Here is a 72,089-nt window from a genome sequence, read left to right on the forward strand (position 1 = left end):
TTAATTCACTACTCTGCCTCATCTATGGAGATACTGATTATTTATACCTCAGCTGCCTTAAAACTAAAGCAGTTGAGAAAGGGAGATAGAAAAGGAGCACTCTCAAGAAAATGGCTGAAGCAGATCCAGCTTGTGGTTCCTTCATGCTGTCAGTCTCCTTCAGGAAATGAGAATTTGAATCTGTTTTTCTCAAGGGAAACACTTAATCACAAGCTTAAATCTGAACAAGCTTAAATGGTTTGCTGGATTTTCTGACTGAGGGGAAGAAGAAGGTGGGAGGAAAGAAATCAGCATAGAGGAGTCCAAAAGAATAAAAGAGAAAGCAAAAAAATAATGTAAGACTAACAGAAGAAATACAGGCCTGCAAGGAGGAATAAAAAGTTAGGTATTAAAGGGAGGGGGAAAGGGAGGAGGAAAGGGAGAATGCAGATGTAGTTGAAGGAAAATGGCAGCACAGGCCAAATAAACAAACACCCCCAAATTCAGAAGTTGAAATCAAAGACAATATACCCCTGACTTAAACCTGAGCTAATATTCTAGTGAGTCAGAATAAATTATTTGTACTCTACAGCCCACTTCATGTTTTCCTGGTACACAACTGGAATGCTTATTGCTGTTATTATTACACGGAGTAGTTGGTTTCTTGGGGAGTACTAACAAACCAGAGTTATTCTTTCCCTTTCTCTTTCATGCTGTGCTAGTGCAAGATGAATGTGAATGAAATCAGAGCTCCAGCCCCAACAGTCACACCCACAGCATCGAGAGGCTGTGAGATACCGAGTCACCCCAGGTATTTGCAGCTGTGGCAGGTGAAGTGCCAAGGCTTGGGTGCTTCTCCCATGCTGCAGCCAGCAAGAGCAGCCTCTGCTGCTCCTGCCTGTGCCTCTCTTGCTCAGCTAACTCGAGATGGATGTTAAAAACCTCTTCTGAGAGGAGGCTCTGTTGCAATGTGCTGCTCTGTTCTGTGCTAGAGCTTATGAGATGCTGCAGAGCAGCAGTGTAAGTCACATGTGCAAACCCCAAGTGCATGAACAACAAATATAGTAACAGAGTTCTTATGCCTTATGGTCAAATACAATTCAGGGTAGCATGTGCTGTGGGGTAGTGGAAGTTGCACGGATGGGATATTTAGGGCTGTAGCAAGGGAGGAGCAGAGAAGCAGACACCCATCACCTGTGAAGGACAGTACTCCTTGCTCTTAGTGGGACCCCAAATTGCTTTATCAGCAGTGTCTTACTTCAGCAAGGTGCACTTCTGGTGGTAGACTCAAGCATATGGAGGGAAGAGCTGCCTTTGCCCCTGCTGGTTGCAGGGGGGCAGGAAGGGAAGGAGGCATTTATCCTAGGACAAAAAAGTGCCTTCTTATGGTCTTAAATGTGTTCTGCGCTGCCATACATCTTGCTACTCAGCAATCCTTCACTACAGGGAGCTGCTGAGCTTTAGGACTCAGATCCTCACCCACAGCAAGTGTACCTGCTGTTGATGCTTGTTGCCATGTGTCTCTGATGCCAGAAAGAGTTACTGAAGTCAGGAGGAAAGTAGATTTTCAAATCTTTAGCAGTTCCCTCAGTTCACTGCCCTGAGGGTTCTCCTTAGTATGTTCAGGCTTCCTAGGCTGGCTTTGCACTGAGGTTTATCTCCTCAGGCCAACATGAAAACTCAAAAGGCAGCAGCTTTATTTGCAAGGGGTTCAGCCCAGGCTCATTAGCAGATCTGCCATCTCACCCCAGAGGAGAAGGCTCTGCAGAAGCAGACTCCAAGTAAAAGCAAAATGGGCTGTTTGACCTGCTGAGGACAAGCTGATCGTGGTGAAGGCATGTGCAGGCTCCAGGCAGCAGAAGCAGAGCTTGGTTTGGGAGCTTAGAAACTGAGCAAGCCTCAAGTGAGCAGAGGCACGTAGAGGCAGTTCCCTGTAGACAGAGGGTTATGTATAACCCTCCAGTTGCTAGGCTAAGGTTGGGGAATACAGGTGGTGAAACAGCAAGGGAGCAGAGTATATTCAGCGATTATTCAAGGCCTCCTGCAGCTCGGCAGGCTGCAGTGCCACAGGCAGCGACCTGCCTGCAGACCTGAGGGAGAGGAGGCCAGGAGCAGAGGGCCAGGGGCAGGGACAAGGACTTTTGTTACTGAATGAACCTTAACCTGGTGTCATGCATGGGCTGAACACTGAAACACAATCAGGAAAGCAGCAAATACATGGAATAAGGAGCTGTCTCCCCAAAGCCACAGATCTGCTCAGAGCAGCCCCCATTCTCCCAGCTCAGAGCACCAGCCAAGGCAGATAAACCCATGCAGGCTTTTTGCCGAGGGGAAGGAGCTGAGAAGGACAAAGGAAAGTGTTCCTCTAAACCTTGCACACACGTGGCCAAGAATTTAATTACATGCCATCTTTTGAGTCTGTCCCATAGCTTGCTCCCTCAGGGGCCTGCTGATTTCTTACCGCATTGAAATTAATCCTGATCACTTTGTTTGGATCGTTTCTCTCCTTGACTGGCCCAGATGCCTTATTACTTCTGCCAAGATAATGTTGCATTCTAAAATTCATGTTTCATAACAGAAGACTCCTGATAATAAAGATTATTTTGCTTAATGAACAAGAGAACGAGATGGCTTGCAAATCCAGAGGATCACTTGTCACTGGATGTCTGTTTTCTCAGAGTACCTAGGCTGTGAAGATCATGTTCCCTAGGTAAGACAGAAGGTCATGACCAATTGTCTGCCTTCCATTCTGCCAACAGTGACAATCTGCTGGTCACAGTACAAGGGGTGGGAGTGTGTGGGTGTGTGTGGGTGTAATGTCAGGGATGTGGGTAAAGCTGCACAATTAAGCTTTGATATGAGAGCAGATCTGGGAGATCTTTGGTGGTGTCTCAGAGGCCAGTATTTGGGAATGTTCCCAAAGGAAGGAGGCTGGATTGCAGCTGCTTTGCTGCTGTTTGTCTGAATGCAGGTCATCCAGTGTGGCTCAGAGACTCTTGTTCATCACAGGGCCATGGCTTTGGTTTTGACCTTTGTGCTGTTTCTGTCCAGCAATCCTCATTGCAAGCTGTGTGACTGCAAATCTGTCCTTGTTTTGGGTTAAAAGGTAGAAACTGCAAATCTGACTAAAGAAAGGAGTCACTTAGAGTATTTTTCTTTGGAGTCCATGAGTGAGCTCCTTCCAAGCAAAGTTTTGGGTTACTGTTTAGTTCTCAGCCTATGTGGAGTCTAATGTACCAGTTAATGTACCATGTGAAACTGGCTTTCTCTTGCATTCCCAGTTTGGTCCTGGCTGTCTCTACATTCAACCTCTACTCATTCAATGCACAGTCTTCATTACAATTCTGACTTGGCCTTCAGGTTTTGCTGGAACATAGGAAACAAAGGAAGAAAACAAAAATTATATCCATGGGCCAGGGAACATATGTGACCTTTGCATTTGTCACAGCCGCTTAGAGAAGAGAGTGCTATTTGCTGCACAGCCATTGCAATATCCTTCACAAGTGCTTAATGCATTCCACCAGCACATGAAAGAATAATTGGATAGCAACTTTTTTAAGCTGTATGTAATCAACCATATCAAGTTTATCAGTAAATGTCACAGTTTATCATAATCTAATCACCAGAGAGCAAGAAAAATGAACATACTTGTCTCCATCAATAAACAAGAGATTATTCAGATAATAACTAGGTTTATTTTCTTTATTTCCATAAACATTTGAAGTCTTATGAAGATGCTCTGGAGAAAGGATTATTCAAGTTGGCATCCAGACAATATAGTGCTAGGAGGTTTAGAGAAGATGAAGAAAGATGTTAATTTAGAAGTGATCCTAAAAGTCTTAATCATTTTCATTCTGATGAAGGAATTTGGGACTTCAGATTATTTATCAGATTGAAAATGCACTGCCTGTTCCATCTTGTAGCATGCAAGCCTGATGCACAATAACATTACTGGAAAACCAGTAAGAATGAAAGAGCCAACATTTCTACTTCAGTTTTTATTTTTAAGACAACATGTCTGTTCTGCCAATTTGCCCTTCTTCCATGTCCCATTTTTGGGAGTTACGTGGTATCAAATGCTGACATGACCAAAGAAAACCACTCCACAGTAAAAACCCTTTCGATCAGCATCAGAAGGGAAAAAAAAAAAAAGTAAAAAATATGGCCCCAAGTCTCCAGTATGTTTTAACATGAGGGAAGTTATAGCTTGTCCCCAGGGGGATGACAAACTGCATCTCTGATGGCAGAGCAAATCTAACACCACATGACACCTGCACACCCACGCATGCCAGGAGCCAGGTGTGTGCTGCAGTATTTCATACAAACAGATGTCTTCAGCCCATGCACCCAGTTGCCTGAGCCTCTTACTAGAAAATAGAGATGTCACGAAAAGAAAACAATTTTCCCCATGATCCATTTGCCCTTGCAGCTATTCCTCCCACCTCCAGACTGAAGAGTCAACATCTGACAGGCACTCGGGTGGCAGCAGCAGCTCTGGGGCTGTGAGGAGGAAGGGTATGAGGAAGAGCTGGAAAAAATTTTTGTGACAAAAATAGCAATATATCAGCTTGAGTGAATGAGAAGAGATAAGGACTCACTCAACTGGGAAAACTAGTGACAGCAGCACAGGCAAATTTTGCCAGATTTGGCCACCAGAGTCCAATGGGTATTTTGCAGGGCAGTCCTAGTTAATGGCTTCTTGCTGTACCTGCAGAAAACTACCCATGTGAGAGCATTTCCCCTGCATTTGCTTGGAAACGCAGAGGACCTCCCATGAGACAATAACTTCTCTGTATGTTCCTCACCCATCTTGGGTGTGTATTTAGGGTGACAGACTGAAATCCCCAAGCCAGAACACAAGAGATCTGGCTTCAATTCTTCCTTCTCTCTTCACATCTCCCCTGTCCTGACCTTTGAAGCCACCACATATATATATAGACACACATATATAGACAGAAGTTCTCACCCTTATGGATGGGGAATAGTCAAAATGGCTTTTCTCTGTCCCTGCTCTGTTTAATCATAGTACACATGCACAAAGCACTTAGCAACAAAAAATCTAGATCTTTTCAGAACTGCTGTAACATAATGAGTGAACAGCTCCACATATTTCCTCCTAAGGTTTTCTGTAACTTTCTCTGACCGGTTTTCCTGGAGATCCTGAACAAGGGCTTGTGCTGGAAAACAAGTAGAGCTGTTAGGCCCTAAAAGGGTTAAATGAGAACTATGGGAAATTGAAATCTGGGTCTTCAGCACGATTGCCACCTCATGACTTGGGTCTGTAGCTGCTAGAGTTCCCCTTTAAAATCTCCTTTAACCCCTTTGCAACATTAATTTTAAAGCTCTGTTAGCTGACATTTCTGTAATACATCACTGAAAAATATCATTCAGCACCAGATTAAATACATTTTCAGTTGAAGCACAGAGGTAAGAATGCACTGTAGGGCTTTGCTGAGCCTGATCCTTTTACTGTCACTGTATTTAGGCCACAAAGAAAAAAACAACCCTACAAATCAGAGAAAAAAAGAGGATTATAAATAGGAAGCAAACTAAGCTATACATTTCTTCATGTGTCGTATTCCTTCAAAAAGCCATCCCTGGTATCTCCCTGGCTAATTCCTTGGGCTGGGCAGCTCATTTTGGCTGTTTTTTCTTCTTTTGGGGGTTTCTGGTACAACTCCTGGAAGCAGCAGGTTAGGGACATTACAAAGACATAGAAGAAACAGAGCTTGTTTTCTACACCCCTCAGCGAGCACCACTTCAATTGTACGGCAGTACCTCATGTGCCCTTGAGAAGCAGAACTTGCTAATACTGTCCCTGGTGAGCAGCAGTCGTTAGCAATCACAGTTATTAGGCTAACTTGGCTTCCAGAGAGACATCCAACTAAAGAGAACAGTTTCTTAAAGCTCTGCAAATTGTTACCACTACCTGCAGACGGGGAAACGCGATGCCCGCTTTGCTTCTTGCTGCTTTCCCAAGGTGGCAGCTGTAGGTCAGCAAGTGGGTCAAACCAACCTGCCTGGATGGGGTAGCTCCTTCCATACCCGCCCAGGCAAAAACAAGCACGTTGGTGGGGCCAATGGTTGTGCTGCAGCTCCAGGGGAGAAAGGAGACAGGGACCCCCACCCCCTGATACCCCCTCCCTTGTTGGAGCTGCTATGCTGGTGCCACGACCACGCACTTTCTTCTCTGGGTTGGCTCCTTGCTGCAGCACATCACACCTGGTTCCATTACCATAGTGATGGGCTTTTGCCAAATGGAAGTTAAATTATACCAGGAATAGAAATGGGTAGGATTTTTCTTGTCTTTTCTTGAGGAAAATAAAAAGAACTGCAGCAGCATTTTTTACAACAGTATCTATACAAAGTTAAATGCTGGATTCAGTGCTCATACAAAAAAGGACTATTTAATTCCTTAAAAAGAGAGGCTAAAAGCATTTCTTTTAGTAGTGAATCTGGAATTAAAGGGCTGACATATTTATGACTAAAACTGCAGACATTTTATTTTTCTTATGAATCATACAGGAAGAATATTGAGGTCAAACAAGTGTGGGCACTAGTAAGTCCTTCACAGATATGGTGCAGGACCATTTAATAGTATACTGAGAGAACTGACTTCTATAATAATGTAAAAGCTCCTCAGAAGGAAAAAAAAACAAAACTGTTAAGTAAAACAAAATTAAGTTTTAATGTGCTAGATTCATAAGTTTAACATACACAGTGTAGATAAGGGAACAAGCACATATATGATATTCAGATGCAAGAGTAAACTAGACAGGGTAAATAGAAGGATTGTTAAGAAGTTACAGGAAGATGTTCTGTGCTGACAGGAAGGTCAGAGGAAAAGATGTGTGGGTGCTGCAGAACTGGAGCATATAATGGTAGTAAACCGTATCAAAGATGGACAATAGACTAACTGGTTCTTTTGTACTGCAACTAAATGAGGGCTACATTGTAAATGGACACAGTTATTAGACAGACAATGGTAAGAAATACACAACTAATGAATGGAAAAAAACAACCCCAGAATGGAAGTGGCTTCCTCTGAAAAGACCGTGTTACAAAATAATGTGGCAAATGGGAGTCACATCAAGCCTGGATTAAAAGAAAAAAACTACAAGTCTGTGCCAATATTGAAAAGAAAAGATAAAAGGTAGAAAGATGTAATCCTGACTATGCAGGTGTGCTCCAGGGTGTATTAGGTGTATTAGGTATGAAACACAGTATGACGTGGCAGGACTGAGTACTGGACACTCTGCCAGCTATGTATTACACTGTGAGCCTGACAAAGTGATAGGGAAAGAAGAAGATAAGAATAATGGAATTTCTCATTCAGTGCTTTTCCTAATATATTTACTACAGGTCCTGGCAAGGTTAGCAAGGTATGATAGTGCTGTACTGTAAGCTTTGCCACTCAGTGTTTCAGTGGAAACAGAAAAATATCTATATACATGTGCAGCTATGAATGTAACTTGGTAAGGGTTGTAAAAAAAGATGAGAAGTGTAAAAATAGTGCCACTTATTTACACATGCCCAGGGTCTCAAGAAGGAGGTATCACACCACACGACTGAGAAACTGGGTCCACAGAGCCCTTCTGGCAGCTGTATGGATGGCAGTGTGTGACACTTGGAGGAAAGGTTGAAAGGATCCTTCGAAAGGATTCCCTGTGCTTGTGCCCTTGTAACAGTCAGTGACTATTGACAACTGTTGTGGGAGTGACACCAACTGGAAACAGGGCAAGCCAGGAATAGCATCACTGGAGGATGTCATGCTCCCAGTTGTGTTACCAAGCTGCACATCCATAGCCATTCCCTTTTCTCCTGCCCTTGTGATTAGACTCACTGCTTCAATTATCTTGAAACACTGTGCTCAGCAATTCAGAATTTGCTGGCTGGTCCAACTTACTCCAGCCTTGTCCTCAAAGCCACATTTAGTAGCCTGTGCAAGGTGCACAAACACCTGAATTGTAAACAAAAGCACAGCTCCTGTCTACCCTTTGTTTCAATTATAAATACCAGCCAAGTGCTTTGGAGTCAAGGCTTCCCACTGAGCTCTCCTTTTGGAATAGGACTCGCTTAAATTATACATGTTCTTGTCTAAAAACGGCAGGTGTTTGCTGCAAGCTGGGTTAATAAATAGGTATATTGTACAGCTGCCTCATTTGCTCTGAAGTGTAAAGTCCCCTTGTCATGCAGAGCCACCAAATCCCAAAGCCAGGACTGTGAGGGTCAGCTGGGGCTTGATTCTTCTGGGGGATGGAGTTTCCCCATGGACTTTCTGTTCAGTTTTGGGTACACAGCATTTGCAATAGCAGTCCTGGGACTGTGACACAGGGGAAGGCTTTTTAATCACTCCTCCCTCTCCTATGCCCTGGCGTTGTTCATAGCCACGTCCAGCCTATTTAGCTTTTCCAAGGCCACCTTCACTCTTGTTTCTCAGGTGGGCTGGGATCCTCCATCCCCCACCCACTCTGTGTGCAGGTCCAGGAACTACACTGCAAATACTGATCATGGTTATTGTTTGCTTTTCTGCAATCCTGATGTTTCCACAACCACATGTGACGGAGACACCTCTGCATTTGACTCACAGAGTTTGAAGGCTCAGAGGCAAGTCATGCCACAATTCCCTTTCCCGCCTCCCAGATCAAGAGCAATATTGCTGAAGCCCAATATGCAACAAACAAAAACACACACACAAACACGTTGATTTTGGGGGGTGAATCCATCACATACCAAAGGGCTGCAATACAAGCTCCTCTGACAAGGTCACAGCCAGCTTCAAGGGAACAGGCAAAGTAGGGCAGGAAGCTTCTCCTTCTCCTGGACAAGCCACCAAGGTGACTGAGAGGGTTCATACCACACAATTGCCTCCTCTAATTTTCCCTCACACCCTGATCAGGGTCCAGGCCCTGCCCACCCCTCTCCATTGATGGGGTGCTGGGGCTGGCACGTGCCAGGAGTTCTAGGGTGTTCATGGGCTCCCATGGTTCAGAGCAGCACAAATGCTTTTTAATATCCTGTACTTCATTCTGAGTAACAGCTGGGGGACTTTAATGCTGATACAGTCTCAGCATGGCAGACCCATCTAGAACAAAGGCAACAATAACAAAAAAATCTTTCTTTTATTCCTAGCCCCCCCCCAACCAGGGGTGGGTGGAAGTACCAAACTTTCCAGTACTTGGGAAGAGGGAAATGATGATATGAAAAGGAAAGTGTCAAAGAAAAGTCCTCCATTTCCAACTCCTCCTCCAACTTTGTACTCCCCTTCACCGCCTCCTCCCTGCGCACACACTCTCCAGCATAATCTTGATGAACTTTCAGACTGAAAAACTGAGCTAGTCTTCAAAAATAAGTAGTGGGAGTTTTTTTCCCCCAAGATTACATTACCACACACAAAGGCTGGGTCTGTGCAGCCTGGTTTGCACAGTACCAGGGTTTAGGAAGAGAAGGCTGGGAGTTCTTCTCTGGGGAACAAAACTGATGAAGCTGAGTTCAAACAGAGCAAGGTCAGAGGAAATGTGTCATGCCTCAGGCCTCATCAGTGATCCTTTAAATACACTTTCTCTCTGAAATGCCAGAGATTTAATCTTGAACACTTATGTAATTAATACAGGATAAAAGTGATTCCTCTGGTACCTTGTGTTGGTGTTTGGCAAATTGGTGGTGCTGAGAGCAGAGAACAAAATATTTCAATCAACAGGAGAAAAAGTTGCCTTAATTCTACACCTCCTCAAATTAAACAGTTTTCTGTCTGTTTGCTTAGCTCCTGAATGAGAAAATTGTTGAAAATGGACAAGACTATTAAAGAGAGTTATAGCTGGCATAAACAGACCTTCGAGGAGAGAAATTATAGGACTGCATTAGATAAATAGATCTTAGTGCAGCCCAGTGAAAAGCAGCAGTTTGGGTTTACAGTCTAATGTTCAAAACCTGTAGGAGATTGCAGGAATACAGACAGGGTAAAAAAAATCAATGGTGTGAATTATTAAGAAACAGAGGGCCAGATCCTCCATTAATATGAACTGGCTTGGTCCTTAGCATCTCTAGAGTATGTTAAGAAATACATATGAGTTTAGTAAGAAAATTCTGAAGGACAATACCAGGATGAGACAAAAAAAACCTGTCTCATTATAATCTGGGAGGAGTGTAGTATTCATTAGTGGTGAAGCTGGGAGTAAATCATTGTGACTACTACAAGAACAAGCTGAAAATTCCCTTAAGCCACTCTGCTCCATCATCTATATTGTATGTGGTAAACAAATTACCAAAACCAGTTTGAAAAATGTTTTAGAAGGCTATAAATACATCTTTGGTGCTATTTAGTACTAAACTCTAAAAGCAAGGTTTTTTGGCATCATGCAGGATGCAGAGAAAAGCATTTGAAACAACTGAAATTACCTTAAAATAGTAATTCTATATCTGAAAGTTACCTAAGTGGAAATCTAGGGATTTTCAGTCAATGGAAGATTTGCTGCTGATCTCAAAACATCCAAAAACCTGCCCTAAGGTAACATTCCCCACTGTGGGGACCTGGCACTGTGGTAGGTGAACAGTAACTCCTTGGGAAGCTGAGACTTTCCTTTTCCCACTGGAATGGAGCTACAGGGATGCTCTTTCCAAAGAGTTTAGGTCTCCTGTGGCATCAGGCATAATTGTGGCTGTTCAGGTTTTCTGAAGATCTGGACACCCACTTCAGAACTGAGCATGTCTGTGGAATAGTTGCCTGGAAATACAGTGGAATTTCTTTGAGGAATTTAATTGTTTCATTGGTGAAGGGCTGATTCTTCTCCACCTGTTACCATTCCAGCAAAACTACTCCAAATGATACCATCTGCAGAAGTGGGCATGCACACCTTCCCTGGCTGGCCACAGGTACTCAGAGGGGTGGGACTGATGGCAGCTTCCCCATCAAGCACATGGCAGTGAGCTGCTGCTCCAGGAGGGCTTCAAACATAGGAAAAGGAACTCCCCAGGAGCTGCCAGACAATTCAAATTAGCACTGAGGCAGCTGATGGAGTGTGTAAGGCCCATCACCAGAAGTCCCTGGGCACCAACACTCCTCTCCTCTCTACATGCCTCAGCAGTCACCACCCACCCATTTGCCATCGTAACAATTTGGAGGTAGGATTAGTTTGGGACACATCTGATAGCCTTGGCACACTTGATGTTCTGGGGGATCAGACAGTAACATCCTCTTATTTCTCCATAGAGCCATTTGTCAGCAGGTGCTCACGGTCATTCTGGGTTATATAGTAGCTGGTCCTTTTTATAGCACAGGCTCATTACATTGATAATTAATCCGATAATGCCTCTATGTCTGCTGTTATCTCCGAGGAACATGCAGCCTGAGCAGGGAGCCATTAGCACACCTCACCACTCGTCCTACAGCAACACTGAAAGCTTCCCTAAACTTCACTCGCTCTCCTTCCAGCCAGACTTTACAGGCAACATGAGACTATACCCAGGTGGGGATTTTTAAAATGTCATTTATTCAATTATGGAGCCTTGTTCTTATGGCTGGTGGTGGCATTCCCAGTCCAACTGGACAGGATCATGGACTGAAAGAGAAGTGAGAGCTTCTGATCCTTTGGCTTCTTGCTCTAAGCAGAGTGTTGCAGCTTCTGCCCTCCCCAACTCACTGAACTAAAGCCATGCAGTGGGCAGGGGACACATGCTTTTAAATGGCAGTCCATGTGGATCTCAAACTGCAGCCTCACAGACTTATCTCATGTCCCACAAGTATTAAAAAAATTAAGTCCTTAAAATTAAGAAAATCCAGCCTCAGGTGAGATCCCTCAGCAGAGTGCCCCTGATCTTCACCAGGGAAAAAGTGGTGTGGCTGTGCCTGGCTTCAGAATGTCCTGGTCAGAATGTCCAGGCCCTCTCCAGGTCAGGTAGGAGGTTCCCGTGCAGGAAGGAGGTTTTGTATCAGGCACAGATTTTGAGTTTGTGCTTTCTCATTTCTATGGTCTGAAGGAATCACTAACCCACAGGCTTCCTGCTTGGGTATGAAAGATCCTCTTTGCCTTGTGTTCCTTGTGCCATTATAAAGTCCTGATACAGGGAAAGGAAATAAAGAACAGACTTTAGAAACAAGCAGCATGGAAGCAATTTCTGCTGAAGCAAATGAAGCTGTGCTGTAGCTAGGGAGGAAAATAAACAAGCAAACAAACAAACAAACAAGAAAGAAAGAGAGAAAGAGAGACAAACCAACCAGGAGCGTTTCATCTCAATTACAATGCTTTATTTTTTTTTTCCTCTGGAAGCTGAATCGAGTGGTCTTCAAACAATCCAGGGAAATAGAATTCAAATTGAAATTTTCTCTCCCCTGCTGCACGCACTGCTGTGGCTGGAGAGCGCCGAGCCCCAGGCTCCACTGCCCACCTGCTCCAGCTCCCACCCGTGCTGCTCACACCAGCCCTTGTAAAGGGGTCTTATAGCCCTGAGAGTAAGAAGCAACAAATGCTCTTAACACCACTAGCCTCTACCTTTCCCTTTAACCTAGAGGTGTTGTTTCTCCACCAGTTAAGAAAGAATGTGGCATTAGGCTGTTTCCCTAAAATTACGGTGATGGTTTTTATTTCTCACAGCAGGCAGCTTCTCAGCACAAAACACTGTGCAGGCAGAGAAAATCAGGGATCCTAGAGCAGCAGCCTAACCACACCAACTAACTTTCTCTCATCTTTCTACCCAATTATGTGCTGTAAAATGCTCTCTGTGAAAGTAATTAGGTTGTCTTGTTTAGTCGCCACACAAGTGATTACAGAGAGACTCTCACTCCGGTGAGTGGTAGAATTACTCACAGCAGATACAAGCCAGAAAAAAAGCACTCTCACTGCAGCCTTAGTTCTCTTCAAGAGCTTATTTGTGCTCTTTGATTTTAAATACACACCAAAGCTGAAGCTCACGTTGCTTCAACGCATCGCACTGCACACACTGCAGGAGCACCTCTCTGCATCAGCAGCTCTCAATCAGCAGAAGACAACTGCCATTCACAGTACTAAAAAAGGAAGAAACTCGCCAAAAAATAACACACTATCATTTAAATGTCTGCATTGTCATGGGAGCCAGCAAATCTGACTTGAAGAGCCATATAGCCAAAGGTTGCTGGATTACCAGTGTTCCTGGCAATGCTCAGGAATCTGCTTCCTTGCTCTCCATTGGCAAAACTTGGTGAGTTTTTTGTTTCTGACTCTGATAGACATTTCTGGCCTTAGGAACTGATACCAGGCTAATGCAGAGGGAGAACCCCTTTCTAAAGGCAGAATCCAAGCAAGGAAGAGAGAGGGCTGAGTCCAGACCTGCCATTAAATCCAAACACAACTGATCTGAACAGGTGACTGGGTCCATGAAGTACCCTGAGCTCAAGGATCTGTCCTCTGCTGACGGCCAGCTGGACTGTGCTGTCTGGCATGTGTGCTCCTGGCCCCACAGTGACTCAGGGCTGGGCAATTCACTTTGCTGGATAAAACTCCAGAGGGCATTGCATCTGAGGTGCCCACCGTGCAAGTTTGGTTTCCCAGTTTAAGTCCTCAGACTTCACAGTTGAGCTTAGAGGACATGGAAAGTAGAGCCCAAACAGCTCTTAAACAAAGGCAAGTGGTTGAATAGGACACAATTTGTTGTCTGTTTTTTTACTTTAATGGTTGTTAAGATTTCCTCCTGACTGGGGATTGCCTGATCCTTCACCTTCCACAGCAATGCAGCCCTGGGCACAGGGACTTTGCTGACAGCAGCTGCTTCCAGACTTTATCTTGGCGCAGGGCTGTGCATGCTCTGCTCTGTCATCATTGCTAAGGCTGTATCGACCAATGTATATACTGCTGAAATGCAAAGCTCTAAATACCATCCTGGTTGTTCTCCAGCCATTCTCCTCCTCTTTCTATTCCATAAACTTCCCCCTTACCACCACTCTCCTGCATTTTGCTCTTATGTCGATTTTAAAGGGTTCCCTCAGGAACCATTTTATTATCCGTGGCAGGAGAGAGGCAGATTTAAACACTCAACTGAAGCTGTCGCTCAGATTCTCAGAGCAGCCTTTCTTCCACCATGGGGCTGTGGGTTTTGTTTACACAGCTCTCCCTGAGGGAATGATTGTGGGGAGCCAGTGGTGGGATTTGAGATAGAATTAGGAAATACAGCTCTCTGCTGTCTGAGCAATTACATAGTGCCTGTTTTCACAGACATGCAGACTTTAAAGGGAGGGAGGGGAAGCTCTATTTAAGCAGCCAGATCATGCATGACTGTTGAATACAGCGTTATGGTTCAGCCCTGTGTGGTGATGCGGGAGAGTGTGCCCAGCCCCACACACGCTTCCATGCAAGTCCTGGGATGCTGTGGGACTTTCAGCACTTCCAGACCCTCTGCACCACAGAAACCAGCAGCAAAGGTTTGCAGACGCTGTGTGCACTGTGCTGTAGCTGGTGGAAACCCATCTCTCTTACAGACTTTTCCACTAAGGCTTGAACCGAAAGGGTGAAATAACCCAAGGAAAAAAAGGGTGAGGCAATAAGTAGTGAAAGTGCAGAGGAGTTGCCGAGTTCCTCACCGAGCTGGGAGATGAAAAGCTGCCATTTCCCCTCCAGGAGTGTCTGTTGTTATTTGAAAACCTGCTCTCCCTGCCGGTGGAGCGTGGCACCTCGGGCACGGCTCCTCTCACTGCTGCTCTTTGGGGTAGCACCTGTGGGCTCCCAGTGCATGGGCTTCGGTTGCCCACCCTCTGCAACCTGTCCTTCCTCAATGTAATCCTCATGAACACGTTGAGTGCCCCAGGATCGCCTGCACTGGTCCTGTTTCTGCCTGGCCAGGACTCTCCTGAAGAGCCCACACTCTCATGCAGGGACAAAACAAGTTGGAGGTATCTGAAACTACTTGAAAGTGAAAACTTCATGATGAACATATTCAGTATTCAAAAGAGCCAGTTTTAAAGAAATGTGTTATCTATTCTGCCCTGTGTTTCTGCAAAGAGTTAGAAAAAGAGTGTTTGATCATTGGTTTTGGAGGGCTTTGCTCTTTCTCTATCGGTTACATGGTGATGCCTTAATCCTGTTAGAGCAAACAGGCATTCACTGACAGGATACAAAGCCCACAGCAGTGTCTGCTGGGGTTTCAGCCCTCTACGTGTTGATTGCTAACATGAACTAATCCCCTTGTGCAGCCCAATGTGGGATCATCAGGTTCTCTCATGTGGGGAAACTGAGGTAGACGTGTTGCTGGTGCCGTGATGTGGGGCTGTCACCATCACAGCCAGGACTGCAAGGTGGGTGTGCAGCCCCTGGGTTGGAAACACCATCCCATCACTTTCCCCAAAAGAAAAATAAGAAGCAGAAAGATGAGGGATAAATAAATTCTTCCTTGCTCCATTTAGCATCTCCCTCTCACTCTTTGGCCTGGCAGGAGGATGAAGAATGTTTCTCATTTTTTCAACTTGTTTTTCAAAACCCAGTTATTTTTTTACTGACTTACATTGCACAGATGTCACCACATTGGGGCTGGACTGTGAGCTGAATGACCTGTAGTCTTGATGCTTAGAATGCAGTCAGGCTATAACCTGCTACAAAAATTTGCTGCAATTTTAAACTAATTAACATACAAGTCTGTCTCATCCAGGGACATTCATTAATTAATTTTAACAAACAGGAGCAATTTGTAACAGATGACAGTGTTTTGTGCATTTTAATTAGGTGCAATATTAGCTGTGCTGACAGGGTGATGACCAAGGAAAACAGTCCTGGAAACCTTTTGCCTTCTATACTGACATTTCCATTCACTGCTTGCCCAGAGCCACAGCATGAGCTCGGGTACATGGGGCTTATTGTTCCTGCAGAACTTATTTTCTCTGTACTGCACTTGCCCACCAGAGCGACTGCCATTTGCTGCAGAAAGGGACTAAAATAAATCACCCCTTGCTGAGACTCCCTGGATAAGCTGGGAGCACACGGAGCTGCTGGCTGCACCCTGGGCCATCCAGCCATGGCAAGAGGAGGGGGGTCCTTCCTGCAGCTGCAAATCCTCTTGGCTAATCGCTTTAAAACCAACTCACCTCCATCAGACACTCCTCACTGCCCAGTGACCAGCGTAGGCTGCAGTTTATTACTTCCCAGCCCCACCACATTCAAGAATCGTTCAGCCCTTGGTGAGTCATTTCACCTCAGTGCAGGAACCGCTCCTGCCTCCTTCAGCCACCCACCCACTCTCTTCAATCACGTTTTTCTGCAGCTCTGTCTTTTGCAGCATGTTTGCAGAGGCTGCAGCACAGAAAAACCCTAGGTTTGCTTAGGACCTTCAGGTTTTCCTCTGTGCAGCAATAAAACATATATGGGGCCCACACTAGAAGGCCCATTTCTTTAACAGCAGGAAATCCCCACTGAATCGAATCCATTCTAGCAGGTGCATTACGGCTGCATGTCCTTAATGTCACAATGGAACATGAGAAGTTTTCTTGAAAATGTACTTACAGTTTGCCAGAGTTGCCTCTTCTTGCTTGTATGTGGATTTTTTCTGGGGAGTACCCCTGTGCACACAGCTGGACATATGCATGCCATGCACACCCCGACAGCCTGGCTGTGCCTTTCCGTGTTCTCTCCAAGGACAGCAGCCCAGTTGTCCTTTCAGTCTCTCAAACTCTGATGGTGAACCCAAAGCCTCACAGTCCTGCTGTGGTTCTAATGGGCCTCATAATAACCTTTCACAGAAGCAACCACTGATACCTCTGAAATACCAGCTGTTGCAGGGACACAAATGTTTTATTTCTTCCTCCCCTTCATACCCTCCTGCTCTTTCCTGTGCTCCCTCCATCAGGCAGGTTATTAGTATGTGTCCGTGTGAAAATCAGCAGCTTCTCCATCACGTACATGCCAAAATATTACTGGAAATAAAACGGGCTGAAGAGATGGCAACTCATCTCTTCTTTATAGGAAGTTACTGATGTGCAGTGCAGATTGAATGCAGTGGGGACAAGCTTTTCCTCCCCTTATTTATTTTGAGGAGGTTGAAGTAGCATGCCTTGATTTTATTTTTCTTTTTTTAAAAAAGCTTCATTTTTAATCTTTTAAAGCAAGGTCAAGATACAGAACTAAGCAGACAAGGGGCTATGTTGCAAGGCAGGGTGGCAGCATGGATGTGGAGCACGCACAGATTAATGTCACTTGTATGAGCCACAGACTCTAACATCTTAATTACTCATGTTAAGGTCTCAGTGATTATGCCAACTGATCAAAACCATCAGAAAAATGGGTTCTCAAGGGATAACGTGGAGCAAGGAGGGAATGCTGCATCTTGAAAGGTTAAGTGGCTACAGCACCTCCGAGAACTACAGCCTGAGTCAGCTCACACTGAGCTGCAACGCCAGAGCCCTGCGGGACCCCACTTCTGCTGACGCTGCCTCTTCTGCAGCAAAAATCATAAACCCACTTCTCTTCCTCTATTATTCTCTTTTAGACCTTCAGGCTGAGGATCAGATTCAGAAAAATTGTTCCTCTGCAATATCCCTTACTTGCAGCACCAAACCAAAACTCTACTTAAATGAGCCAAGGGAACCTGCTCTTACCATTATCAGGCAACACTAACGAGGTTGTGTTTGAAAAGCTGGTCCTGCTTAAACGCATGGAGCAACCCCCTCCTCCAAACCACTTCCAGGTGTTTGCCTGCATCCTCCTTGCAGAGTCCCCAGGGATTCTCTCTTGTCATAAGAATACAGAAACAATGACAGCTCCTCTACAACAGCAGCTGAGACTCTTTAAAGCAAGAGCACTTCCAGTGAGCTCTGTGTGTTGGGAGGATGATGAGAACCACAAACTGGCAAGATGTGGGCTCATTTACACCCCTATGTGTGTGAGGTAGCTGGAGATTGCTCAAGCTACTTGTATTGGAAAGTGTTCGAAATGTTTATTTGGAAAAAGGCAGGTTCTGCTTCCTCTTCATTAATGAATTTGTTAAAGTATATTTGAAAAATGCTGGGGTTTTTTAAACTTTTTTGGTACTTTCATTGCTATTCACTGTAATTTTGAAGTTCTCTTCACCTTTTTTTATTTTGTCTTTCATGTTTATACTTGTAAATGCCTAAAGATGCTTTAGCTCTACTACAAAAATTACATTTTCAACAAAAGAAGTTACCTTATTTCACTCTTCCCCAACCATTCTTTTCTTCTTGATGGCAGAAGGGAGTTGTTTTTCCAGTGAACCACAACTCCATAATTCACACAGTAATTCTACTGGCTATTATAAAAATAACCATATCTTCCCAGTGGATTAAGCTGTCTTGCACACCAGACTAGCCAGTCCGGATCACTGCCAAATGCTATATTTACATTTCCAAACTAGAATCTGTTTCTAATACATTTTTATGGGGAGTTTTGACCCTTTGTATTTATTGTTAATGAGCTTTCATCTCTATAATAGCCTTTCATCCCAAAGGATCCTGAAGAGTAATTGTAATAACCTGGCATACAAAATATACACAGAAATCAATTTACCCACCATTGAAATGTAGCCACAACTGGAGGGGTTGAGAATGAGCGACTGTTTAGCAGAAGCCTGTGCAATGCTGCAGTGTTTTTTCCATTTGAGTGACAGGGAGAGCTAATCACCTGCACTGGCTGTTGTCCAGACCAGCAGGGTTCGCCCATGAACCTGCAAAGCGGCTTGTGGAGATGATATTTTGTGACTATGAGGGCTTGGGAGCTTGGGATTTTGGGGTGTTGAAAGGCCACTGGTAGCTGTGCACTTACCCAGCTTGGAGATGGTGCTGGTGGAGCCCCCAGCATAGGTCCCTTCAGAGAGCTGGTGCCACCACAGCATCCAGGCAGTGGCTGGAGAGTTGCTAGCAGAATCTGGCCTCATCACTGGGCATCTCTGCTCTTGCCACAGCAGACAGTACTTCCCTCAGATTTACACTGTGTGCTTAACACAACCTGATGGCATGGACCTGCTGACTGCAAAGGAGAGCTGGGTTTGGTGGCTTCACAGCCCCATGGAGTTGAGCTTCTTTTTAAGGGCTGGCTCTCCTTGGCCAGTTGCAGCTGGTGAACACTGGCTGTCAATAAGCCCTGCTGATGGAGGAGGGCAGGTAGCAGCAAGGAACAACTTCACCATCCATCACTGATTGTCACAGTGAAGCAATTCATCTAAACACCACTGCTGGAGTGCTGTAAATATTTTATTAATGGCTGCCTCAGTTTGCAGCGTTTTCGTTACTGCCCACACCAGCAGTGCTTGTGCTTTGTATGATCAGCCAGGGGAACCACGGGGCACTTTGTTTCCAACCCCCTGCCCCTGTGCAGGCAGGAGCCCTGGGGGAAGATGCACATCACCAGCAGCTGGGTCCTGCCATGGCAGAGGGCTCAGGCAATCCCACCATATCAGAGCAGAGCAGGGCACTGACCATGCCAGGATGAGCTGTGTAACCTGATGTTAAGAGGTTTCTCCATTTCCTCTTGGCCCTGCTTTTGCCATTCACAGTCTGCAGGACAAAAGCCTCTTCAGCACGAATCCTGCCCAGGCTCTCCAGGTGACAAACACTTCAGGCATAATGTCACTGCATTTATCACCTCTTGTATTTCAACTTGCCATGCATTATTTTCCATGATGGAACAACCCACCAAATGACTTGCCATCCATCCTCCTGAATACAGTAACATTCTCAATCAAAAGGATTTCACCTTTTTTGCCCCTCAAAAGGTACCAGTCCAGGTGACATGAGTTCCAGGCCCCCCTGACTTTGCTGGGCACTCATCTAGTGCTCTCAGTGGATCCCTGCAATGTCCCTGCCACTGCTGGCATTTAAAAAAAAAAAGGCAAAAGAGACAGAAGGAAAGAGCCTTCTCTTCCCCCATCCCCTCCCGTAAGTCATTTTCTCTGGCCTACTTTGCAGGAACTGAAAATCTATTAGAGGAAAAGCTTAATCCGGTTTGACTGTAATAATTAGGGTGCTTTAAAAAAATACCCTGACTAATCGTATAAAATGTGATTGTAGACAGCTCAGTGCATGACCCTTACACTTATCACTTGAGGTATTATTACAAACCAGCAGCAGCTGGCAAGCACAGGGGAGGATAAAGGGGGAAAAAAGATCACATGCAAAGGAACAGGGAATGTTCCTTTTCTGATCTCGTAACAGAGGCACTGGCAGTGCCTTGAGTGTCTTTCCAACACAGATCCAAAGCATGAAGTCACCTCCAAGACCCTGGCTAGACAGCTCTGTATGGGCCAGTGGTGCATCCCACCAGCCACGGGGGTCCTGCCACCGGCACCTCCTTTTCTCACACTGTTTTTGTGAGCAGTCCAAGAGGATTTGAATTAGTGCTGGAATGAGTCCCCTCGGGGCACCCTGTGATCAGCAGATGATTATAGCAACAATGGGCAGCTTTTCCAAAACAAGCCAGTTTGTATGAGTCAAGCAGGATATAGTGCTTTGGGGTCATTGGGTTAGGACAGAAAAGCAGTTCTTGCTTCCATGCCTTGGCTGGTAACAATCTCTTTTTCCCTTGCTATCCATCTTTCTCAGGCAACAACAGCCACAATTTCTTCGTTCCCCTCCTGAAGCCAAGGCTGTAGGCAACTGAGTTCCCATCCCTGCATCACCACACCTTGAGTAAAGCTGTTTTTTCCACATGATCTGCCAGTCATTCCACAGGATTTGCTACCTGCAAGATGAGCTCTTCCATGTGCTGATACTTCTTGTTCATCTCTTCCTACCTCTCCAGATAGGACAAACAAACAGTCCCAACACCCATCTCCTGCATGACTGTCTCAGAGGATAAATCAACTCTTCCAGTCCCTGTGGTCCAAAAGTATATTTTGGTGGAGAAGTCAAAATCTGAGCCCACTGCAGCAAACTAGTAGAGGTTCACCTGAAGGGACTCATGCCTTAACAGGGTCAGTCACAGGTGAAGAGGTTGGGGCTGACTTGACTTGGCCATCCTGTAAATGTTGAGAGAAGCACAGGGAAGGCTCTTGTTCATCAGTATCACTCAGAGCTGAGACTGAGCCCTCTCCCAGGCACTGACAGAAACTCTCCTCTGTAGGACCAGTCAGGAGCTTTAGACTTCACAGAGAGATGACAGCCAGGATGAGGCTGTACTATCACTAATATAGTATTTTAATCAGCATTGAAACCAGATGATCAGCCTTGAAGCAGGCTTTTAAAGACTGAAAAAAATGTACTACAATTTCAATTTTCTCCCTCTCTCTCTCACTGTGATTAAAATATGTGGTTGATCTTGGAGGCTCTACTGCAGCTTGTACAAAACCATAATAATATTCACAATAAAAGAACTTGCAGCTGGAGTTGGGTTGTTTGGTTTCTTTTGCTGTCCCATGAGTCTTCCTTCGGTCTTTTTTTTTTTTTTTTCCTTTTTTTTCCATTTTGCTCCATACAGATTAAAATCCTTCCTTTATTAAACAAGCATGGTTATCTCCACTGACTCACTTCTCTAATAATAGCCAGAATCTTTTAATTCAAATTATCTGATTTCTGGGTTTTTTAGATTAAAGTAAACATACAGTTAGTGTATTACTGGGAGACTGGCAATAGCAATACCATGGTCAAATTATGCTGAAACTCAATTCTGCAAAGCACATTGAATCCTTTTTTAATACATTTCACAAGTTGAGGTGGTGACCTCAAACACCAGAGTGGTTTCTCTCCTACAGTGGCTCAATTTCACAACTCTGAATACACTTCTTTTTTTGGAAGGAAAGCCATCCAAAGATTTTCAGAAAATGTTCTTTAGCCTTTGGGAATTAGTCAATTTAACGTCGGGGTATCGTTCAGTTTCAAAGAGTTGAAGGATTTGAGGAAATACAATCTGCTTTCTGAACAATGTGAGATGAATATAGTTGTGGTTTCATTAGAAACCAAACTGCAGAGTTTGAAGAGAGAGCTCCAGTTTTTCATAGTTAAGATGTGGCTCTTGGTTTGTCAGCTGTGTTTTCCCTGCAACACTCTTCTTCTAACAGCCCTTCTTAGGGAGCTGCTCCTGCACACATGAACACTTGCATCAGGAGCACATGGCAAAGCAGACACTGCTGACAGCCAAAGTTTCTATCATTTGTTGGCCTTAAAATGTGAAGGGACGTCCCTCCGTAAAGTCAAGAATCACCAACAGAAAGCACCTCCACTTCCTTTGAAGATCACCTTGGGTTCAATTACTGTCTTTCTATTTCCAATTGTAAAATGGGCAGGCACATAGGGAATAAAACCCCAGTGATTAAGAGGGAACATAACAAGCTCTGAAAATGCCTCCTGAAAGCCAGAGTCACCTGGGGTCCTGTGAAAAGATGCAGTCTCTGCTGCAGCCACCCTCAGCAGCACCAGATGTGCCCACGTTGTCACCTCCCAGCCCACAGCACGAGAAGCCAAAGAAAAACCACCTGCCAGAGCCACAGAGACGCTCAGTCACATCTAACTTTATTTTAATCCCGTCAGAAAAGTTCAAGAATTACACCAAAAAATACTTCAGTCTCTGCTACCTACTGACAAAAAATACACCACAAAATTATAAACTGTTCAGTGGTTTGCTGGAGTTTGGATTGTGGGTGGAGGGGGTGGTTTGTACATTTTGAGTGAGAAATGAATTTACAGGTGGAAGGGGGAAGGAAGGATAGGAAGTCAGACAATGGCATTTGGCACTACATTTTTAGCTACACTATACAGTTATTTATCATGATGCTTGTTAGGACTGAGGAGTTCTGCCCTCATTTGCACCCTCTAGTATCTATGTATGTGAAATGGAGGACAAAACTGCCCAATGCGGGGGAAGAAGGAGCCAGTTCCTAATTGCCATCCCAGTCTAGCCACAAATCTGAAAAAGCAGCTTCAGTCAAATATGAGCCTTGCCCTCCCTGTGCACTCTGCTCTTACTGCTCAGTCTCACCCTGCCTGTGCTACCAAGGAGCAGAGCTGCTTTGCAGCAACAGCTTGCAGCTCTGAAATAAGAGAATCCTTTGTTTTTTCTTCTTTTCAATCCCACCAGTCTGCACTAATTGCACATGCCATTTGTGGGGAGAGGATGTTTTACATTAGCCAGGGCTGGATTAAGCTTGGGGTCTGGTCTGGTTTTGCAAGCAGAGGTTTGATGGGACCCTTGTACTCTGAGAGCATGCTATGGCCATCCCTCTCTAATTACCTAGAATGACATTAAATACTGAAGTATCTAAAGTTGAAGAAGGAAAACAGGAGCATCCCATTTCATGGGTGAGGGAAAATCAGAGGCTGGAAAGTTTGAGGCTTAATACTGTTCTATACTATCACAACTTCTGAGAGAAGCCTCGATTTACAGTGGCATTTCTTTGTGTCTTGGTGACCCTCCTGAAGGAGGTCCTAAAGGATGAAGTCTCGTGTAACTTGCCAAAGGTCATGCAGGAAAATCTGTGCCAGTAGCAGAAAAAAAAGGCCTTATCTCCTGACTCCTGGTCCTGTGTTCAGAAGCATATTCCCTATGTCAATATAGCAGCCTCTGTCTGCTTCCATCCTGCTCTATACCCAAACAGCAACCAGGATTTCAGCCTCAGAGCCCAACCAAGGTCTCCAGCACAGCACAAGCTCATTACAAATGCCTGGATTTTTCTGGACTTACTGAGGCCACTTGCAGAGGTGTGTTTGCACATGTGTGTGTTTGCACGTGTGTGTGTTTGCGGAAGGAGAGGATGCTTGTATTTATCAGCAAATCAACACTGATGCTAGATTCAGTTTGACAACAAAATGTCCCTGCTTTGGCAAGCCAAACCACATCACCGTGTCTTTCTAACAGGTTCTCTCTACCCCTACTCTTGAAAGGATTTCAGCTGTTCCTTCACTGCACATTGAGCCTCTGTCACAGCTTTCCAGCAATGATAAAACCTTGCAGGATTCTCTTTGCTGCTTTTATCCTCCCTGGCTGTTTCCCTAATTTGCTTTTTTTGTTTTTTAATTTCTTTTTCTAACAAATAGTTAAGCAATGATTTAAAAATATTTTTACATCGTAAGGTACAGTCAACATCAAACATGCCTTTGTACAAGAGCTCGACTCAGTTACAAATCAACGAGAACAATGCACAAAAAGAAATATCCATTAAGATGACTCCTGCACTTAGGTTTTTTTTTTTAACTCCTGTCGTGCTGTTAGCACAGCACCCTCAGCTAGAGCAATGCAGTATAGCCATGGTGTTGTCCCCTCACCCTCCCACTTTGCCCATCATAACTTTAATGACCTTCTGTCTTGGCAGCCTTGGCTTCATGGTTTACTGGTCCTGAAGACAGCCAGGGTGACACGGCCCGGGAGCTGGTCTGCTTGGCCATGCTGTAGTGGCTGATGACCGTGTAGAACCTGCCCCGGGAGTTGGAATCCTGTGCGGAATAGTACGCGTCCAGCGAGGCCGGGATGCACCGCTTGTGCTGGGAAGGGGGAGAAAGCAAGAGAAGTAAAGAGTGGTCCCACCAGCCTCAGGCTCTTGCTTTAAAAGTCTCAGGGTTAGCTGTCTGCACAGAGGACGTTTGACTCAGACTTGCTGCAGCCAAGAGCATCTGCTGCACAGCCCTGCCTGGCTTCCAGCACCATGGGAATGCATGAAGTTTAGAGTCGGGCAGAGCCTTCAAAACCTGTTGCTATTGGCAACCCTGACTGCAGGCTGATTTCATCCATCGATGGTAAATGGGAACTATAAAGGTCTGACAGGCCTGGTACATTACTGGCATGCACAGAGTCCGAGGCTCCTTGCAGGAGCCCTAGCAGGGCTGGCTGAGCAGCTCTTATCACGTGCTGGACTGAAAGCTCTGCAGAATGAAGTCCAGAATTAATCCTCAGACAAGCAGAGCACAGGCAGAAGCCGAGTAAGCTGCTTATGTGCTGCTCTGTTACAGTGAGTTATCTCTGGCCAGCAGGGCGACCACTTTGGGGTGGCAGAAGCATGGCCCAAATGGCCAGCCCTTGTCAGAGCTTTTTGTCTGTGCAGACACTGCCCACACATCTCTGCTGTGCTAGTGCATACACTTCCATGCTAAAAACTGCTCAGATAAAACCCTTTGCTTGGCAACAGCTGTAAAAGAGCAACCAAATGGTAACACTTGTTGGACTGGTTGGTATTTACCAGAGTGCAAGCAGCACCAAGAATACAAAGGGCTCTAGGTACAATCATTAGTAAATCATGAGATACCCCAACTCCCAATTCACTGTGATTAGATGAAATCTGAGTCCAAAACCTTTAATCTTTTCAGAAGTTCAGGCTTGGATCTGAGTCTGAATTTCATCACTCCATCCTAACTTCATTTTTGTATAACCTAAGGGAATAATTCACAATGACCAATATACCAACAGGCTTACTCTGTATTCCAACTCACAGACTATCCCTGGTGTGGTCAAGACTCATGAATTTATGAGTTTATTCACAGGAAGGAGTCAGTGAACTATTTTGCTAACTTTTTTTTTTTTTTTTTTTTACTTTAAATCTCAACAAACCAAGCAAATATTTCTCTGTGAATATTCAATATGAACCACTGGGCAGCAGTTTCAACACATGGGTTTGAGTTACATGGTTTTGTTCTTGATAAAGGCTCAAAAGCACCTAAAAATTATCTACATGGACAAATTACAATTTATTTCCAAAGCACACATGTGCCAGCACTCCGGGAGTTTGCTTTGCATTAAAATGTGTGCCAGTAAACCTCAGTCACTGGAACGTGTGGGAAGCAAATACAGGATTCCAGCTGCAATAAATCCATTCACAAAAATGAGGGATTGTTCCTGAACATCTGTCTGTAGTGTTCACCAAATGCTAATCCCAACAATTACAGTGTAACAGTAGCTGATGGAGGCAGATGCAAGTCCACATTTCCCATAACGGTTTTCCCATTTCAACACATTCTTGCCAAATGTTCTCTTTGGCCTGGTCAAAAAGGCAGACTAGACTGTAACGATGTAGTCAATTAGAGTCTATCATTATCTCAGGCAATTCATCCGTCTGAATTTCTTACCTTATAAACAAATCCATCTGGGCAACTGTGGTCGTAAGTGAAGGCTTTGTACACCACAAGAAACACTATGCAGGCAAGGAAAGCAAGAGCCAGACTTATGAGAATAGTGACCTACAAAAGAGGGATAATGTTACTCTACATATGTTAAAATGGCATATGAGCAACCTCATAATTAAATGACTTATAGTAACAGCCATCCTAACAGACTGCAGTCTTCACTCCACTGTGCAGTACTTAACTAAGCATGGTAATTGAATGAATGCTAGATCCAGTAGCCCTGAATTCTCACTTCATTTCCATCCCCTCACAGACCTTCAGGAGTGCACGTTCCTGGGTTTAACCCCTTGAAAATACATGGTTTTTACTGAGGCATCTGGTGTTCTCGGTGGCTTTGTGTTCCCATGCTCTCAGCTGTTCAGCCAACATCATCATCTGCTGGCCCAGCAGGACCCACCAACAGCAAGAGGTCACATTCCAGGTCTAGTCTGTGCAGATAAACTGCCTTATAACTGTGGTGGGATCCTGATTTTCTGATAGCAGAGGTAGGCAAGCAGGTAGGAAGAATGAAGCCTTTGTAGTACACATCCCTTTATGCCTTCTGGGCAACACGACAAGGATCAGTTGTGCCTGAGTACCTTGCAGGAGGGAGGGTGGGCAAAAGGGAATCCTTCCTGTTTATCAAAGCTGTAAAAGGATAATATCCCAAACACTGACAAAGGCCAGCATGTAAATCCTGCAGCATGTCTACGAGCAGGTGCTGGTGTTAGAGGTACTAAACACAACACCCTCTTCTGGGCCCAATTAGTCCTCCTTTCCTCATTCCCAAGCAGGTTACTTTGCTGCACTATCCTGCTTCTTTGCCATAGCTCCCTTTTATCTAGCCCTTTCAGGTTGCTCAGCAAGTTTCCTGCCCCCATTTGGATATCTGGACTGTGGCCCTAATCCTTGAATTTATCTGAACTGTGTCCTCCCTAAGGACTCAGCAAGGGTCCCAAACACATTCTCGTTCTCCCCTTCCACACAAGCTTTCTTAGTCCCACCTGGTAATTCCACAAACACAGCATCAATGGCTCTGGACTTCTCCTGCCTAAACGACAGCAGCCCATTCTCTGGGGACTGCTGTCTCACACTCATCTGGATTGGCATAAAAAAAAATCATAATCCCTGGAGCTCCACTGTTACCATGCAAACCAGAGTTCCTAATCAAATGAACTAACTCACAGCAATGATGGGGGTGGGAACAGCAGCAGGGGAAACATTTAAAGCTGTTATTGCCTGGCCAGCGGCGGGGACAGGGAGCAGCACCAGCTCCCCAGCCTGCTCTGCCTCACTGGGACTGAGCACCAGCTCCCACACCCAGCACGTTGGGACTGCTACTCAGAGCAGCTAAAGCAGCCCTGGCAATGCCACCTGCAGTGCTGGAAGATCCAGAGCTACAATTTTGGTGGCTTTTTTAAGAAAAAGTGAAGGTAAATCTGCATGAATGGTGTTAAATCTGACCCAACACATCCAGTTCAAAACTCAGGAGGTGTGGAGACAGTATCTAGGAGGAGAGATTAATAAATTGTTAAATCAGAATATTTTAGACTAAAGTGTAAAAAGGTAAGAAGATTGGGGCTAACTGGCTTTTCCAGTGATGAACAGTTCACTGAAGCCCCAACCTGCCTTTTAGAATAACTGCTCATATTAACCTTCTCCTTGGGGCCTAATCTGCTGCAAGATGGGTCAATTAAGCAAAAGGCAGCTGCAGAGGGAGAAGCATGGCCTGCTGGAGCTCATCAGAGAACATGTGTAAGAGAGTCCTGGTACACTGAAAAAGTGGCTGGTAGAAAAGAAGTACAGTTGTATGAACTGCACTAGTCTGACAAGGAAAAGGTGAGCTACACCTCTGGTCCATCAAAGCACACTTGCCTGCAGGTTTTAATAGAAATATTTCAAACCAACTTTATGGTAGCCCATTGGTTCCCATCCTGGGAAAGATAAGCCCCTTTTCATAGTGCTGAAGAGGAAGAAGTCTTAGTTGGAGTCAATGGAGTTGGAAGTGGAATTTGTCATGATTTCTACCTCACAAAGAAGTCACATTATACCTGAAAAAATGAAAAAAAAGTCACTTTGAAAAAGTATAGTCAAAAGGACAGACCTGCTGGATTAAGTATGCCAGCACTCTCTACTTTTTCCACAGGAAGCCTGGGAAAAAAGACTCCCCTCCAAGAAGACCTGTTACAACCCAGCCCTTGCAGCCCAGTGTGGAAGAGCATTTCCCCCTGTACAAGACATGTTGATCAACTCTTCCCCATTATAAAGGGGAGCATATTAAGCCTGGTACTTCCTCCAGTAACAACGTATGTAGAAATATAAAGATGACAATGACACAAGCCCCCTTTGAGGTTAGTCTGAAGGCCCTAAAACAAGACATACATCTTGCTCTGCAAAGCCAATGCTTAGACGGCAGCCCTGGCTAGGAATTCAGAAAATAAGAAATGCTCTGCTCCCCAGCTCTGCCCTAAATACAATGGCTAATGAAAGAAAGAAATCTTGCTTGGGTTGAGCTGAAGGAACAAATTTGTGCTCAGGGCAAACAAAGACACAAAGGGCAAAGAAATTGCACTGAATGCAACCTGAGAGTGTATGGAGGGTAACTCAGTGGGAAAGTACCTCCTGCTCCTGAGAAATAGGAAATTGCTCATCCTAGCTTTCTTGAGTAAATACAATCTTCATCGTCAACAGCAGCATGTCAGCTGAAGCATACACACTTGGTTCCCTTCTCCCCCTCTGCATCCCTCTTTCCTCCTTCCCAAAGGGATCTATCAGGACTGACCACACCCAGAGACGACACTGTGAAAGAAGAATATCCCTGAACGGTGGGATGTCTCCCTCACCCGGAATGATTCTGTGTCTGCATTCTCCAAGAGCTGCCACCAAAGAGGCTTCAAAGGCTTCTCATTCTGAGACAGTTAAAATGCCCAAGTTCCTCCTTTAGCCTTCAGAAAAAGAAAGAGCCAAGCTGTCTGGAGCAAGAATTAATGTCCCTTCTTTTGTTAAATCTCATGTACATGCACAGCCGATGGAAACAGCCATTAGTAATCTGCTTTGACTGGTTCCTTTCCTCTTGTCTGCCCACTGAGCCCCTAAAAATAATAAATTCCCCTCTGCTCTGTTGCTCTGCTCCAGCAAAGTGCTGACACCCAATTCATTACCTCCCAGGAGCAGGTCCCTCCACAGAGCTCTCCCCTGCCTCCGGGGTATAATTGAGCCCATTCTCACTTCCCTCCTGCCATTTCATGCACTTGCACAATGACAGCGTGACACACAATATTACACATGATGACACAGAGTGTAAAATTGCTCTGGGATGAAATGTCACGTAAGATGCTAAAACTCAAAGGGAAGAAAAATCCACCCCTGGATATTTTGCCACAACAGAGCTAAGATCCACCTTTCTACCTATTCCAGAGCATACAAAGCTCCATTAACATTCAAACACCAAAGAATCACAGACCTGCAATACCTAATAAAGCTCCACTTAAAAAAAAAAAAAAAATGTTGTTGTTGTTGTTGTTATTATTATTATTATTATTAACCTTGGCAGTTTCTAAGCAATATAAACAGTCACAGAGGGGAGATAAAATTTAGTGAGGAGATAAAACCTAGAAGTGCTCCAGGCATGAATCTGCCACATGTGACTGCTCAAGTGCCTGCTTCTTCCCTTACGTCTTATATGGTTCCCAAAAGCTCCGTTAAAAGGGGAGTGTCTTCTGGAAGGGAGAAGAGAGAATGTCATTACTACACCAAAAATCTCCCTATCCTCCACAAAGCATGGAAAGAGGACTTTAACATCCATGAAAGATGATGACAGCCTCCTATCAACAGAAGCACACCTGGCTTTGTTCCTCCCCACCTTTCCCAGAGATGAAGTACATGTTGCACTTTCCCAACAGCACAGATTAAAAAAAGATAAATCCTCCTCAAGCAACAGGACACAAGTTGCCACTAGGTTTTGCTCCAGTGAGGTATCTAATTACAATGGTGTTCCACTTAACCTGCCTTTCCTGCTGTCCATCGAAGTGCCCTTCCTACTCTCTTTGACTTCAGCAGCTGCACATGATTTTTTTTTTTTCCATCAAAAATTCCCTTTTTCCCTCTCTAGCTACATGAAAAGCCTTATTTAAAAGCAAACCAGAGAACAATGCCACATCCAAACAGCAGGGCATTCTTTTAATAGCCTTTTTCATTGCAAGGCTTCTACATTTTTATTTCTCATTGTTTTCCTTGTTGCAAAAAATTTTTGGTTTATGCCTTTAGTTGTCAGCGAGGGTCTGCACCCTTCAGCCCCTCCATGGAAGGGAACAAGAGCTGGGAGCTGCTGGTCCCTCTAAAAATTGAGCCTTAAATACTGAAAACCTGCTGAGTTACACAGCCTGCAGGTGACTACACACTGGCACTGGGCTGGTACTAACTGTCCCACAAACCAGGGAGGTATTTTGGTGCCTTAAAGTCAAGGGAAACTGGAACTCTCTGGAAATACCTGGGGGCAAAAAAAGCAGGCAGAGAAAGGCGGATCCCGGATGCATGTTGGTGGGAATACTGCTGCACAGAGCAGACATCCATAAGGAAGGATTTTCAGGCAGTGTAGGTGGGGGAAGGGTCTGTCAGCAGATGGCAGCTCCCTCAAATTTATGCACTGTTTGAACTGAGTTGACAAATATTTTTTTTCCCCAGTGGAGACTGGATGCAGCCAGGGCTCTATTAGCATTCAGCATCCAACCTGTGCTGGTGAGCTGGGAGGTGTGTGGCTTTGCTCCCAACTGAAGCCACATATTACTTGCATTAGCAGCTGGAGGAACATAACTTACAATCATGGCCCTGGTGTCAGGGCTTGTCACTCCACCTTTATGTTTTGTTCACAGGCTCCGCTGATGGTGTCACCCTCTGAGAGGACTCAGCATAAAAATAGTTTTTAAAAAAGGATAAGGAGAGAAAAATAACATGGACATTTAAATGCAAGCCATCTGACAGTGAAACACAGTAGGACATCCTACAAAACTGTGAAGCACCACCTTTTGAAAAAGCAAAGGGTTGTTTTTTTCTACCCCAAACCACAATTATTCTATGAAATTATTAACAATTAATCTAACAAATTGACTCTGTACAATATGGGCAGCAGAAGGAGCTCAGTAAGATTCTGAAAATATTAGACATCCATATGGAGAGCTTCCACATGGCTTGAAGTAGGGCTTAATAGAACAAAAGGCACAAACCCCTCTTCCCCTACTGAGTTCTCATATTTAATGGCATGAACCAGACATTCAGACCCAGATCCACAAAGGCAGTCAGGTCTCTAAGTCTCCTTTAGTTTCCCACAGGACACTAAAATCAGGCAGCACCTTCTGTAGGCTCAGGTGTCTTCAGAAGAGTAAGAAATTCTCATGTTGGTCTGACACATCTGCCTCTGGGTTCTTAAAATGACTTTGAGTTAGCCTGGTGCAGCACAACAATGCTTGTGCTCCACTCCTCCACTCCTGGAGATCAATCCCATCACTGCACATACTCTGGCTTATCATCTGCTGCCTAAAACTCATCTGGAAAAACACCATGCTGTCCTTTCATTGGGGAGAAGACAGCTGCATTCAGTCCAGCTTTGGAGGAATTCAGCAACAACCACCTGCTGTTTGTGGACAAGGCACAAGCCCCAGGTGCCCAGGTGATCGAAACCACCCTCCACTTGCCACCTAAGTGGAGCAATTCTCAGGGTGCACACAGATGATACGATCTCTATCAATCTGTCTGAAGAAAACAGCACAGAATATCTTTTCTGTGCTCATGCAGCTCTTGTGAGAGGCTAGCAAGCAAGGATTTTCATCAGCATGGATGGCACTTCTGAGATATCAAGCATGATTATTTTTTCTAAAGCTGGCAAATAGAGGTTTGACTCTGGACACCTTTCCTGCTGCTGAGAGCACACAACATACATGCTTATATACACTCAGAAGAGGAGTAGAGCCAAGAAGATAATGCAGCCAGGAAAAGCACTGCTGTCTATAGAAAAACCAGCCACCCAAGCAGCACCCAGGGAGGAGTTAATGCTCTCAGAGTGAGCAGTTCTGTGCTACTGTGAAGGAGATTGGTTTAATTCCCAGGTAAAGATCATTTACCATGGAAAAATCCCTACAAAATTCTGCACAGATTTCCTAGTCTTAGCAGATGTAATGGGAATAAGGGACTTCAGAAGCCTGATGCCTCTCTCTGTTCCTGCCCTGCATTCTCACCTCTTCACGTTCAAGTCTGTCAGGAAACGATGCCACTGCCAGTGCCTGGTTCTCCAAAGTACCTTCAGTGTTACCAGGTACTGGGAAATTTTGTGACCTTTAATAGGTAACTCAGTTGAATAAATTCTCATGTTTTTCATTTTCTCATTATAGAACAACAAAGACTCTGAATGAGGCAAAAATTATTATAAAAAAACTTGGCAGAAAATCTGTTACAAGATTTTCATAGAAGGGCATAAGAGCTATGCTTGGATAGGCAACAAGGCTCCTTCCATAGTTTCACCTGGAATCCTTTCCATCCACAACCTGCAACTTGCATGCAACAACAAAAACAAAACAAACAAACAAACAAACAAAAACACAACCACAAAATCATCAATTTGTTTGCCACAAGAGTAGTCCCAGAGGTCCTGATGCTCAGTAGAAAGGTTTCAGCTGTAACGCCATCTCAGTATATGTTCATAGATTCATGATTTCCTCATAATTTTTGCTTGAAAGTGAAAAACTCAGGAGGGTGATTTTTCCCCCCCCCTTCATCCTGTAACTTATTCCAGCTGATAACTAGATGTAAGATTGACAACATCAGATCTTGACATGGAAGCTACAGCTAAAGTGAAGGACTCAGGAGCACTTCCCAGATCTAGATGTCTACCCTGGCTGCCTCCCACCTGTATGCCAGGATGAAATCCAAGCATGAATCACCATCATTTGAACCCAGGTTGCTAATGTAAGAAAATTCCAGACATGTAGGCAGGGAGGGAGCCACAGGCTGACAGGTCACTTGGATGGGTCAACCAGGGGAATAAGGAGTCTAAAACTACACCCCAGGAAGAGTTGCTCAAGTGTTTAGACTCAGTCCAAGAAATGGTGAGGTGCATTGCCCAGCACTCCATTTTACAGCCTGATCTGCTCTGCAGGTAAACATGATTAGGCTGCACTTCTTTGAAATGGCACTTCAGTTCTGATACTTAGCAATCTTTTAGTAATAAGTTGCTGATTTTGCTGATTTTATGGCAGCAGCTTAGCCTCTGAAATTTTGAAAGGCTAACTTAAAAAAAATTACATAATTTGCTGTTCAAGAGGATGCAAGATTTGTCCTTTATTATTACAGCACAGCTTTATTCCAGATGGTGTCCCGATTCTTAAGTAGCATCTCTTAGGAGATGCTTTGTAAAAGGGAAATGTCCTTAGTCATCTACCTAAATTTTCAGAGCTAAGGGAAAATACTCCTTTGTGACTCATGGCTTATTACACGAAGCTTAAGGGGTTTTTCTTTTGGGCCTTTATCTTAGAATCCATAACCATAAACCAACTCAGCCCCAATCCTCCTAAAAACACTGAATACCATCTATGAGGATGGTATAATCTTGAGATCCAAAACCATCTCACATCTGCTGCACTGTATCAGGGATTCTTTTTCAGCCTACACAAAGGAAAGCCTAAAAGACTCACAGAGCAGAGAGGGTCATTCCTCCAGCTACCCTAAAGCCTCAAAGATATCCACCTGAAACCACACCAGCTGTCTCTGACCCAGTTTGCTGTCCCAGCCATGTCCCTGTTGGCTCTACACATCTCTGTACACACCACCCCAACTGCACTACACCAGTGAACCTCTCTTTAAGTTTCCAGATCTTAAAAATAAATGCCTGTCTTCTGAGATGGCTTTGTACCCACCAGCAATTCCTCTGCTCTGTGCCTTGTTATACAGTGAGTGCAGCACAAGTGTGGAACAAGAACACCATGTTTCTAAGCAATTTGTCAAATAATTAAATTATGCACAGAATAACTAGCTGGCTCAATTATATTAGCCAGTCTCCATCATGTAATATAATTTCTAGTGGCTGTTTAGGCACTAGTACCCTCAGATCTTTTTAACTGTGTTGGTGCTAGCTGTGTTCTGCATGACGTCTTTCTGTGCCAAGTCAAACTGCTTGAATGGAAAATTCACGGCTGGGTTTCCAAGCCTCCGTTCTTTATGGAAGTTCTAAACCACCATTTTCAATAAGGACCCTTACACCACTGAACATCAGTGAATTTCTACTTAGGTAAATGTTTGGTTTGCTTTTTTATGGCTTTCTGCCATACAAAAAAAATAATAAAAATCCTTCATCAGAATAGGCTGGCACATTGAGATGCTCTAATATTGTTTCTAGGAACACCAAATAAATACATGACCTTTTTGGCAGACCATACAGGTATCTAAAGGTCTTTTCCCCCTCCTCCTGCAAGAATATTTTCTTCCTTTTTCACCCATCATAAGCATTTCCTCATTATTTTGCTCTTTCAAAAGGAGCAAAAACCCAAAATTAAATGAGTGACTCGGGAACACTGCTTATAAAGGTGCTTTTCTTCCCAAACCCATGGTCCTAATGACACCTGCCACACCATTTCATGAGCTGAGCAATGCTGGAAGAGGCTTCCTTCCACATCAGTAATTTGAGATGGCTTTTCAGTTAGCAGGATTGCAGCAGACTGACACATCATCTCCACAGCTAACCCTTCATCAGTGACATGCTGCAATTTCCCATTGCATTGTGCAAAGTCTTGGCTGTGACATTTTCTCCAGTCACTTCACGGGGGACACCACAACAGATGTCTCAGCTCATCAAGGGCCCTTTTAAATTGCATTAACAGGAATACAAGATAAATCAAGTCATCAATAAAATGTCTCCTTGCTTACCCTTTGTCTGCCAAGACTCAACTTCTGAAGAATCTCATACATGCAAGATCATCCCCTCTCCCCACTTCCATCACATTGGATGGTGCAGGGAAAGCGTGAGGAGCTGCGGGTAAGAATGCGTCCAGGGATTCACACACAGCAACAGACCTGGGAGGTGCAGCCTGAGTTCCTTGCCCTGCTGCTGGCCTGATTTGACACCTAACACACACAGGTCCACAGCTTTCTCCCTTCTGGTACTCACAGACACTGCAGCAAGATCCACCCAGTGCTGCAAGCATCTAAGTCTCCAAAGGCTTGGGTTTCTCTGGGCCTATGGGTGCAAAACCCACCCAAGCACCGACCCCATCTCACAGGCAAGGATCAGGCTGGTTCTAAGGGAAAATTGGTCTCTGTTTGCTTTATGAAATTACCTCATTCCACAGGCAGGGCAATTTTTAAACCAAACCTTTCAGACTTGAGAATTAATATACTGGACTAAGGTTCAAAATGGTACTACTCCAGGCCTGTTTTCCTGTGTGTTTGCCTCCAATCACTTTCTTCCTATTTTTATTTTACATGTGATAATACCATTTGCCTCATCATCCATCACAACAGAAGACTGGAGTGAAAAATGTCCACAACAATTTAAGCTCTTTATATGTCAGAGCAGAAGGTAACTTTCCCCTACCAGTCCCCAGTCCCATGGACTTCTTAGATAAAAGTGTACTCAAAGGTCAAGCTTGCACATATTAAAACACCTTTGCTCGGTGCAACCTTGTGGCTAAAAAAATAAAAATTAGCTAGAAGTTTGTTCCCTCAAGAAGGTCAACATATTCACATACATTGCAGCATCTGTGCCTGCCATCATGGGTCAGGAAATAAAGCTAATAGTACAGCAGCATTTATGGTTCAATACACCCATTTCTCTTAAAAAACTTATTAGGTGGGTGCTTCATACAAGGACAAAGTGAAGACTGGGTAAGCAAAGTGTCCCCTGGGTAACTTGTGAATTAAAAGCCTTTCCATTTTAAATTAGAAATATGAAGCTTTATTGCTCCAAATGAATTACAAAAGCTACTCTTTTAAAAACAAACAACAAAAATGAATAATCTAGCTGACTGTGATGCCTTCAGAGGCATGAGGCCAGTTCCATTAGTCGTGGATCTGGCCCAACAGGCTTAATGCATCTGCAAGTACTAACAAGAGGGTGCTCGGGTCTGTTTAACATTCAATCAGCAGCCTGTGCTGCTTTTAAATAGAGAGAATGAAACATTACATGGAAAAAAAATGTATGAGTGAAGCGTTTCATTTCCCTGAGTTTTTTGTTGTTGTTGTTGTTGTTTACTTTTTGGTAAAAAAACCATTCTGTGGTTTGGCTACAATACTCAAAATGCACTTCATGACAGTCAATAAACTTTGCCTTGGCTTCAGTCAACTAAAAAACTTTCCTCCTCCATCCCACTTGGTCCCTTTTGCTACATTAGCCAAACCAGCATTAAGCATATTTCATTCCACAGAAAGAAAATTGCCCTGGGGGGTGGCAGAGGTACCAGAATGAAACATGACGTGTTAGTGAAGACAAGGATGCAGTGTAAGAAATCCTTCAGACTAACCTGAAACTGCAATTAAATTTTGCAATTAGTGCAATGGGTATCTCCAGGCAGTTGCTATGAAAACCTTTTTCAAGCATTTTGTTCCAAAACAAAGAGTCAGTAGAGGTTTCTGTTCTGAAACTCCTTATATCCAATATATCATGGTTTGGAGAATTTAGATTCAGCAGGATTAATCCTTAGTCATGTGGCTATGTTCTGTGACTTCCATTTTTATACATTTTCTGCACAACAATTAACTTACTTCTTCTCTCCAAAAATCAATTAAACAAAAAAAATAACCCTGAACAAACCTCTTCAGCAGATTGTCTCAGTGCTCACAGATGGCAAAAATAAAATAAATTTGAGGTATTTTTTCTGACTTTGCAAAAGAGTATATGTGTGTGTTTCTGTAACAAAGAATATAAAACAAGAATACACTTCAAGGAATGATCCATTTCATATAAAAGCCATGGCTTTTTTTTTTTTCCTTTGCATTGCTAGGTGATTCCTAAGCCAGTCTGATAGAGCATTCTAGTTAAATCTAGTTAAATATACTTTTCTTGTGTGTATTTTAGACATGTAAACTCTCCCTGGCTTTACCATTTCCAAACCTAGCCTGTATCAGAAAGCCAGGTATTATGGGAACTCCTATAAAAATCACAGTTTTACCCAGTCAGGGGAATGGGAAGCTTGCAGGGTTTATAGTACCACACCTGGGGATGTGATCAGAAATATCTGCTTTCTGGCAGTTGAGCCACAAATCCACTTTTGGTTCATCCTCCCAGCACTGAATTGTCACTGATGGTCACAAATGGCTCCATCAATCTACCTCCATGCAAGCTGCGAGACCAACTACAATGGATATGACCTGTCCTCTTCTCTTCTCCTCCTCTGGCTGAAATGGGAAGAATGATTTCTGAGCTCAGACAAAAAGATGATGAGCAACATTTCTCACTTCCTTTCACATACACCACAAGTGTGAGTCTGAATCCACGCGGGTGCTGGTTTGCATCAGATGTAAGCAGACACAAGGCCAGGCAGGGCTGGGTGGTGGATTTTTTGATAAAGGAGAAACTGTGACCCTCTGTATTGCAGGGGTAAATATCCAAAGACAAGGCAAGCTTGGGCTCCAGAGACAAGTCACTCCATCACCGTGCGGAGAAGACAGATGTAGCGCCAGCTGCCCAACAGCCGTGGGAGAACATGCCCCCTGCATTGGAGTCCACTAGGAAAAGAGCTGCTTGATGATAGCTGAGAACTACCAAAGGGACTGAATAAGCCACCAAATCAGTGTCTGGAGACTGAAATCAGCCCCTTTGTACTGACAGCTCTCCAGGTTCCTCTTTGAATGCCAGACCCAGCTCTGCCATCCCCAACACTGGTGCCAGTGCAACAAGATGCCTGAACACTATTGCTGCTCCTCCCCTGTGCCTGCCACCTTTCTGATCTTCCTCCACTTTGTCCCTTGTTCTTCTAGATCACAGAGCCCAACCAAATGCTGTGCAGCCTGGAAACAACATCTCCGCTACTTTAGCAATTATCACCAAAGTGAGAAAAAAAAATCTGTGTATTGGAGCGTGTTCTCTCCCTCAAGCACCACTCACATTAGTCAGTGTAATGGGATCTTTCAGCAGCCACTCTGCATCTTCCAGATAACTGATGTGATGTGGCAGTTGCCATGGTAACTTGTTATTGTTAGTATTAAAAAGCAGTAAGGAAAATTGTCCTGCTCACACTCAAAGGAGTCCTTTCTATGAGTTACTCCTGCCCTGTGGTAACTTAACAATTAAAGGAATCTTTAAATTTATTTAGCTATTGAATGGGCACAATGAAAAGCTACATGCCATTTTTCTGAGATTCATTCCTTTGCAGATTAGAGGAAGAACTATAAGCGTAAAGTAACAGTCTGCAGGTGAAAGCAGAACATCCTGCAGGTAAAAGCAGAACATCCTATGGAGAAGTTTGCTGGAACCAGGGCAGTTTGGGAAGGAGGGGAGTGGGGAGCAAAGAGAGGAATGTCACACTTGGGGCTGGATGTGTAGGCAGCAGAGCAAGGGAGAGCTGCCACCTGCCCAGCAGCAATGGTGATGTGCCCTTTAAGAACCAGGGCAGGTAGATCAACATCTGCATTCAGGGAAATGAGGCGTTTCTCAAAGCTGAGCATGGTGCAGGCATTTGCCACACAGCAATTCTCTGCACCACACTGTCCCAGACACCTTGTGCTCATGTCTCAGCAGACCTTACCCACAGAAATAAAGTCATCAAGACCTGGTCCCACCTTCTTCCACAAGTGTACAAGCCCAGGGCTATCCTTCCCTTTGGACAGCAGTGCTTCTCATATGAGGTTCCTTCCATGACAAGATCCAGCTGAATACCCTAGGGATCCAATGGGTCAGGTTCTAATGGTGCAAGCAGGGGAAGTGTCTCCCATTTCAGCAAAGCTGTTACCAACAGGAAATCAAGCCCTGGCCCAGATAAATCTTTCTTAATTAGGAGCTAAGTGTTTCAGATACTGGCGTGTTTTTGATAATGAACAATTATTTCATCGATGTCTGTTTTGTAGGGTGTGGCTGGAGACAAAATTATTCTGTTCTAAGCCTTTCACATTAGGTCATAGGAAAGTAATTGTTTCAGCATGAACATTTCAGTAACAGGAACATTTGAATGGGTTCCACTGTATTTTAAGAACATGATGAAAAGTGTGGTGAATGATTACATCCTCTGGTTACTGGATCTGCATGTATCAAGAGCAGTTTCAAGGTGGAGGGAGAAGAGGGTTGATCTAATGATAAGGAATATATTGTCACTGCATACTCAACAGGAACAGATTACACAGCCAGTGACTCTGAAAATGGATCTTGCCAACTTGTAGCAAAAAGAGTGAAGTTCTCGGCCTTCTTCAGTGAAGTAATAATCAATACTTGCAGATGGTTTTTCCAGGTAGAGAAATTGCTCATAAGAAAACATCTTAAATATCTCAATTTCTCCCCCATACACCCACTCCCATCTTATTCTGTTAAAGACAAGTACATGGTTTAATTATTCTAACTCTAAAAGACGAATAACTTCAACTTTCTTAAGAAAATGAACTATAAAAAGCAAGTAACTGTGGAAAACTTGAGAAGTCAGATAACTACGGCAGGTAACTATCATTCAGCTACTAGTCAGTAAATTTTATCTCCCTGAACAGGCAGTAGTTAATAGCTCTGTGGCATTTAGTGATAACAGAGGTCAAACTGGTTGCATGGGAACTTACTTGTGTAATGAACAATTTGTGCAAAACCAGTAACTGGCAGGTATGTGTCACCCTGATGCTCCATGTTTAAGCCCATGCTGAAGACCACTTCAATAACTTTTCTGGTGCTATTTGGAGATCGAAAAATCTAGGCAAAGTCTGGGCTAGCACAGGGCTACCTATACTTACTGGGTCTGACTGGATCAAGCACAAAGTCCGTCTGCAACTGATCTCCAGCTTGTTTCTTCTTAAGTGGGGTGTCTGTAACACAGGCTTCAGCTAAGTGACAGTCAAGAAAGTGGGTAGAAACCTGCTCTTCACCTTTTAAATGCTTCTGGTTGATTTCTGTTTTCTAGACTGGTTGGAAGACAAAAGGAGTCACTGGAAACCCTGTTCTCCAGAAGTAACACGGCTTTTCATTTAATGGATAATCTGCTTGAAAAGCAAAAGAGGGTTTTAGCTCATTTCAATATTGATAAAAAGAAATGGGAGATTGTTCTTAAAAGCTGTAACACAGGATATCACTGGCAAAAAGAAGCAGCAAGCCCTACCTTAAATGCAGAGGGTTAGTTCTGTTTTCCCACAAAGGAAAATGATGAAGAATCATCACATTTGCAGACCTTTTCTAGTGCACCTTGGTGTCATCCCTGGGTGGCAGAGCATGGTAACATGCACTGTTTTCAAAGCATGCAAAATGGAAGGCAAACACCAGACACTATTCCCTCCCCAGACTGAGAATCCTCGGTATACATCTTTACTGCAATATAAGATCTTTGCAGTTCAGAAGCTTCCTAGGGGGACACACTCCAAAGGCATAAATAATCTGGAGGAGGGAAGTCTATAAATCACTGCCAGTCAGCTTACAAAAAAATGTTGTCATTGCTTCTCTGTGGAGGAGTAAAACGATATAAGAAATTCCTTTTATGTATGGACAGCTCAACCATTACACTATTTTAACATCATTTCCTTGTAGCCCATCTACACACAGCTATTTAAACATTTGTTATAAAGTATGTATGGGCTGACTCATCTAGCTGAAGAATAAGCGAAATTGGTCAAACTTCCAGGACACAGTGTGCTGAGCTATGGAGAATCATAATCTCATCTATTAGGAGATGTGACAAGTTGCAGAAGCTATCTAAAATTCCTGGAAGAGGTAGTGTGAAATAAGAGCTGTTGCCTAGGGACAGTCTCTTCTTTATGATAATTAAAGAGCTCAGATCTGTGCTATTCTGGATGGATGAAAAATATGCATGCATAAGCTTAGAGTCTGGCTTTGGCTTGCTCATGCGAGAAAGTTGTCTAATAATTCATTAGCCTCTTCAATAAAAGATACCCAAAAGGCAGAATAAAGGGCATCTGTGGATCTGACTGCCATGTTCATATGGTTCCAAAATTTCCCCCAGAGATCCTGCTCTTTTGTATAACTCGGCTACGTAACTCAGAAAACAAGCAAGAACTTGGGAAGAGTTTCCTTCTTCACTGAGAACATTCCAATACCAAGTGACCAGAGGTAGAGGAAAGAAAAGCACTTCACAGATTGAAACAAGAATGTCAAAAAACCCCCTAGAGAGGTTATTAGTAGGTGGGGAGCACAGTCATAAATATGGAGCCCAGCAGTATTTTTCCACACTTATTCATAACTCATATTCACTTGGCCCTATTTCAGTTTGAATTTATGATAACTCTAGCCTTTGGGTGAAAAATAAAATACATCTCACTTCACATTCTCCAGAATGCCAAAGAAGTGCAACAGCAGATAGGAGAGGACCTCTTGGCTATTTCTTTGCACCCTCTCACTGTCCTGTCTCTGTCCTCAGCATACAGGTACCACGTGCTGAGATGTACTGCTCCTCAGACTCAGAGTTGGAGTAGCAAAATGGCTCACTATCCAAACCCTTGAATTCATGCATTGCCATGGATTGACTCTAGTTGGGCAGAGGGTGGAAGAAGATGCATTTCCCACACGTACTGGAAACAAACCTTGTACTTCAAGTGCACTAAACCAATGGGCCAGCTATATTTCAGTGAGCTTTTGGTCTTTCCCTCCATCATTCCTCTTGTAGAAATGGGATGATTTACTTGCTTCTGCCACTGTATTGCTACCAGCATTCTGGCTCAGCTATAGATGAACACTTTAATTTTAATCAGTGTGTCAGCAAAAAGGTGTGGATAATATTTCCAATGCACCACATACTGGAAGGCTATACAAAGCAACCAGCCACCAAAAGAAAATATTATTATCTCATTTGTTTTATCTTTTTTTAAGCTTTTAAAAGTCTAGTCAGAGTGAGATAATAACAATTAAGTATTTACTATTATTTCCTCTTAAAAAAAACAAATATTAATTTATTTCATCAGTACCAGATAATAGGCCTGCTTATAACCAGAGGGCAGCATTTTTAATAACTTCACCAAAAACATGCACTCGTATAAAAATGTGGTGCAGTAAAAAAAAAAGTACAAAAGGTAATGAAATACCACTTATTATCTCAGCTCATTTTTGTCAGGAAATAATATTATAAACCTAATATGATACATAGAAGCCTTATGAATGGCAGGCAGGGAGAGGCTTATAGTCTTATCCAGTATTAGACAAGAGCCTGAGTAATTAATAAGTTGACATTGAAGAGCAGAGAATGGAAATCATATGGACTTTAGGGAAAGGAAATAGCTTAAAAATGAAACTGTCATGCTGCCAGGCTGCATAGGAAGAGGCACAGCCCCCATGTCATCCTCAGGGAGCAGCTCAAACCTGTCAGTGCCTCCAGCTCCCTTTGCCTGCTGCTGGGCAGCCCACAGCACACAGGGCCAGAGCCATGAGAGAACTGCACACAAAACAGGAACGAGATGTTTGAATGCAACAGCAAGTTGGGGGATTGAAGGATGGAGAACAAAAAGATAGCCTATAAAAGGATGAGATGAAATGAGATTTATCCATAGGAGTGGATTAGCTATAATGCATCTAACTTAGGGGCCTCCAGCATACACAGGGTCTAAGAATGCAAAGTTTTTGATTGCTTCTTTAAATAACAAAGCCAGATCTTTTGATGGTATCAAAATTTGACCTTTTACTGACCTCCAGGTTGCTCAGGGCTGCTTTAAATACCCCATGAAGCACTGTTACTTACAATACCAACAATAATGCCATTTATTGCAGGTCACAAGCCAACACATCACTTCCAAGATACTCTACATTTACTGTTGTTTCTCAGGCACACTGTGACTGGTTCTGTTGTTCACACTGGAAAATGTCTGTTGTGGTTTTTAAGACTGGGTTTTTAAGACTGTGGTTTTTAAAACTGTAGCCAATTCATTGTTTACCAGTCCTACCAACAGAGAGTCACTATTGGTGGCAAACAGGTACTACACGTGCAATCGGATCCGTGAGGAATTCAGTCAAAATCAACAGCATGCAAGCCCCTGATAAGTAATTTAGATCACAATATCTAATGTCTACTGAAAAAAACAAACAACAAAAAGCTATAAACTTTCATTCACAGACCTCTTAAGAATAAATTATGGCTTTAAATACCCTGGATGAAAGCAACAGAATTGTCCTTGTGAAACATATGCTTGTGTATTTCTGGAAAAAACAGCATCAATGCCCTTCTGTAGTGCTCCAGAAGAGAAGAGCTAAACATTTCTCCTTCCAGTGAGTTAAACAAGTCTTATCTTGAAGTTTATCAAGGAGGAATAGTAACAATTTTTCCTGCATGACATTAAAATTTAAAAAGTGATTGTTTTCTTCTAAATTGCTGGAAAATAATTATAATAAACTTTTCTATTTCTTGCAAAACTAAGAACAACTGGGCCAGCTGAAAGGTGATTCAGTTCCTTGACTCAATCCCTGTTAACTGTCAAGGATTGTATCCTTGCACAAACATTTATAAGCACAATCCTAGCTTTTCAAGGAGCAGGACTGTATCTAGGCACTGCTTAGTATTCATGTTTTCTACTTAAATCATTGATATTTCCTCTGACTTCAGAAACGTGAAATCAGATCTCACATTTTTATCACTCCCATGTTCTGTGGTTTAGGAAAAGCATCATATCTCCTCAATGAAAAAGGAGAAAACAGTAACAGCTACATGCTTGGAGTCTTAATTTTAGGAGGAACTGAAGCATTCTAATATGCTGCAGTCAACAGGAACTGAAGGCACTCAATAATTCATGAGTTTCTTTCCATGTTTGAGTAGAGCCTATTGAAAATTTGTCAGGGAAACGATTTTCATTAGAAAATTCCAATTCCTGTGAACCAAAACTGCTTACAGAACAGGATATGCTTGGATACTTGTTTAATAGTTCTTCTTTTATCCACTTTGAAATATAATTATACAATAATATTTTAAATGATAAAAGGGTTGCCTGACTACAAAACAAAAGAATTTTAAAGTATTTAACAAATTGTTTCAATTAATCCTCACTGTGATTTAAAGACAAATGTTTGAGGGTTGATCTGAACATGTTTTACTTTCAGTTTGGGTTGGAAAGCATTTTCAATACTTCTTCCTGGGAAAAGAAAAGCATTTGCTACTGTAGACCTAGTTATGAAGGTATTTTCATGCGTACCCTAAAAAAAAGAAAAAAAAAAAAAAAGCTTTACACTCCTGCTGATAAGCCTTTTTTTGACCCTAGTGATGTTTGGAGTATTGAATTTGATATGTCTTTACTGTCACTTTGATTCAGTTATTTTAAAATGAATGGCATTTGCATCAGAAGGCAGCAGAATAACCATTTCTTACCTTTAGTCTTTCTGTTACACCATCAGTGAAACTGACTGTGAATTCAGCAATTTTGGGCACTCTGAGTTTTCCTTTGTTCTTCTGGTCAGGCTGATACTCTGTTCTTGTTTTCACAATAACCTGAAAAATAGCAGCAATTTTAAGGTTTCTGCACACAGCATACACTTTAGTTTTTTGTTGTTATCTAATCAGTATAAACCATCGCCTGGACCTACACAAGTTTCTTAGCAACATTACATTAACACAAACAGACTCAGAAACTAAAAGAGCCACATGAATAGTCAAGCAGACATATAGATACAGGACAGTGAGCTCATCATATTGAGCCTTAAAATAGCTGACAGCAAAATGTATAACATCCACTTTTGTTAAGGCCAGGTATTTGTATCTTGTGTTCAAAAAGCAGAACATGCAGAGTAACAGCTCGTCCTAAAGAAAAGCCTCACTTATTAAAGCCCTGTCCTAACACGCTCCACTGAAACCAACCTAAATTTAGACTATTTTGTGTCTCATTTATTCAGGCTCCATATTGTCAATATTAATCTCACAATATCACCTTGGGTTTTCCCCAGATTATGTCAGTGTCATTTGCGGACTAATCTTATAAAAATGAGGTGTCTTACGCCAATGGAGAAGCTGTAAGTGACTTTTAAATTACCAAAATTGCATTGTCAATCTCCATTGAATTAATTTGTAACCCAGAACAACCCTAAAAATTCAGGGTACAATCCACCCACTGCAAACACAGAAATGGTAACACACGCTGCCAGCTGCTCCCAGAGGGGATAAGCATCAGAGCCGTCCTCTGACACTAACAGCCCTTCAGAGGAGCCAGAGTATCCATCCCATCATACATGAGAATCTTAAAAGACTACCCATGCATGAGCCTGTGCAGCTGAACAGCAGTGTGAGAGCATGGCAGCATAGCCACACTGTCTCTATTTGGGTAATGCAGGAGAAGACAAAATGGTCCAGCACTGGGCAGGAGCCAGAGCTCATCCCTGGAGAGGGCCTGTGGCTGTCAGGACACCCCACTGTGCCTCTGCACAGGATTATCAACCCGGGACAGCAGCTCAGGGTGGTTTGCCAGGTTAAACAGAAAAGGATAGGAAGAACATCAAAGCTCTCAATCCCAGGGCCAACACTTCCACTTTTTGGCCTTCCATTCTGAGCTGCAGGCCTATGCAGCCATCAGCCTTGCCAAGGTGAAAATTAAATACTCTCAGAGCAGTAACTGGTTCATATCAGACTGACAAGAGTGATCCTAAAGCTCTTTGTTAGAAACAAAGAGTCTTGAAGGACTGAAAAAGGTTAAGTGATGCACAAGGTTGAGTTACCAGCTAATTAACTTATTTCCAAAGGAAGACAGCAAAGTCTGGTTTGGACCAAAGAAAACCCCAGGTATTTAATCCTCCTGCACTTAATGCCATGTGGAAATCCAAGTGAGAGCAAATCAGCATGTAGTCATAAGCCAATTTTCTGGATTCAAATGCAAATCATTAAAGGCTGATGAATATTTACATCCTTCAGCAAATCCCTCTCAATAATACTTACTACAGTAGCATTTGCAACATTAAGACTGGAAAAAAAAAGAGGGGACAGAAAGTCACCCAAATATTTTTGTATTAGCATTTTGGAACTCAGGAATTCTGATCACACAACATAGACAATGGGATATGACAAATGGGGACAACCTTAATTCCACAGGTTTGGGATGAGTCCTAACCCTGCTCTGACCCTGCTGTTGAACCTAACTCAAATACGTTCTCAAATGCAGCCCGGGACACTGCCAACCAAAGAAAGCAAAGGCCTTTTTCCAGACAGGACAAACTGGCCCAGGTTAGCTCCGAGTTGTGAACAATCAGTAACTTCATCTTCTCACTCAAAAGGAGGCAAGAGTGCTCAGGACTCCATGAGCTGGCCCCTAGCCTTCCAGCCTCCTTGCTGGCCTTTTGTACACCCAGATTACAGTGTCAGCCACCAACACCTGCCAGTGTTCAGAAATGGCACTCATTCTGTTTTCAGACCTACCAGTCACAACACCCAGTTTTCTCAAATTCACGCTTCCTGCTTCATCTTAGTTGCAGACAAAATCTTTAAATATACATTATACCTTCTCCACAAACTCCAGTGTTAGGTTTTAATGAAGGACCATGATGCCAGAATATAAGAAAAAAAACACTACTTAAAAGCTTCATTTGTTTCTAGATATAATTTTATATTCTTCCATTCTTTGTCATTAATGCCACTTTTCTTATGAGCATTTTTTACCTGTTGTTACATTCAACCAATATGATACAAGCAGAAAAGTTTGAATTCTGCTGTCGACAGGGATACAGCACGAGACTGAAAGTCAGCCCACACAGCCCTTCACAGGCACCAGGTCCAAGTCCAGCAGCAATGCCTGTCACCTCTGTGAATAAGGAAGTGAGTACAGTCCCCAGGCAGATCAGAAGCTACTTGAAAGCCAATTTGCTGACTGTGCCAGCAGCAAGATGTGTGTGTGCACAGAGCCAAACCTGCTGGTCAGTGTTTTGCAGAGAAATTTGCAGTGGTATCAAAAAAGCCTTAGCAGAGGAGGTAAGAAGTACCTTTGATAAATGCCTTTTGGCATTGCAAAAGCTAAGTATCTGCTCTCCAGAAGTATCTTTGTCAGACACCTGATGGAATTATTCAGCAGAAGAAAGACAGTAAGGTCTCTTGAAAGAAAAAAATGACAAAGCATAAACAGAAAACTGAAAACCTGTAGTGTGGGGGTTCCATGCAATATTGTGGCAGTAACAATAAAAATACAATTTTGCTGAGGGCACAGGGCGCACATTTAGAACAGAGCTACCTCTTGTTCAGTCACCTACAGTCTAAATAAATAAGCCTGAGCATGGGTAACACATCTGCAGCAACATTCACCCCCTCTCCGTCCAACAAGCTGCCATCAGGAAGCCCACACAAATGCTTCTAGAAATTGTGTTCATCACACTCCTTGAGCCTCCTGCACAAGTGAGACCACCTCAGCCAGGGCTACCTCAGCAGTGTCCAGAGACAGGAGTGAACACTGACAGGTGGCAACACACAGATACACACACATCCCACACACACAGTTTTTAGCAGAGCCTTTGCTACACCAACAGCCTCCCAGGTATGTGTCAGTTGTGAGTGTCTGAAACAAGTCTAAATGAGAACCAGTCAAAACCCAAAATAACTTTTTAAAAAGCATAAAGTATTAATCTAAGTGCAAATTTAGAAATTTAGTAATCAAGCTTACAAGGAAAAAAATTCAGTATTTTTTAGCATTGCTGGTTTTTGCTATTCTGGTTGAAGGTTCTGTTTCTATTTTCTAGTTTTCTGATTTGGGTGGGAAAGAAGGTTTTACTTTCTCCATTCACTGTCATCACTCCTTTTTCACCTTTTCATTCCATTTTGTCACCGAGAAAAAAATCCTGGCAGTGAAGTCTTCCAAAAATTCAAATCAAATTGCTGTTAGATGTACAGGAATAAAAACCCCATGGAATCCACAGTCAGTGCAACAATCAGCCCTCATTTATCACTGGCTGCCCCAGAGCAGTTCCACCAGAGCCCAGGATCCCACTGGTTCAATGCAAACAAGGTACATTCATCTCAGACCACGACAGGTTTCCTGGGAGAGCTACTGGCGTTTATTACAAACCACAGCAAACAGAATGATTCCCATTCCCTCTTCTCGTCTGTTCTGCAGCTTTGCTGAGTTCAGCAGAGTTATTCTTGATTGAAACCCGTGAAAGGGAATATAAAATTGGGGTCCTGTGTAGGTTGCAATTCAAAGCAAACTGAAGTGAAAGAAATGCCCAGCTCCTCATTCCCTTTTCTGCAATGCTGTTACAGTGGAAATAAACTGCTGTGAGGGGGCAACTTCCAGAGCTGGCAGCAGTGCTTGGCCGTGCTCTGGCTCCCTCAGTACAGACAATACATGCAAACAATTGAATCAGTGCTTAAATGGACAACTAGTCTCTTGAATACTCAAAAAAAAAGACATTTAGCCTCCTCTCCACCCCCACTGCAGCAACACCATTTTGCCCATTTTATGCACCCTTCTCTTACCCCCTGCATGCTTCCTAAGGCTTGTCTTCTCTCACACTCCTCATGGAGAGAAGGGTTTGGCTGATTTCGGTTGGCATCCCCAACCGTGCGCTTACTAGGGCAAAGAGTTGTTATTGTTGTTGTTATCATCATCATCATTGTGAAGCAACCTGCCCAACTGCAAATGAATATTAAAAAGTAGGAACAGTCCCATCAGCTTTTTGGATGGTCTGAGCCTTTACAGTTGCTGGATAAATACCCTTTGAACTTATTTTGACACTTGTCAGTCCTTGTGTTTCATTATCTAGGCCCTCATTCAGCACCAGTTTATGCCTGTGCCTCCCTTCATGTGTTGATTGTCCAGCAAAGAGCACAGCCTCCCTGGCAGCTCAGCCCAGCCTATCTATAGCTCTTTAAAGCCAATACTCAGGATGGAGTCTAGAAGAATACAAGCTCAGGGGATCTCCAAGAAAATTATGTTGCTGCTGTAACCTGTTCTTAAAAGTTTTCACACTACCTCCCAGGCAGCCTCCACCTTTAAACTTCAGAGAGACTGTGCTGTTTATGGCAGAGGCAAAAAAGGAGACACAAAACCTGGGACTTTCTTAATTTTACATCCAAAATAAAACTGTTGTTTGACAGTTGCTTCCTAGCTGAAGTTTGTAGACCAACTGTAAGAATACAAGAAGAGAAAAGAGCTTCCACAGAGCAACAAAAAGACACATTTAATTATGGGAGTCCACAATGCCAGTTCTTGCAGCTTACTCCAAAATTAAGTTTATCTAGCATTTGAACTCATTAACTTCCAATTCAGTGAAGCACTTAAGCATGCAAGTAGTCCTATTAACATCAGCAGGATTAGTCAGATATTCAATATCAGGAAATTTTTTTTTTTACTGTGAGAGTGACAGAGCACTGGAACAGGCTGCCCAGAGAAGTTGTGGAGTCTCCTTCACTGGAGACATTCAAGACCCACCTGGACGCATTCCTGTGTGATGTACTCTAGGTGACCCTGCTCTGGCAGGGGGGTTGGACTAGATGATCTTTCGAGGTCCCTTCCAACCCCTAGGATTCTGTGATTCTGTGATTCAACACTAAATGTGCATTTAAGCATTTGGGCCACATCAGAGTTTAAACTGGCTCTAATCACCTTCCCACATCCAGCTGTAACACTGGTGCTCAGGGCTCCTGTAGCATTCCTCAGCAAGACCACTCAAAGCATTTTACATAGCAGCACGACCCCACTATCCCCATACTACTGACATAAGAGTGTCATAAGAGGGGGGGAGAAGCTTAGTAACGTGCTGAGTCACACCAGCAATGGGTGTTTCAGTCAGGAAGACAGACCATGGCTCACTGGTACTTACAGTGTGCTATGTTTTCTCAGGCTTTCATTAACTGAGTGACAACAGAAGCTCCAGCACATTCTCCATATAAATTAGTAATAACATTCTTGGGATGAGGAGCTAGCACCAGATCTGGGTGGGTACAAAGTCAGACACTGCAGAAAATGGCAGATCTCTGTCCTCAACCATCCTAGGTGAGCACATGTAGCAACACTCTCCATGTCTTGAATAGTTTTTATTTTCTGTTCTCTTTCTTGCATCTTCTGGTTCCTCATTCCATTCCCTCAAATGCTTTTCTGCAACAGCTCAGCAGCAGTCTATAGAGAATGGCCTGTAAAAGTTTTAAAAACCCAAACACTATAGGACAAAAAGCCACATCTGTCATGCTGCTCCACACAAGCAAGATTTTTTTTTCTAATGATGCTGTTTGCTGATACATTTATCGAGTTCCAAACCTAAATGCATGTATTATTCTAGGCTTAATGCTAGTGACACCACTGGAATCAATAGGAAACCTTTCCTCAGCTTTAATGAATGCAGGACCAGGCACCCTCTCTGTAGTGATGCTTTGGCAAATTGTAGGTGTGCTGAGGTGAGAAACAACAGATGAGAGTTTGCCTACACCAGCAGGAAATCCATCATCGACAACCTTGGGAAAGTAAAGAGCAGGAGAGTGCTGGGAAATCTAGAGATTTTGGTGCTGAAAGAAAAAAGAATGCAAGCTTCTAACCAAGTGGACTATATTAAAAGCATTTGCTTTCAGGAGGAAGAAGCAAAGTAGATGTGAAATGTGACAAATGGAAAAATATCACATTAAGCATGGCACCTTAAAAAGGATTTTCCTGCAATAGGATGAAGTAAGCGTTTCAGAAAACGAACTGATATAAATTCTGAGGCTTGTCTCAGACTGGCTAAATGTAAAATCATTTATTGCCACTTTATATTTGCGTTTGAGCTCTATGGTTTTCCCTGAAGAAATGAGTAATAATATTTAACATAACTGGCATTGTGAAAACTTTAAATTATTCATTTGGAAAAGGACATGCAGCCCTGCTGTAATTCCCACTTCACTGCCACAGTGCATGTAATATATGAGGTTCAGGTGCTGCAAAGTGCAAACCATAAAAATTTAAAATACTACTTCCCGGGATTATTAATAATGAAGAGTCTCTCACTCAGAGTGGCCTTCAGATTGACAGAAGAGATAAACAAAATGTGTTTCTCCTCTCAAGGAGAAAGGATTCCTCCAGGTTCAAAGCTGGACTTTCTAGTCCCACAAAATGGTTGTAACACATCTGTCAGTTTCCACGTGGATTAATCACACTCACTTTTAAATAAAAATGAGACTGTTGGCTTCCAAAGACATGCCTTTCTTCATTCCTTGCAGAGAGAGAACAGAAAATACACACATCTCTGGCACCACCATTGTGCTCTCCTTTGCCTTCATTACCCAACTGAGCATCAATAGCTGAGAAGTACCTCAGACCGTGTCCCAGCTGCAGGATGCTGCCCAGGTTACTGAGGATGGCAAGATGGTGACCCCAGTCTTGGCACTAAATATGCTCTGACTGAGTCGGTTTCTAGGCTTACGTGCTACAAGCCAAGGGATGGCTACAATTCACCACCTGCTCACACAAAAAATTCTCCACTTATTTGCAAGCTCTAATCCTCACACGCAGCCAGCTTCAAAGAGCAGATGAGATGTGCACGTTGCCAACAGTAGCTGAAATTAAAATACTTAGCATTAAAAGAGTATAAGAAAAGAGATGGGAAAATCATGTTTCAGGGCTTAAAACATCTTTCTTTCCAGGCTTAGGATGAAACATTAATTGGCATGAGTAGCTCCACACCTACTGCAGTATGTCCTGTCCCCCCTTCTGACTCTTGCACTGGCTACAGCTAGAAATAAGACATGTTAGACTGGATAGGTTAGTAATCTGAGAGTACCTGATAGTCACCATGCTGCAAATTTCTAGATTTTTAGAAATTAGGTCTTTAAAAATTTTCTCAAATAGTCATGACCAGTCCCCATCCTATGAACATAGCAGGCAGACTGAGATGATACTGATAAATCTATGTATGTATGTAATGGAAGTCCCTGTGGCATTCTATTCATTATTTTAATACAAAAAATGCCTGAATATCAAGCAGAGATCAAACTAACTAACTAACTAACTAACTAACTAAATAAATAACAAATAGCGAAAATACCAAACAACACAAAACATGGAAAATTTAAGAAAAGGATGCCCAAGGATCAAATCCATAGCCAATGAAGAAAGCCACATTCAGTAGAACCACTGTGCTTTTTTTTCCCCTATATCAGCTCATCCAATAGGTTTTGTGCTAGAAATGAGTTTCACAGAGGGTGGTAGGAAAAAAGTGGTCTCCTGAATCAGTGCCAGGAGGATATTCCAGGCATAAGGAACATCACAAAAGGACAAAGACAGCAAATGTAATCAGCCCTGGCATCACTGATGAAAGGCAGCACAGAATCCAAAGGCTGCACTGGGAGCTGAAAGCAGCTGAGGAAGGAAAGCCACAGCTTGCAAGCACAAAGGGAGCCTAGAAATGATTCAGCTAAGTCTCCCTACAAATCCCTGGGTGACCATAACCATGAGGAACCCACAGGAGGCTGGGAAGGGGTGACAAAAATTGATTTCACTAGGTTCAGCCAGGAGATGCTAAAGCAAAGCAGACAAAAGAATCAATCACTTAGCTGCAGTGATGGCAAATTGGCCAGGGTAAATTAGCAGAGCTTCACCGATTCCATCTGAACTACACTGATTTACACTAGTAAAGAATCTTGCCCAGTCTTACGTTCCAGACCAGTAAGTAACTGGTATGTGGGGTTCACTTCATGGTCTTGCTGAAACAACTTCCACCTGCAGCAATGGGCTTTCATGTTAGAATAAAGAATAGATCACAACAGGCTTAGCCAAACATCCATACCCCAACACACTTCTCCTGTGTCCATTTCTGCTGTTTCTGCAGAATGCAGCTCTAGGAATTGCAGTGCAGGCAGTACTGGGTTTCAGAGAGGCAACAGAGCTCACAAAAACCAGACCTGAGCAAGCTTTAAACAACCTAATTCAGGCACCGATGGCAGCACAGGTAAGGACGGAAATTTCTTCCCAGGCTACACAAATCCTGAGACTTTCCACACTCAAGAGCTGCAGCAGCAGCACGTTATCTGTATGCAAGAGATGCAGTTGAGTGCTACCCCGGGTGTCTGCAAAGGCTGGGAGCACACGCATGGCTGCAGCACAGCTCTGCCGCCAGCACATCGCCTGCGCGCGGAGCTGCTCGGGAGCTGTCAGGGAAGGCCAGCCCGACATGGCTATGGACAAAGAGGAGGGTCATCAACTGCCAAGAACATCAAGTACAGCTGTCCAAGACATACCAACAAAATCAAAAAGGTTGCCCCAGAAACCCTGCCCTGCCAGAGCGAGTGTTGCTGCAAATATTTATTACAGCTTAATGAGCAGAGGCAGTGTTTACATTCAAATACACATTTAGAGGACAAATGGATTTGCACAGTGTGGGAGGGGGACAAATGGCACAGGAGAGGAAGGTTCAGACTTCAGTATTTGTGGGGATTAGGCAGAGTATCCTAAGAAGAGAAATGAAAGGATGGGGAAAGGCTCAACAGCCTGCCTGTCCTCGTATTTGCAATGCTCTCTTTTTATTTCCTTCCTTTCTTTTCTTCACACTTTCTTTCCCTTTGCATCCTCATCCTCCCTTTTACTCTTCCTTCCTTCCTTCAGCTGCCACAATTACTAGCCCTGCCCTGTCTCTCCTTTCACCACTTGCTCCATCCCACCAAACTTGCCAGCAGCATGAGCAGGAGCGCAGAAGTTTGTCCTTGGCCACCTCAGGAGCCCTCCCAGGCAGTGGCCAGGGGGACAGACTTGCCTCTGCCCCCCCCTCTCCTGCAGCAGCAGCCCCCCAATACCAGCCCCACGCTGCCCTGACAGCCTTGGGGCTGCTGAGGGCTGATGGCAGGCTGACAGCAATATTTCAGGACAGAGCTGCAATTAGTCCCCTAGGTACAAAAGCACTCATCCAGAGTACTATTAATTATGCCTGCTCAGCTGGCCAGGACAAAACATTATTTTCTGTTAAACCAGTAGGGACAGAGCTCTGAACACAGAGACCCTCCTGATTTTCAGGAACTCTTGGTTATTCTCTGTAAACGCGGCCTCAGCCACTCAGAGCAGCCAAGGAGGGCGAGGGGCAGAAGCACGAGATGGAAAAAGCATTGAAGAGAGCAGTTACATCTATCGTTTTTTACCTTGGGTTGGACAGCCGGAATATGTCACCAGATAAATTATTTCTCAAGCCTCCAGATGCATTCAAAATAAAGAACAATGGACCACATGATAAGCCTTCTGCAGCTTTCCCCACAAAAGAGATGCCGGATGTTTTTTTCAGCCCCAACAATAGCTTTCATGCACTTTTGTGTCATGTATAATTAGGATTTTTGCTGCCAGAACACAGACATTTCCTGCTGGACTATACTGAAGCGAGCCTAAGAGACCAAGGGGTCCCCAGTTGTTGGTCTCATTCTAAATTTCAGTGAAACAGTATGATCCCTGAAAAGCTGCATATCTCTTAGCATTATCATTGCAGAGACACATAATTACAGCCAGAGCATTTTGTCTGTGCCTAGGAAAACAAGTGAACAGCTAGCCTCTTCCCTTCAGTGCTAAAAGAAAAAAAAGAAAAAAAAAAAAGACTTGTTTTTCTTTGCTTTTTAAAATAGAAGAAATTAAATTCAGAGACACAAAAAGCCAGGTCAAGGGCTTGTCACCAGTGATGGCTGCTATTCCTGTTACATGGTTGAATTTCAGCAAAAAGGCCGCACAAAAAATATTTAAGAGTACCTGTCTCTGCCTTCTGCAAATGCTGCCCCTGCAAGAGAACAGGAGGCACGGGGAATGCTTGAAGACAGTCAATAAATAAAAACACACAGCAGGCTTAGCACCCTAGGGGAGAAATTACTGTCCTGGGTACATTTCTCCCCTTGCAGCCATACAACTGCTGACAGAACAACGAGAAGCCTACTGCTGCAGGAAGAATAGCATGGGAGCCTTGGGAGGAGACATCCTCATTTGGTGGAAAAAGAAATAGTCCAGCAGCCAATAATCGTATAAAAAAGGTTGCCAAATTCAAGCTTCCTGAATTCCTGCCTGCATTTTTCCAACAGTATCAAGGTGGGAAGTCAGAAGCTGATAAGCTGACAGCACTTTGAAAAACAAGCCTGTTAGGAAGGTACCCCAAAAGGACAGACAGTAAGCTTAATCATACCTTTAAGAAAGTGTTTCCCCCATCACCCCTCACATGATTTCTTATAATTAAGGAACCATTAAGAGAGGAGCTTCAGGGATTACATCAAATGAGCAAAAGTCTCTTATTTTTTTTTCTTTGTATCCTTTTGCTGAAAGAAGACCTAGACACAGGAAACACTTTGAAAGAGATGAAACTATGGAAACACCTGCAGAGGTTAGTTCTGAGAGCCACTTTGAAAAACTCTCAAGTGATCCAGTTACAAAAATATCCATAAAATGAAGAAAAATCAGGTATTTAAAGGCCTTAACAGACAATTTTTAATCTGTAGGCTTTGTGCAGTGCTTTTAAGGATCTGCAAAGGTAAGTATGCTCACAGACAACAGGTTTGTTTTTCTTCCTGCACGCAGGTGTCTACAACTCAGCTGGAAAAAGCCTATAAATTAACAGAGCTTGCAAACCTTTGCCATGCAATACACATACACCAGGTGAAGGCAACTACTGCACACTGGTCATAACAGCACCTGGGGTGCCTCGCACAGACCCAGTATCACTAGCCAAAGTTTGTGCTGCTCCTTCACCAGACAGATTGAAGCTACAGCAAGCACCCAGCCCCAAGCTGCTGCCAAACCCCCTTGCTCTGGTTTTGATGCACCCTGGATTGCCCCAGACCCAAGGTTAGATCCCGGTTGAAATTGTCTTAATTGAAGATACCCTCTGATGGTGTAGAGAAGTCCAGAAAAGAGAGTATTTAGCATGGTTTCGATCTCTCGTTTTTTATTGTTGAGACTTCACTTACAGGAGAATGCCAGGGCGCAGCAGCTCTTTGTTGCTGTGGCAAAGGAGATGCGATTGGCAGCAGCGGCGGGGCAGGCAGGGAGCTGGGCCGGCAGCATTGCCTCCTGGTGGATCAGCGAGAGCGAGCAGCAACGCCTTTGCGTTTCAGAAAACCGGTGAGCTAAGCCCTTCCTGAGCTCTTTTCTTGCACACAGACCCCACCACCAAAGCTGATTTAGCTCTGGTCGTTTATGCCACATCCCATGCACGAGGCACAGAAAGCACCTTGGCTTGTGTTTTCACTCTCCCGAGCTAAAAATCAGCTGCTGGCAGGTTTTAGAAATGGAGAGAAAAAATTGTCAGATCGATTTTAGAGGGTTTTTTTTCTAACCCTGCCTTCTGGCTGCAAGGCACGTCCAAACAAGAATACACTCTGAAAGACTTGAAATCTATGTCTACTCTTCCTCAAGCTGACAGTCTAACTGAACTCAGTAACAGCTTTGCTTTCCTACATACAAAGCTGAAATTTCCCCCATCACTTAACCTTTGTGCAAGCTTTTCACCTGAGGCTCGACTCCTTATTAGCAGGTCTTTTATGAGACCTTCTGCTCTAGGGTGAACACCCCAACAGAATCTATTCTACAAAGAGCAAAGGAAACAGTGTGTGAATTATTTTGCTTTTATCATAAAAAAGCCTCTCCTTCTTGCTAACAGATCTGCAGCCCCTGTTAACTCCAGGCGCACTGCACATAGGAGCTGAACCACAGCCTGCAGAATCAATACCATTGACTCCAATGAGTTCTGAATCACATTTAGCAGTCTTGGAGATACATCCCACTCCTCCAGCAAAGAAAAATATGGATGTCAGTAGATGCACTGACAGTAATGTATGCTAATGAAGGTAATGTAACCTAACAACACGTGAATTATTGATGTAGGCATGTTTAAACAGAAAAATCAGCAAGGAATTGCACCAGACCAATACACTCCAGTGTTTGTTCACCAACAGGCAATTGGAACGAGGTGGTTGTGAGAACACTCATTACCACTTTATTAGCTGGAAAGGATTTTCATTAGGTTATCCATGTCTCACCTTATACATGAGTAATTTAAATTTCACTGTGTTATCTCAATGAGCCATCTGTACTAGCATCAAATGAGTTACTTTTACACATTAATAGTTTGCCTGAATTATTTTCCTTAATCTTATTTATCAGAGTCATAGATAAGGGCCAGTTTAGTCTCTCATTGACAACAATTCATGGAATTGTAACTCTCCTGAAAGCAGTGGAGCTGTTCCTGATTGCCATGAGGCACATGGAGAACGGAACTAGCTCCTTTGTCTGGCACAGCTCTGGTTCCCAGGATGTCAAGGCAGTTGATTCAGCTCTATCATAAAATAAACATATCTTATTTTATTATTTTATTTTTGTATCTTGGCAGTTCTGTCACATCCATCATTGTGTTCTCCTAATGTATTTAAATAAAATTCATTTTGTACTACAGTAAAAGCAGTATATATGTACAATAATAATCGGTGTTAATTTCACTATTATTCCATTACCCTGTGAGATCTAATCATTCTGTCTGTACTTCTGGGTGAGTTGGCTCCATCTCTGTGGTATCTGGGAACTACATTGCAGACAGGTTTTGTTTTTGTAAGGACTGTTGGGGAATATGGATTTTTACGGTCTCATCACATCCTCACCAGTTTATATTGATACGCAGCATCACTGCATGGATAGAGACAAAAGCCTTCCTAGCAAAGTCTGCATCTAAAAATCCCTGATGACCAAACCACAGCCAAGCATTGATGCACATTTCTGACATTTCAGTGCTGCATTCAGTTCTGAGAGCCTTGAGGTGGGCAGAGGAGAAGCTGTCCCCTGGCTGGAGCCAATCGGGAAAACAGGGCCCTGGATTGCTCCATCACGAGCCCGGGCATGGGGGAACTCATCTGCTCTCTTCAGAGACATCAGCATCCTCTGTGCCCAAATAAGCTTTGCAAAGCCACGGAAAAGAAAACAAACCTTAACTGAGATAATTAAAATATAGCTGCTTATTTCAGAAGAGTTATCACATTAACTCTCAATACAGGCAATCAATCTTACTGATAAAAACAACAACACATTGTAAACTGCTCCTCAATTTCTCCATTACTTGCAAGAGAAACACACTAAGCCTTCTTCAGCTGTACTTACCAAGGAGTATTTGGGGGCTTTTTGAGGAGGGAAGGAGTCAAGGAGCAATTGTGTGCTTATTTGACACATTAAAACAGATAAAAGAGCAACAAAAGATAACCCCTTTTTATATATTGAATAGTCACTGTGCCACTGTTCATATCATCAGAGACCAGTAAGTCTCCAAAGCAGTGAAGAGGCAGGTCTGTGTGTGTAATCATGCAGGAACACCAGTGGATTTTGTTTTACCTTTTCCGGAGCCGGGAACTGCAGGTGATTTACTTCCAAAGGTGTGATCAAAGGAACTGTCTGAAACCCATCTTCGTTAGATGGTGGTTTGTTGTTCTTGTCGTTCAAATTACTCCCCAGCTTCACCATTCTTGGACCTTGCTTTCCAGACCTAAAACCGGCAAGATAATCAATGTCACCAGGAGAGAGGGAAGGGGAGGATTGCTGCTGTACCCTGCTCAGCTTCACTTCGTATTATTGGCTACCTGGGCTTAGATGCCCGAGTTCCTAGACACCCCCTTCCCCCATACCACCCCACCACCTGAGTTCACACACGCATCTCACCGTGCCCTACGCAGACACCCCACAAATACCTCTTTCAAATCTCCGCGCTGAGCCCAAATAGAGCCCCTCCCTTCCAGACCCCCTCAAACAGCATCCCCCCTCAAACAGCATCCCCCCCAACAAACAGCACCCCTCCCAACATACAGCACCTCCCCAACAGCACCCCCCAACAAACAGCACCCCCCCCCCCCACAAACAGCACCCCCAACATACAGCACCCCCCAACAAACAGCACCCCAAACATACAGCACCTCCCCAACAAACAGCACCCCCCACAAACAGTACTCCCAACATACAGCACCCCCCCAACAAACAGCACCCTCCCAACAAACAGCACCCCCAACAAACAGCACCCCCACCATACAGCACCCCCCACCATCAAAGCAGCCACAATCACACGGACAGGGCGCAACTCCCGCTGCCCCCAGGGGTGCTTTTACCCCACCCCCATTATTTTTTGCAGCCCCAGTGAGGGAAAAGAAACCCTCCCTTACAAACCCCCCCAGACCCTGGCGGGCTTGGGGGTCCCCTGCTCGCAGCTGCCCCGGGGGGGCGGCGGGGCCGGAGGTCGCGCCTCAGGGGATGATGTCGAGAGGGAGAGGGCGGTGCGGACACCGCACCCCCGTCCCGCTGCCCCCGAACCCCCACTTACTGCAAGCCCGGGCGGGGGGCAGGGCGCTGCGGGGTGCGGGGAGCGGTGCTGAAGGGACAGCGCTGCGCCCTGCGCGCGGCTGCGGCTCCGCCAGCGACTGAGGCGGGCGCGGGCGGCTCCCCCGTCACGCGCCAGCCCAACGGCCCCGCCGCGCGCGCGCCCGCGCACGCCCCGCGCGCCGCCGCGCAGTTCTCGGGCACCCCCTGGCGTCCCCGCCGCGCAGCGGCCGGAGGTGGCGCCCCCTGCAGGGCAGCGGCGGGAAGAGCCGCCGGGGGGGGTTGGAAGGGACCGTCAGCATCACCTGGTTCCAGCCCCCCCTGCACGGGCAGGGGCACATCCCACCCACCGGGCTGCTCCGTCCGCTTTTACCTGTGCAGCTGGTCCTTAAAGACAGAACAATATGCGGCCTCGATGTATAGCTCTTGTAAGTAATTCTCAGTGACCGGGGCGGGTTTGTGTCTGAGGTGTGTTTTCGTTGCTCAGCTTTGTACATCACTCTCCAGACCCTAGTCCAGAAGCCAGGCTGGTGCCACAGCCCCAGGGCCACAGGAGGCACTGCCACAAAGTGCCAGGCTGGCCTGCCAGTGACACGACGTCCCTGCAGCCAGCAGCCCCTGCAGGGTGAGGCTGAGGCACTTCTAGGAGACAGAGGGTACTTGAGGATGACTTCAGCCTGATTTGTTTATAAATATAGAATTTGCCTCCAGAACTTGCAACTTGGCATCTTTTACAAGACCTAAATATACTCCTAAAAGGCTGTTTATGTATTAAAGCCCTTTAGAACCCACTTGTGAAAATCCATTTAAAGCCCTACTTTGGCAGAGCAAGCACTGAATGTCTTGGTAGGAGCCTGTTCACAGCAAGTGCTTCAGTGTCCAGAGCGAGAAGTGCTGAGAGTCAGTTGGGGCAGCTGGGGCAGCTAAAACTTCTTTACACAGTCTCTTAAAGAGCCTGTTTCCAACAGCTTCACCAGTTTTAATACTTGGGTTGGAATTTCCTGTGTCACATTCTGCATAAGGCTAAACTTCCACAGAAAATTTAATCCAAGCGAGTTTTTCTGGCTTCAAGAAAAAGGTTCTGCCATATATAATAGTTTGAATAACTTCTGCTGAGAGTGTTAAAAACTGTTGGCAGGTAGCTTTTTGATGTTCTCAGAATCATCTGCAAAAAAAGCAATTTCATAATGAAGTTTTGCAAGTTTGTATTCTGGAAACTCAGGAAAGATTTCTTAAGTTCAGTACCAGAAATCTTCTCAGATCCCATCCATCAGAGGCATGTTCATCTCAAAACTTGACAGGATTTTCATAGTAACTACAACTCCAGGTTGTTGCAGACTAGCCCAGGAATAGATACCTAGAAAGGAAGTTGGCAGGTTGCATCACACAGATAAGGGAAATTGTAGGATTTATATTGTCTAGGTCTGAAGCAGCAAGTGAAAACACTCTCTAAAGATTATTGATTAAATTACTAAAATATGTTTTAATACTGTAGCAATACCAGAAATCAACCATCAATGCCCATCTGGGCTAGGATCTGTGCAAGTACATATAGTTATAAACCCTGTGAAGTCCTTTTCTCACGCACTGCACAGAGATTAATGTTGCTGTGATATTTTGGCTCAGGATTAAAATTAGGACCTTCAAAATGTGGAGACCATAAGAAAAGCCAAAAGCACATACTTTACAAATGATGGCGAAGCACAGTCTCATTCCAGACATTGCCTACTCACCAGATCCTGAGCCAAAGCCTTCTGATCCTAGAGGGGTGCTGGACCAGGCAACTATCAAAGCATTTCATATCATTCCTTTACAGCATCCCTGAGGATGGCAGGAACCATCCAGTGCCAGCCACCAGCTTAAAGCAGGGACAGCAAGAACAGGTTGGTCAGGTCTGTGTCCAGTTGGGCATTGAATATCTCCAAGACGGAGATACCACAACTGCTCCAGGAAACCCGTTCTAGTGCTCAGCCACCCTCCAAATAACATAGTTTTTCTTATGTTTAAATGAAATTTCCTGTGTTTCAGTTTGGGCCTGTTGTCCCTTGTCCTGTCACTGGGAACAACTGAGAAGAGGCTGGCTCAGAGCCTCCTGAGCCTCCTCCAGGCTGAACAATTCCAGCTCTCTCAGCTTTGCTCCATGTGGCAGATACTCCAAGCAAGAAACTGCTGCTGCAGTAACTATTTTGCCAACTTTCAATATACTACAGATTGTATAATCTGAAGTGTTTTGACCATCTAAAAAGATTCACAGACTCTCATTATCTTCCACTGAATGCATATGCTGAAACTACTCTAGTTCCTCTGACACCAATATAGCTATTTCCATCTGAAGGACTAGGAAATAGTATTAAAAAAATGCAAAGGAAACATTGCATTGTTGTTCCACAGAAATGGCATTGTGGTTTTCCACCTTTATCTGGAGATTCCCAAGGGACACGAGAGCGCTTTGTTGAAGAGCAAAGTGATGTCTTTCATAGCTTGCAAAGGCCTTCTAGGATCTGAAAACCAAATTGTTTTCATGCCCATCAACTTTGGCAATCAATATCCTGCTAGCCAAAACACTACCTCAGAACCAGGTAGGCAGGTCCTGTGGCTTCAGAGATGTCTTAAGCAACACTTCACAAACACACTGATGTTAAATCTTCAGAATCACTTGTGCAAACCCATGGAAAATATGGTTACACAACGAAAAGTAAGCTTCTTCAGCCTGTCTGCTTACTTGAACACACTGATACGCTCACAGAGTTTATTATATGAACTTTTGTTAGTTATACCCTTCAGAGTAACATAGCTAAGGGACAATGAGGTGAATCCCATGCCTTCTAGTGCATTACTACCACTGTAAAATACCTTTCATGTAGCTGCAAACCTAATAACTAAACAGAACCAAACTCTGCTGGAGATACTGCATATAGCATTGAGACTGCAGCTCAACATTGACAGCATTTGAGCCCTGGCAGATATAGCCACCTTTTCCCTAGGATACTTTTAATTGTACTAGCAGCAAGAACCTGCTGCTTTAACTTTTTGAGTTTCCAGGGTAGAAGCACTTTTTAAGCAACATCTTCTAGGGGCACCAGCTGAGAATTTCGGCTCTGTGGTGGAGGGAATTATCAGAGAGATGCTGAGTCTCTCAAAGCCCTCCTTGGCATTATATCCATGAACTTGCATTTCCTCCATGGGGCTGAACTAGCCCTGTAACTACTTAGGGACAATATGTCCCATTTCAGTTTGAAAATACCTCTTTGCAAAACGCCCCTTTCACAAACAGACAAACTACGAGGAGTTAATTTACATAGCAGGATGCTTTATCGAAAAAATAGATGTCTAAATTTGCCAGCAAGATTCTAAAAGTGAGCATTCTCTAGGGACAAAATTAAAGCAAACCCAACTGACTATGAGAAATCAAAGACTAACACACAGATTTTTCTTATGAAGCAAATACAGAGTCTGACATTCCCACCCACCTAGAGCAGCTCAGTGATGGGCAATAAGACAAAGCAGCAATATGAGCAACAAGAGGCTCCAGGGGAATAAACAATATATTTCTTCTGTCAACAAAAATATATGTCTCTCTTTATTCTTTTAATAAGACTCCCATGATCTATTATTTTCTATTTCCAGTTTAAAAAAAGGAGAGCAGAATTACTGTTTTTATTATCAGTTTACACTGAGGATTATTTGTTGTCATTAAGAGGCATAATATTTGTAATAGGGTTTGCATATCACATTTCACTGTATTGTAAATTCTGCAGCTTGTAAACAAAATGTCAGTTACAGAGTAGTTCAACTTCTACCCACTTTAAGCTTAAACATATAGAACAGTTTCTCTTCAGTGTTATTGATTATTGTTTTACTTACTTGCTCCTTGATCTGTGAAATTCTTATGCTCATTCTTTCTTTTCATAAAACACGTTTCCTCCACACCATTCATTTTTCCCTGTAGTGTTCTTGCTCATTATTGTCAGTAACATTTTTATCTGGTTTCATATATTGAAAACTGGGATCAGACTTTCAATAAAGTATTTGTAAACATGTCAACAGGCAACAGGAATTCTAAGAAGAGGAACTACAAAACTTGAAGCCACAAAACGAGGAAAAAGTCTCAGGAAGCCAGACTATTCAGTCATCAAGGTAGGACAGTCCTAGGAGTAACAGCATCCACCTCAGACTCTTCCACCAAAATATTGTGTTTGTTTCTCAGACATTCATGTTAATACATTTCAAAATTAATTTAATAAAACCATGACAAGAGCACAGGACTTCAGGAGACAGTTTAAGCCAAACTCAGCCCTGATCTGAGTCCTGTGTCTTGACAAACATGAACCATTAAAATTCATATCCATGTTTTCCTGGAGAAAAACACCATGATGGGGGTGGAAAGTAACATTTATCAGAGCACATCAGCATGGGAAGGAATCTCACCTAAACTTAAAATATGAAACTACTGTCACTAAAATGCTTGCCTGAAGGACCTATAAAAGGACAAATCTCTGTTCCCTGCCCATACTTCAAACTGCTCCTCACCACTCATCCTCCCTTTTTTTGCTCAGTCTGGGACAGCAGAGTCAAGTGAGAAGGGCATTTATGTTATTTTCCTTGAGAGATCAGTCCACAGACAAATTAGCATCATAGTCAAGAATTTGTACCCTCTATGTAGTTGAAGGAATTTAAAATACCAAGGGGTGTAAAAAGTGATCATGTACATTTTAAATTGGGATTAAATACTTGTATTCATTGCCCATCCATTATAAGGAATTACCTCGGTGCCGCTGACTTCTTGTCACACACACATTAGGGGCAGGAACAAGAAAAAAAAAATACACATTAGTTTATTATTCATTTCAAAATACAAGAGACTGCAAAGATTCTGGAAGAGAATAAACATTTGCCAGTGCCTTAGCAAACCTTCCTGAACAGCTCTTTTAATTTGCCTCCATTCCATGTCTATCTGTGCAGGAATGCCAGGTGTGCAATAAATTTCACACATTCCCAGCATGAATGTATTCTTGTCACGATCTCTGGGAGACTACACGAATCAGATGTGTTCCAAGCAGCCCAGCAACATCCACAGTTCAGCTGAACCATTCGGATGAGACATGTGGGTCACAATTTAGAGAAAGAAGAGATCCTCTCATTAATCCACTCCACACACACAGCACGGAAGACACAACACAGCCCATTCTAAGAGGTGCCACAGTCAATGTGAGCACTCAGCATCTTCCAGGAGGTATTCAGTGTCTCTCTCTGGATCAAGGCATACTCCCTTTTTCCTTTGGAGCCTTCAAGACTTCTGCTTCTAACAAAATGAAACTGCAGCTCTGTGAACAAATGAAGCAACAGCATTGATTCTCACTACCTACAAGGCAAGCAGAAAGTTTCAAAGGCATCAGATCAGATGGTTGTGATGTTGTCACTAAGAAGTGAACAACTTCCTGCGAATATTTATAAAACATTCACTGTAGCCTTAGTATGCTTCTATACATTTTGCTCTTTGTCTCATAAAGTAAGCAACCACTTAAGTGATAGGTTCCCCAGCTACCTCTGTTTGCCAGAAAGCTTGTAATGTTAAACCCATCCAAGTATGCTTTGCTTTTAATGCAAATTCCTACCACCATAGTTATAAAAGTGCTTATGCAATGAAAATGCACATCAGACACAAACCTACCCCTGTCACTGAGAATTATTTACAAGAGCTATAAATCAAAGTTGCATCCAGTTTTGTTTCATATTTAAGGACCTACTGCATGCATAAAATGTCACAAAAGCCCAGAATTTGCTTTCAGTCACTTCCCACCAAAAAGAAACAGAATTGAACTGCATGCTGAAGGCTATTCTTTAGTCAGAGCCCATGCAAAATTGTATGAGAAATTTTAAGTTAAAAGATGAACATTGACTACCAGAAAAGGCCCTAAAGACAAAGACATTTACTGGATGTAAAATGTTCAGTGAAGACAAAGGTCACCTTATACCTTCCTGCAATCTGACCACAGTAGAAACTCCACATCCTGTTCTCAAGTTCTGCTTAAGAGCTGAAATCTTTTCACGGTAGGAATCAGCAATGAAATATTATTAATCCTAGTGATTGATTATGTTGTAATGACCAAGTTATGATAACCTCACAGGCCATGGGACTGAAAAATCTCTGCTATTAGGACAGAGGAATCTGATTTATCACAACACCAAAGCAGATGGGGCATGAGCAGAGGAGCTGCCTGGCAATCCAAGCCTCCAGTTTGCAGGAAATGAGGTTTTATCTGAATTTGTGGCTTTGGTCCAAATCAAGCAGGAAATCAGCTCTTTTTAAAATGCCCACAAAGTGGAAGTTCTCAGAAAGGTCACTTCAGAAACATCAAAACACTGCTAAAAAACAATTCCCAAATTCCCAAGCCTGTGGCTGATCAGTGACAGTCTGGCAACAGCAGCCTCATCTGTGATTGTCAGCTCTACCAGTAGCTGTGAGATCATCCAAGAACCTCTGGCTCCAGTGCAGCCTTGATGCTGAGGACTACCCCAGGAACCCTGCCCAAAGTCATACCTCCACGTCCAGGAGTGCAGGAGCTCTGGCAGTTCTGCTTCAGCCAAGCCTCTTAATGCTTCCAGACATGGAAATCAAAGTGGAGTTCAAGCTCCTAGGATTTTCTTGCTTTTAGCTTTACAGCAGGATGGAAGTGGTAGCCCAAGAACACTGGCTGGAGTTTGAAGCTACCAAGTCCCCTGGACAGTCCTTGGTGCCACTGGACAGACTACTCCAAGACACAGGAGGCTGCATGGCCTGGGCTGACCTGCCAAGAAGTGATCCAAGAACCAGGGGAGCTAAATTTGGCAAGAACTCACCAAATAGGATAACTTCATCCAAAACATTTCAGGCCTAGCAGATGTGCTATTTCCAGCTAAACCAATAAATCTCTAACTAGCATGAAATAGAAATGTGAAAACCAAAGGCCTGACTCACCTCTGCTTACCTGCATGTAGAGTCATCTGTGTTTATAAAACACAGTACAAAAGAACACTTCTTCAGACAGCTTGAAGATCTCGAGACAAGTAGCTGACACAATTATTTACAGATTACAAGAATTCAGCAGCAATGCCTTCAGCTACTCTGGGAGCTCTGGCTGCTCCCTCCCACCTCAGTACCACAAGGCACCTCCTCAGATCTCTTGGCAACTGTTCACAGGGTTGAGATGAAAATGTTTCAAACTATTAGAATAAACTAGAGTTTTTGTTCTGTGTAGAAGGGTATATTATGTACTAAGAACAAGGCACAGCAAAGGCAAAGTATGACCTCTGTATTTGCACATCTGCTTTGGTTCACACTCCAAGTGAGATTTGTTATTAAGAACTTCAGGTAACTGATTTGCATTTTGAAGAATGTGAAAGAACAACAACTGATTCCCAGGAACCACAGCAGGACAGTGTGACATTTGCTTCCAGTTCTGCAGTGATGATTAAGGAGCTCTTTTAAGAAAGAGGGTTTAAATAAAGTTTTTCCTGTGTAAATCAACCTTTTATTTTCTTGTTGAACATGTTACTTACTTGAATCATATAGGCATATTTTTATGCAACACCACAATTACTTTCTCTTCTGCTGCTTACACTGAAATGGTCATATGAATTTTTTCAAAAGAATGCATTACTACAGGAGTCTGAGCAGAAGGTGGTGGTGGTATGTGTCAGCTGGTCTGGTTTGCATATTCTGAGCTATGTCCTTCTCCAGACTCTTTCAGCACTTTACCTGCCCTGACTACCCTTGTTCACAACAGTACCTTTGAAACCTGGTCATTACAGTAGAAAGCTAAACTTCATCACCCAAACAGTTAGAAATTGAACCTAAATCAGCATATATCCTTTTGCCCCACTGCATTAGCTGTTCTGGCCCAAAGTGTTTTGAAATGTAAGAGCCCTTCCGAAGTACTGCCAACTGAAAGTTCTTTTCTGTTAGTAGATCCAAACCAATAAATTATTTCATCACCATCTGAGTGTTTCTGAGGAAGGGGCTCTGGCTCTTACATGCAGTGTGCCAAGAAAGCACTGCTGCTCACCAGCCTCTTCTCTGGACACAATCTGCATCCTGCAGTGAGCTGAAGTGAGGCAAAAGCAGAACAGAGGCATGTTGGACAAGGACAAAGACATGTAGGCAAGAAGACAGATTTGCTGGCATTAATAAGGAAGGCAGTAGTTACTTCTTTGTCTTGATTAGCAGGATGTTAACAAGTAAAAAAACATATGGCAAGATGGCTGCTGCATAGGCCCTCTCTTCATATTACACCTGGATGAAAATGGAGCAGCACAGCATGTAAATCCAGGCTACTCTGAATCTCCACATCTAGCAAAGCCACTGAAGCTGGGCAATGCTGGGGCTGGACTATCACACTTCACCGGTCCCTGAGCACACAGAGAGAAAGCTGGCACTTCTTTCCTACATGTGCACCACTGATAGATCAAACCTGTTTTCTGTGGCCTGAGTCTTCCCTTGCACCTTTGGGTCGTTTATACACCCACAAAGTGGCTGCAGCAGGTAAAACACTATCAGCCCTGGCAGCTACTGACAGCCAAACTGTACAGACTTTTCAGACTGTAAGAGATATATGGATTGGGATGATCTAATGCCATATTATCCTTTGTAATTTCTTCATTTTAAAATGATTTAGCTTAGTCCCACAGACAAAGGTCTACATTTATCCAAAGTATCTTAATGAACTGGCTGAATTTCATTCAGAGATTTAGGTGAAGACATCTCATCTACCCTGTAAAAGCTGCAATTATGCATCTGGAAGAAAAGCTTGTTTTCCAGGGCCCCTGAAGGCTGTGCCAGTGAAGGTATCAACTGCAGCTGTAGTTACAAGAAAATAGACATTAGAGCAGTAACTCTACAGTTTACAATCCAGGATTATAAACTAAATACTCCCCATGCAAATATTTCATCAACAGGACTCATTTAGTAAAGAAAAAAGATAAATGTAAAAAGTGTTACTCCGAATATGTATTTTAAAAATACCGAAGAACTATGACATTTTTGCTCTGCCAGAAAAATGATCATATCTTGATTGAATACTTTGCTTTCTCACTTCCTTTTCCTAGCTGAAATGTCAGCTATTTTAAGTAAGATCAGGATATTGTTCAACAACATATTAGAAAGGAACCTCGATGCCAGAGTTGTCATCACAAGCACATTCCAGTTACATAGTTGCAGTTTTACTACTAAGAAAACAGAGGTTGAACCCTTCCAAAATGCTTTGCTGCATAATGACACAATCACTAGTAAGTTATTTGAGCTCAACACTCTGACATTCCAGCCGTTGTATCTGAAAACACTAAGACATCATGCAATGAGAAAACAATTATTTTATTGAAACCAAGAACATCTAATTGTGACAGGTGTTTTATCTACAGAGATGAAATCCACATACATACTACTTTTCTACAGTATTCATGTTCCATTTACACAGTATGCTAGTTTAAAAGGGTTTAACAGTCAATCAAGAGTTCAAGTATGAAACTCCATAACAGAAGAAAATTATATCATGTTATTGAAGTCAGCTAGATAAACAATACCTTCTGATTATGATGATATCATTATGTGCTTCACAATGAACAGTCAGACAGAAGATATCCACCTGGTTTCATATTCAGAATACTTGCTGAGATTCATGTATAAATGGATGAATGAACAGAAGGGTAATTGTGTATTATTTTAGTATAATAAAGTCAAATTTATTCTAACCAGTAAGAAAAACTGTGTTTCTTTATGCCTTGTGTGGAGTTCTGCCTTACTGAATTTGTGTTTGTTTATGATTCTGACAAGCTACAAAAGATAGATATAAATACAGTCAATGCTAAATGTGTATCTCTATTCTTTTGCAAGCAAACTGTCACAATATTATGCTCATTAAAAAGCTTTTGAAAACTAATAGCTAAGTGAAACCTTAGACTTAATGACTTGAAATAAATATCTTGCAACAGGGCTGTTTAAGCCACTGTAAAAACAAACCTCTTAAACAGTAGCAGCACACACACCAAGCAAACGACAGAGAACCTGTGTTCACAGAATCACTTGCAGTCTTTCCACTGACTTCAGTAAGAACTAGATCAAAATAAAAACTTTCTCTACTTTTATATTTCCTTTCGGAATGAAACTTTCTTTTTCTTGCTATACCCAGCCAAAGGTGGACTCTTCTAACGAAAAAAATAAATTAAAAAAAAGATTAAAGAAGGTAAGTGATGCATTGCCTTTAATATAAGAAAGTCAGATATAAAGTGTGATAAATAAAGACTATTCAAATTCTTCCGATTTTTACATCTCAGAAGGATTTAGCTCAATAAAAAGGCAAAATCCACCTCCCAGTCTTGGAAATGCCCACAGCACTTCCTGCTGAGGACAGAGCTACTGTGCTTCCCAAACACAACTGAAAAAACCCCAAACATTTGAGCCCAATGTCAGTAATACTGAAGTACACACTCAGTACTTATTAATAACATTAAAAAATATCAGCGTGTCTTTTTAATGTGATTTTTTGTTGTTGGCATCTAAGCTTGCTTGGCAATGAATGAACTACATACATACCCTGTCCAGGTAGGATGCTGCATTCTTTGAACTTCCATTCATATTATTGCCTGTGGGAGAACAGTATGTGGAGGAACAGCATCATTTTCAGTCACACCAAATCTAATCTTGCAATATTTCAACAATTAAATAGGTAGCATTAGAATTCAAGTAGATTTTTCTTCCTCAAAAAAACTATTTATAGAGGCAATAAAATGCAGTGTTAATTTTTAGCTCTATAAATCTAGTTTAAAAAAAAATAAAATTTGACCCAATTTATTCAGATTTGTTAATCCATATCTAAATGTCTGTTAGAACTATTCCATTTGCTTCTTGTTTAATGAAAACTCAGATCAATAGGAGACTCATCTCCTTGACTTGATGCTGTGTAATATCTGCTAATTAAAAAGAAGGTATTAGAATTTCACTTAAATGGAGCTTAACAGTAGATTCTCAATTAAGGCCTCTGAAAAATGAGGTACAATTACAAATAAGGATAAAATAATGTCAGGGAGGGGAAGAGGGTGACTTGAGTGACTGGGTGGATTTTTTAAGGCACTGGAAATTATGTATAAAGATGGTGTTCTCTCTCCAGATAATGAAAATAAAAGAAATGGGTATCTGAAAGGGGAATGGGCCCTGTCCATGAATACAAGCTCGACAAACAGCACATTTTATACCCATAACACACAGAAAAGCAGACTTGCAGCCATTTTGTTAAGATGGTAAATCCACCTAGGAGATCTGGAGAATTTGGGGCTTTGTTGTGTTGGGTTTTTTTAATAAGTTGAAATTTTTAAGGCAATCACTTATTAGATAATTTTGCTCCTTTTTCCTTGCCTCTTGTTCTCCTTTTTCTTGAGAGCAAAGAAAAATCCTGGAAGACTTTGTTTTTGCTAGACCAAAACCTTTAGATGAGGCAGAGAAGCAGAGTGTTACAGTGCAGCAGCAGTACAGAGCAGCAAAAGCCCTAAAGCCATCACAGATCTGAAAGACACACAGCCCCTCCACCCAACCTCTCCTGGCTGGCAGGAACAAAGGAGTTCAGGAGGAAGGGTCCTCATGCTCAACCCTGCAGAATTCTAGGGTACTGCAGAATTCACAGGTACTCATTTATACAGGCATGAGTCAGATATAGTGCTACAGTTGCAACTAATGACCTTCTCATTACTGCAAACAAACGAGCAATAATGTGGATGAACTGTGCACCATATAGAGAAGCAGACAGCATTTTAATTGATGGCAAAGATAAGAGAATGAGGATTATCAGAGCTAGGAAACGGTTTCCATCTGAGGAGAGATTTAGTAGACTGGAACATCTCAGCATAGAAATATGACAGAGGCCAATGGAATCTTAATTGGTATCAAGAATATGAATAGCACATAATGAATACTCAACATTTCATAATACCAGGATTAGGAATACCAGTTAGGAATTGGTTTTAAAGCAAACAGAAAAAGTGCTTTTCCGCATAATGCAGAATATTTGCAGAATAATTGTGGAATATGTTTTTGCTGCATCTTGTGGACTTTCTTCAACTATTCCAATAACATCCATGGTAAGTGACAGGGACATCCATTGGGATAGCCAGATTTCTGTTTTGAACCAGACTTCTCATGAAGAAAGTTATTGAGGGCGCATTTTCTTGTCAAGGATGTGGAAATCTAACCAGTATGCAACATACATGGACTTGCAACAACAAGATACTGGTACCAATGGCCATTTTGGTGCACACCCTAGAATGTCTACCTGTGGAAAACTTCCATCAACATGAATGTAAGCAAAGCAGGAGCCCTGCAGATGAATGTGCCATTTTTTTACTTGTCTGGTAGCTCTTGGTGGTTTAGTATATTCTTTTCCCTAAAATCTCATTAGGCTGTCAAGCCAGAAATTCCAATTACATTTGCAAGCATACACTGTATCATCTTCAATTGTGCAGCAACTACAATGTCTCTAATTGAAGTTGTCTGAATGCAAAGCACCAGTTTTAATTCCCAAGTCATTTTCCAGTAATTAAATAGCTGCATTCAGGGCACAGTGTGAGAAGATGCTTGATGGTTATGTTAAATGGTGTTGCAGCTACCTTTGGGGAGTATCTAATTTATTTATTGTCTGTATGAAACCAACTGCTCTTTTCCCATGAGAAAAAAAAAAAAAGTATTAGTTTTCATACAAGTGCTGCCTTAGTCCAGTCTGTGAATATTAGTGTAATTACATATTTCACATGTTCAGAAAAACTTGTAGATATTATA

General features: G+C 43.2%; 2 protein-coding genes across 2 annotated transcripts in view; both read right to left on the minus strand.

The window, feature by feature from the left end:
- Positions 1–22,370: 22,370 nt before the first annotated feature.
- Positions 22,371–59,373, minus strand: NSG2 (neuronal vesicle trafficking associated 2). Its single transcript, XM_051631460.1, has 5 exons — positions 59,295–59,373; positions 58,319–58,469; positions 44,425–44,544; positions 25,928–26,038; positions 22,371–24,352 (listed from the first exon to the last, which is right to left on the minus strand). Exons 2-5 carry the CDS (start codon positions 58,445–58,447, stop codon positions 24,161–24,163), a joined length of 552 nt encoding a protein of 183 aa, XP_051487420.1. The 5' UTR covers positions 58,448–58,469; positions 59,295–59,373; the 3' UTR covers positions 22,371–24,160.
- A 10,399-nt stretch (positions 59,374–69,772) lies between these two features.
- C13H5orf47 (chromosome 13 C5orf47 homolog) overlaps positions 69,773–72,089 on the minus strand; it is a 5,851-nt gene continuing 3,534 nt past the window's right edge. Inside the window, exon 4 of the mRNA XM_051631558.1 lies at positions 69,773–69,907. Within this exon, the coding sequence (XP_051487518.1) occupies positions 69,846–69,907 (62 nt within the window). The 3' untranslated portion in view covers positions 69,773–69,845. The remainder of the gene's footprint in view (positions 69,908–72,089) is intronic.

This window comes from Apus apus, chromosome 13, assembly GCF_020740795.1.
Source record: "Apus apus isolate bApuApu2 chromosome 13, bApuApu2.pri.cur, whole genome shotgun sequence".
In the NCBI taxonomy this organism is placed as follows: Eukaryota; Metazoa; Chordata; class Aves; order Apodiformes; family Apodidae; genus Apus; species Apus apus.

What these genes read in the sequence shown, in the direction of transcription:
- NSG2 (XM_051631460.1), bottom strand. Translation starts at nt 58,447, where the DNA reads ATGGTGAAGCTGGGGAGTAATTTGAACGACAAGAACAACAAACCACCA. An exon ending in GTGTAACAGAAAGACTAAAG is followed by an intron (nt 26,039 to 44,424) that starts GTAAGAAATGGT and finishes CCTCTTTTGTAG; the next exon opens with GTCACTATTCTCATAAGTCT. An exon ending in CAGATGGATTTGTTTATAAG is followed by an intron (nt 24,353 to 25,927) that starts GTAAGAAATTCA and finishes CCCCCTTCCCAG; the next exon opens with CACAAGCGGTGCATCCCGGC.